The sequence below is a fragment of the Dipodomys spectabilis genome, unplaced genomic scaffold (assembly GCF_019054845.1).
Source record: "Dipodomys spectabilis isolate Male_0828 unplaced genomic scaffold, ASM1905484v1 ptg000394l, whole genome shotgun sequence".
Taxonomy (NCBI): Eukaryota; Metazoa; Chordata; class Mammalia; order Rodentia; family Heteromyidae; genus Dipodomys; species Dipodomys spectabilis.
Genome location: NW_024871071.1, coordinates 1,146,366 through 1,207,313, shown reverse-complemented (window position 1 = coordinate 1,207,313; position 60,948 = coordinate 1,146,366). Strand labels below are relative to the sequence as shown.

The window sequence follows — 60,948 nt, the reverse complement described above, 5'->3', positions numbered from 1 at the left end:
AAACTGAATATCCACATAAAAAGAATTAAAATAAACCTGCACTGAATGTCATATATAGAAGTCAATTCAAAATGTATTAAGACTAATTTTAAGGCCTGAAACCATAAAATTCTAGAAGAAAGCACAGATAAGTTTCTTGGTATTTAGCATAGCAATGATTTTTTTTTTTTTTGCATATCACAGGCAACCAAAGCCTTAATATCAAACTAACAATCTTGTACATTGAATGGAGACAACAAAATGAAAGTCATAGAACAGAATAAGCTATTTGAAAAGTGTACATGTAATGAGTTAATATCCAGAATTTATAAGGAACTCAAAAAATATGAAGAAAATAATCTAACTGAAAATGACCAAAGGACAAAAAGACATTTCTCTAAAGACATATGTTAATGGCCAACATGTGTATAAAAAGATATCAATACCATAATCATGAGGAAAATGCAAATCAAAATCACGAGATACCATCTCACACAAAACTTGGTTCATGCCAATATTACAGATTTATGTTTATAGTGCCAGCTATTTGAGATTCAGAGATCAAGACAATCACAGTTCAAGCCCAAATTGGGCAAAAGTTAGCAAGAGTCCCATTTTCAGTCAAGTGAGGTAAAAGCTCCAAATTAGCCAGCAAAAAGCCAGAAGTTGAGCCTATGACTCAAGTGGTAGAGCACTAGCCTTAAGGCAAAAAAATGCTCAGGGACAGCATCCAGGCCCTATTCAAGCCCCAGAAATGGCGCGCGTGCGCACCCCCCCCCCCCCATTGTTGAGACTGTATTTTAAGTGCTCTGTCCATAAACAAATGGCTAAGTAAATGTGATAAAGGTATGTATGCATATCATCCTGACTTTAGTCATTCTGCAATGTATTCATATATAATCGAAAGATCACAATGTATAATTTTATGTCAAGTGAAATAATTATTAATTAATAATTCCTTTGGGATCAGACAATACCAAAAAGTCTTAACATTTTATATCATTGGTCTCTCAGAAGAGAAGGAGAATAGAAAAAACATCTGAATGATTGAAAAATTTACATACAGGGCTGGGAATGTAGCTTATGTAGAGTGCTTGCCTAACATGCATGAAGCCCTGGGTTTGATTCCTCAGTACCACATATACAAAAAAAGCAGGAAGTGGTGCTGTGGCTCAAGTGTAGAGTACTAAAGCAGCTCAGGGACAGCGCCCAGGCCTTGAGTTTAATCCCCAGGAATGGCAAAAAAAAAATGTCTTTTTTTCCATGCAGTGACCCCTCAACTATCGCAGGCGTTGTATTCCAGAGACCCCTGCAATGGGCGAAAATCCATGACGTCCCAGTGTTGTCCCTTGAGATACTGCAGTTCACTTATTGCTACTTTGTGGATTTTTACCTATCATGGGGGTCTCTGGAATATAACACCCACGATAGGTGAGGGATCACTATTTACGTGGTTGTTCTGTTTGGTTTTAAACCCACAATACTGTGAAGCCACAATAAGTGAACCATGATATAGTAAGGGACGACTGTTTTTGTGAACAACATGAACCTACACACTTAAAAGTAAACTCAAAAGAGGATAAATTCAGCAAAACCTATACACATAGACATCAAAATCAATTCAGAGGAAACAAAAGACAAGTCTCCTGAAGACAGCCAGAGAAAACTTTGTTTTCCCCTTTGTGTCATATCAGAGCTCAACTCAGGGCAACATGCTTCTAATAAGCTTTTTTTTTTGGGGGGGGGGGGGGTTCTGGTCGTGGGGCCTGAACTCTGGGCCTGGGCGCTGTCCCTCAGCTCTTCAGCTCAAGGCTAGCGCTCTACCACTTGAACCTCAGTGCCACTTCCGGCTTTTTTCTTTTTGCTTATGTGGTGCTGAGGAATCGAACCCAGGGCCTCATGCATGCAAGGCAAGCGCTCTACCACTGAGCTACCTTCCCAGCCCCCTAATAAGCTTTCTTATACACAGCTGGCACCTACCACTTCAGCCACACCTCCAGTCCAGTATTTTGCTGGTAATTTAGGAGATGGAGTCTCACTGACTTTTCTGTCCTGACAGGCTTCCAACCATGATCTTCCAACCATGACTTCCAGGTCTGTGTAGCTAATATTTTTTGCATATGTGCCAGTCCTGCGGCTTGAACTCAAAAAGTGGTTGTGCTCGAGGTTGGTACTTTTTGAGTCACAGCTTCAATTCTGGCTTTTTTAAGAGTTAATTTGTAGCCAAGTATAGGTAAGAGTCTCACAGATTTTCCGGCCTGGGATGGCTTTCAAGTCTCGATTCTCAGATCTCAGCTTCCCATTCTAGCTAAGATCTGTAAGTGAGCCATGGGTGACAAGCTCAGAGTAGCTTTTTTTTGTTGTTGTTGTTGATTGAAGGGCTTGAACTCTGGAGTTTTTTTGTTTTTTGTTTTTTTTGGTCGGTAGTGAGGCTTGAACTCTGGGCCTGGGCGCTCTCCTTCAGCTCTTCAGCTCAAGGCTAGCCCCCTACCACTTGAGCCACAGCACCACTTCCAGCTTTTTCTGCTTATGTGGTGCTGAGGATTCGAACCTAGGGCCTCATGCATGTGAGAAAAGCACTCTAGCACTGAGCCAACTTTCTAGTCCTCTGGAGGTTTTTTAAGTAACATGTTTATATAAGGAAAAAAAGTATTTGAATTACTACACATTTGCCAATGAAATCACAAAGGTAGAAAGATATGATGTATTTTAATTTGCTGAAACAAAGGAACTAGCAACATTGAATTTTGTATCCAGAAAAATCATGAATTAGGGAAAAGTAAGGGCATTCTAAGATGGAAGAAAATGAAAGAGATTTTAACAGCAGACCAACTCCCAAAGAAATGCTAAAATAGTTTTTTAGCTGGAAAGAGTATGATACCAATGTAAACATGGAACATTAGGAATTAAGGAAGCATACCAGAAATAAAAAAAAAAAAAAAAACTTTTGAGTTTTTTTTTTTTTTTAAGAAAAAATTTGGCTGGGTGCATTGACACATACCTATAATCCCTGAATTTAGGAGTCAGAGGCAGGAGGATTACAAGTTTGAGAGCCACCTGAGCTATACAAGATTCTGTCTTAAATAAAAATAGGGAAACAAAATAAAAACAACTCTGTAATAATTATAAGTGACAATTACAACATTCACAGGTTTCATAATTTTAATAGACAATGAAACAAAGAGAAAAATTATATAAATAGTTAAGATTTCTACAATCCACTTAAACAGTTAAATATTGTCTTTAAGGGATTTATACAACTGTTTATGATAATAAAAGAAGAACTATACAAGAAGACAGTTGCACACAATAAATAATAAAAAATGCTCAAAAGAGTACTGAAGAGGGCCCAAGGAGAGAAAACAGAAACAGAAAAATATTGTAATACAGAGCCTATAATCCTAAATTACTCAGGATGCTGAGATCTGAGGATCACAGTTGGGAGTCAGTCCAAGATTAAGTCCATGAGACTCTTGTCTCCATCACCAAAAAGCCAGAAGTGAATCTGTGGCTCAAGTGGCAGAATGTCAGCCTTGAACAAAAGAACTTCAGGAACAGAGCCAGGTCTTGAGTGCACGCACCTACCAACCCATACAATTAAAATAAAATAAAATAAAAAAATAATATAGATGGATTTAAAAAGGATGGAAAAGACATACCACACAAGCCAGGTGGTTTACACTACTTGGGAGACAGAGATTGTGAGGATTAAAATTCAAAGGCCAGTTTGGGCAAAAGGTTTAGCTAGATCCTATCTCAACAACAAAAAAAAGGTGGGAATCAGTGGCATGCACCTGTTTCCCAGATGGTGACATTCCCAGCTGGCCAGACAAAAAATTGAGATCCTATCTCAAAAATAACCAAAATAAAAAAGGTTTGGAGGTATGGCTCAAGTTGAAGAGTACCTGCCTAACAAATGCAAGATCCTGAGTTCAAAACCCAGTAGCACCAAAGACAAAACGAAACAAAAAACATCTAATCAAAAGAAAAACATGCTAATCAAAAGAAAAATGGACTGTTCTTGTCTATTCAGAAGGTGAAGATCATCAGACAGCCTGCAGTACAGGCTAGCCTAGCAAAAGGTAGGGAGACTCCCATCTCAAAATTAGCCAGTTGTTGTTGCATATGCCTACTATTCCAAGCTATGAGTGATAACAGTCATAGATAGGAAAGCTATCCAAGACCAACTTGAGCAAAAATACGAGATCTTATAAAAAAATAACTAAGGCAAAAAAGGGCCAGAGGTGTGGCTCAAGTGGTAGAGTACTTGCCTAATAAGCATGAGACTCTTAGTACAAACTCTACTACTGGCAAAAAATTAAAAAATTTAAAAAGAAAAAAAAATGTTTCTAAGATATTGTTAGAAAAATTAGTGAGAATAAAGCCAGATATTACATAATGACAAAAGGATCAACTTACCACGAATATATACCAAAGATATTTGTGTGCTCAATAACAAAACAGTCATTTTATCAAAAGTTAACAGAACTGAAGGGAAAACAGAACCATAATTACAGCACCGTATCTGTCTAAAATAATGAAATCACACAAAATGTTTTCTGACCATAATAAAACAAACAACAAAAATTACTAACAGAAGTTAACTAGACTAACCTTTAAATAATTGGAAATGTAAATGTCAAGAAAATTAGAAAACATTCTGAATTGAAAAAATAAGAAAATACAGTACAACAAAATACTGTGGATAAAGCAAACATATATCCTTAAAGGCAAGTTCATAGAAAGCACATTTTCAAAACTATGAAACTATTTTTTCAAATTGTAATCCTTACTAGTCCCCAAAGTATAATTTATTTGTTCTCCACCAAACTGGTTTTAATCTTGCTCAACATCATGATGGAAAACAGCAAATTTAAGGTATTAAATATTTTGTTAGAAAAGAATGATTTTAACAATTTAAGCTTCTTTTATAAATTTGAAAAGAGCAAATAAACACAAGGCATCTAGAAAGGAGGCCATAATAAAACTTCAAAGAGAAAGCCAACAAAAATATTAATAAAATATAGGCTAGTTCTTTGAAAAAATCAATAAAATTAATAAGCCTAAATTATTAGGGTTATTATTTTCTACTAATACAAAGGGAGAAGACACAAAGGACCACTATCAGAAACAATGAAGAAAACATCACTATGGCAAAAACATGAAATGGTAAAAGAATACACAAACAATTCTACAAGTAAAATTTGCAACCATTCAGATGAAATGTACTAGCTTCTTAAAAACCATATCATATATTCAATTAGAAATATATCACTGAGTTGCTTACTATTAAATTTAGTTCATAGTAAAATCCTTCTCAAATAGAAATCTTGAGGCCACTATGGCTCCAATGGTAAATTCCACCATATATTTAAATAACAATGTAATTCTACACATCTCCTTCAGAAAACAGTAGAATAATTCCAATTCATTATATAAGAAACAAAGTTCACCTAATTTTATTTTTTTGTTGTTGATCGTGGGGCTTAAACTCTGGGCCTGGGTGCTGTCCCTGAGCTCTCAAGCACTCTACCACTTGAGCTACAGCGTCACTTCTGGTTTTCTGGTGGTTAACTGAGTCTCATGAACTTTCCTGCCTGGGCTAGCTTTGAACCTTGATCCTTAGATCTCAGCCTCCTGAGTAGCTAGGATTACAGGTATGGAGCCAATGGTGCCCTGCTACGGTCACTTTAATTTTGAAGCCAAAAATGCGAAGCGCTCCCATAAAACAAAAAAAAAATCCAAGATTAGCAAGTTGAAACCAGGTGAAAGTGGCTCAGGCCTGTAATCCTAGCTACTCAGGAGGTTGAGATCTGAGGATCATGGTTGGAAGCCAGCCCAGGCAGAAAAGTTCATGAGAAGGAAGTGGTGCTGTGGCTCAACTGGTAGAGTGCTCGCCTTGAGCTGAAGAGCTGAGGGATAGTGTGCACCCAGGTCCAGAGTTCAAGCTCCACAACCGACAAAAAAAAAAAAAAAAAAAAAAAAAAAGGAGAAAGAAAAGTTCATGAGACTCTAATCACAAAAAAGCCAGAAGTATAGGTGTGGCTCAAGTGATAGAGCACTATCCTTGTGCAAAAGAAGCTCAAAGACAGTGCCCAAGCCCTGACTTCAAGCCCCAGGACACAGACACAGACACATACACACAAACTTTAAATTCCCAAGAATGTATTATGCAGCTCAGTTGATGAAGCACAGCTTTTACCTAGTCCCACACTATCGGTTGTGTTTATATCACTATGTGGTCTGCTGAGTGTTTTCCTGCTCTAAATTTTGTGAAAATATGCCTCCCAAGAAAGTAAATAGTGCTGAAAAAGCAAAATAAAAATTATGGTAATCCTTATAAGTCAAAAAGGACATACAATGATATGATAAACTGAAAACTTTAGATTTGTTGAAAGGCGGTATATCTTTAGTAAAAATTGGCCAGCATTATGGGAAAATGAGTCAAGTACACTCAGTAGAGAAATGAACCTCTATACATACTGAGCACTTGAAGCTTTTCTTTCTTTTTTTTTTTTTGGGGGGGGTCCAGTCGTGGGGCCTGAACTCTAGGCCTGGGCGCTGTCCCTCAGCTCTTCAGCTCAAGGCTAGCGCTCTACCACTTGAGCCACAGCGCCACTTCTGGCTTTTTTCTTTTTGCTTATGTGGTGCTGAGGAATTGAACCCAGGGCCTCAGGCATGCAAGGCAAGTGCTCTACCACTGAGCCACCTTCCCAGCCCTTGAAGCTTTTCTCAACAGTACTCTCCTTGGAAAGCAAGGATGCCAAGGATACTAAGGGTCACAGTACTGCATAATCCCAGCAGTCATTAGGGTGAGGCAGAATGGCAAGTTTCAATTTCAAAAAAACAAAAGAAAAACAAGCTTGGCACCAGTGGCTCACGTCTATAATCCTAGCTACTCAAAGGCTGAGATTTGAGGATTAGAGTTTTAAGCCAACCCAGGCAGGAAAGCCCATAAGACTCTTTTCTCCAATTAACCACCAAAAGAGCAGGAAGTGGAGCTGTGGCTCAAAGTGGTAGAGTGCTAGCCTTGAGTGAAAAAGCTCAGAGACAGAGCTCAGGATGGGCACCCAAAAAACCCCAAAACACACAAACACACACACACACACACACACACACACACACACACACACACACACACACACAGCGGTCATATTTAAAATAATAACTAGAAAATTAATACAATTACTAGTTAGGAAACCAAACTTAAAACTGAATTCTGAGGAAAGAAACCCATTACTTTCAAAAGCAACATAGAAGTTGCTTTTTAAAAAAGTGTATAAAATTTAAAGATATGTGGCTGTGGGCATGGTTCAAGTGGTGAAGTACCTGTCCAGTAAGCACAAGACCCTGAGTTTAATCCTGAGTTACAAAAAAAAAGTGAATTAACTTGGACAAAAATTTTAAGTCATGCCAGGCATGTCTCGTGCCTGTAATCCTAGCTCCTTAGGAAGCTAAGATCTGAAGATTGTGGTTTAAAGCCAGCCCAGACAGGAAAGTCTGTGAGACTCTTATCACCAATAACTAATTAGAAAAAGCTGGAAGTGGCGTTGTAGCTCAAGTACTAGAGCACTAGCCTTGAGCACAAAGAGGATCAGGGACAGCACCCAGGCTGAGTTCAATCCCCAGGACTGGCAAAAAAATAAATAAATATTAAGTCATTTGTAATTTTTCTGTTTTGATGGTGCTGGGGATTTGAATCTGGAACCTCACATATACTAGGTAATACCAATAAACTGTATCTTCAGCCTTGCAATTCTATTTTTATCCCATCAGAATGTAAACTGGTAATAATCTGATTGCTAAATGAAATGCACTTTGCAGTGTTTTCTTTACTTTCAGGTAATTTTTTTGTCTTGTTTTTCTGAGAGTGAATTTTGCTATATGTACCTAGGCTGGCCTCAAACTCACTATGTATCCTTGAACTCACTGTAATACTCCTGCCTTTCCTTCCCAAATGCTGAGATTACAAGTATGTACCACCAACCTAGCTCCTTACTTTTTAGATAATCTATATTTAAACATAACCCAAAGCTTCCATGTCCATGAAAATGGGAAAAAAATGTCCATGTTTGCTTAAAACTAAACATAACAAATCAAACAAAAACAAAATCAAACATCAAGTATTAAATTATTCCCCAAAATATTGTGGAATACCATGGAATTAGAAAGGCAGAAAGAAGTTTACACTACAAATATTTCTATAGTTTCTATATATAATTCTCCAAAATTACTTGTATTAATCTGAATCAAATTTTAAGATACATATATCTTCAATAAACCCACAGAACCATTTCAGTACAATGTGAATGATTATTACTTATAGATGTTATAGCAGAATAAATTTTGGTTCAAGTAACTAAAGAACTATAATAACACTTGTAAGACATTTGGTGATAAGAGGGGTTTCTTTCATTACCATTGACAAAGTAGTACTTTTTTTCTGGGACCATTTTACAACAGACCTAGACAAACTTTATAACAAGACAGCTTACAAACATATCTGTTATATGTTCTATATATATTTTAGAGAAACTGGCTAAAAGAGTTCTGTCACAAACAGAAACATCTAATTTGCTGCTCTAACTGAGGAGCTTTAAATACGTCAACAAGCTGACATTATGAGCATATGAAGTCAATTAAGTTTCTACATGGCAAGCTTATGTCAGTATCTTTCTTTAACCATAGCCAATTAATATTTTAATATTATATTCCTCTAAAGTCCTCAGCTGTAAGGGGATACACTGTAACAACAAGTATTCTTTAAAGAGATGTCAACTCCACAAGCCGTTCTTGCTTTTCCTTATTAATCACTTTTAAGCTTTCATGGTAAAAATAAAAGTTTTTGTATAGTATGTTCAAAGATAAAAATCACATTTTATTATTAGGGAAACATTATTACTAGGAGTTTAATGCACACACAATAAATTTAGTAGTACCTTCTGGTAGTTATTATGAGGAAACAGGTTCTTAGGAAAATCTAAAATCTTAATAGTGTACTTCTTAAGCTCCCTCTGCTGGCTACCAACCTAAATAAAGGAGAAAAAATGTAGGCCTGTTTTCTTTGGGGAGATAAAAGGCTATGCAAGCTTAAAGACAAAACTGGCAATGCTACTGTTGAAACTGAAAGAGAACTATAACTGGCAATAATTAATGATAGCAGAGATTTCTGAATATTTACAACACACAAAAAATTATAAATGAGGGGACAGATATGACAATCACTGTGCCCACAAGTATGTATAAGTATTGTGTGCCACTTAAAAATAATCATATATACATAAAAAGAGATTCTATTAAATTGGGACAAAGTCTTACGAATAACTCCCCTAATAAGAATGTGAGACTTCCATAGGCTGGAAGGAGAAGGGATTGTAAAGAAGTGGCATTAATGCCAAATTTGAATGTGTTAATCATTAAATTGGTAGGTCAAAATACAAAAATATTTAGCACAAAATAAATTAACTGTAAGTGCTTATGAATTAACATAAAAAATTAAGAACTAAAATACTATTTCACAAACCACTAGGACAAAAAGCTATATTTCACACTATTTAATCTACTTACTTTCAATATTAAGGTTTATTTTTCTTCCAGAGTAAGGTTAAGTAACAGGATGTTTAAATGAACATCCACTTAGATAAAATATTACTGCTTAAACATGGCTAAGAAATACTTGCATGTAATAAATATAGTTTAGCTTAACAGGCACCATCTTAAAAGCAGAAAAGCTTTTTTAACCAATAAATAAATTACATTCAAGAAAACAAGGTGTTTAAATCTGAAGTATATCTTTAAATGTTTTTCTTCATATAGCACCCAAACTTCTGAACTGTCTAGAAAGAATCTCCTAAAATATAACTCCACCTTGAGTCATAAAAATTCCCCTCAAAAAAATCAGCTGAAGACAAATTTACGGTTTATATTAATTCCCCCTTCAATTATCAATTGCCAATTTATTGAAAGTAAATGAATTGTATGTAATCTGTTAGTGCTGAAAATCTGAAATATACATATGTAAAAGTCACTCTTTCTGACAGTATTTAAAATATTGCATCTCTGGTGGCAAATCTGAAAACTATTAAGCATTTTCATCTCTAGTTCTCATACTTCCACCTCTACTCCCACCTTTTTTATCCTCTTAACATCCATCCAGCATTGTTAGTTTTTGAAAATACCCTTACTTATCCCAACACAAAAATTGACAATACTCCTTGGTAAAAAAAGAAATCCCATAATAATACAAACCTACAGCTTTGTACCCAAACTGTGGCACAGACTAAATGATAGGAAAAAAAAAATCAGTGGCCCTTATTGATGCTGCCAGAATGCTCCATAATGGTTTGAGAATTTGCTGATGTAATCCTGAAGAATGTTTTCAACAAATTTTGTAGACAAATATCAGAGAATAAGTCTTTGATTGATAATTTTTCTATTTATTTCTGCCAAGGCGACTGAAAACACGAAAGCCTTTTCATCAGAGAGGTTAGCATAGATGTCAATTTCCTTTTCCTGTTTTTCTGTTAAAAGAAAAAGGGAAAGCTTAACACGGAAGGCAGTATTTTTTCAAAATAAAATTTTAAAACTTTTAGCTATTTCTTTAAATGGCAATATAATGCATAAGATAGTAACATTCGAAGTTACACTATTGAATTGAAAAAGATTTTTGTTAGTCAGAGGTACTCTTGGAATGAAGACCAAATGAAGAATATATATTTCTTTGTACAGTCTAATGGCTATATCATTCTGTAATAATCTTGTGTCTATTACTATGAATTTCTCAAAATTTTCTCACTCTACAAGATGGTCCATAATGAACATTAATGGTAACTTTATTAATACATGATCATCTCCACCTTAACCCGCTTAGAAGAAACAAGAATAACTGACTTTTTAATTTCTATTTTTCTCTTCTTGATGGATCCAAATTCAAAGCTCATAATAGAAAATTTGAGAAAAAGAAACATCATTAAAATATGAAACAAAGTAAAAATTAACATCTTGTTAATCTTGTTAAAAATTAACAAGATGTTAATTTTTTATTAAGCAACTTATTATAAAGGTGATGTACAGAAGGGCTACTGTTTTGTAAATTGTGTAGTAAGTACATTTCTTTTTGGATAATGTCATCCCTTCCTTCATTCTCATCCAGTTTCTTCCTCTTGTCCCCCCCACCCTTAAGTTGTATAGTTCATTTTTAACATAGGATTTACTGAGTACCACTGCTGCATTTTTTATATGTATTATTTCTAATTTTTTAAGGCTTTACTAATAATCATTTTTTCTTCTTTTTCTGTCTATGTGTATCTGTATGTGTACTTGCAAGTATAAAGGGCTTTGAACTCAGGGCCTCAGGCTTTCTCTCAGCGTTTTGCTTATGGCTAGTGCTCTACCACTTGAACAATACCTTAGGTCCAGCTTTTTTCCTGGTAAACTGAGAATAAGAGCATTTTTCAGCTTATGCCTGACTATGAACTGTGGTCCTCAGATCTCAGCCTCCTGAGAAGCTAGTATTATAGTCATGAGCTACCACTATGCAACTTTTTGTAATTTTTGCTAATTTAATCAAAGTTAAATGTGCATATCATCTAGTCAAATTATTTTTACAAAAACTCTTTAATTCAACTACTTTTTCAAGTTGCTCCTTTATGGCTTGGCTTGTTTTTGTGCCAGTCCTGAACTGGGGACCTGGGCACTATTCCCGAGTTCTTTTTCTCAAGGCTAGTGCTCTACCACTTTGGGCCAGTGTTTTGGTAGTTAATTGGAGATAAAAGTCTCAGGGACTTTCCTGTCCAGGCTAGCTTCAAGCCTCAAACCTCAGACCTCAGCCTCTTTTTTTTTTTTTGTCATGGGGCTGGAACTCAGGGCCTGGGTGCTGTCTGAGCTCTTTTGTTTAAGGCTAGCTCTCTACCCCTTTGAGCCACAGCGCCACTTCCGGGTTTTCTGGTTGTTAATTAGAGATAAGAGTCTCACAGACTTTCCTGCCCCAGCTGGCTTTGAACTACAATGCTTAGATCTCAGCCTCCTGAGTAGCTAGGATTACAGGCATGAGCCACTGCCACTTGACTTCCTTTTTGTTTTTAGCAGAAAAACAAATCCATCTATAAGTAACATTTTCAGATGCTCATCTTAGTTTTAGACATAAATTTTCTAGCATGGAACATTCATCTTAATGCTTTGCATCTCTTGTTCCCACTTCAAACAGTGAACATTTCCTTGTCTCATAACTAAATTATATTTTGGGGAACATCTTTACATTACAGCTCTGTGAATGATGACATTTTTCTTGTGCGTTAGTTTCCTTGAAGTGATTCTTTTTTATTAGTTTTGTCATTCAATTCAAATTCTCTCTTCATATATAAATCTTCCAAGATGTATACACACACTAGGTATTTCCTTTGTTTTGTCTTTTTAAAGGAAAACCTGATCATTCTTTAGGTCTAATGTACAATCACCATCTTGTAATCTTTTTTTAAAATTTTTTTTATTGTGAAAATACTGTACAGAGGGGTTACAATTACATGGGCAAGATAATGAGTACATTTCTTATCAAGCATTGTAGCCTCCTCCTTTGTTTCCCCTTCCCATCCTCCACCTGCCCCCCCCCCCATAATCTTTTTTTTTCAAAATTAATCTGAGAGGGCTGGGAAGGTAGCTCAGCGGTAGAGTGCATGCCTTGCAAAATTAATCTGAGGATTTTATCTTCTCTCTTGAGTTAGATATTCTTGGCTTTTCATTGTGGTGTCATGTAATTTGCAATAGCTTCCTGAGAAAGGGAGTATGAGCAGCAAAATTTTGGAGTCCTTGAGTATAAGCAAGCATCGGTACTGGGGCCGGGAAGGTGGCTCAGTGGGAGAGCACTTGCCTTGCATGCATGAGGCCCTGGGTTCGATTCCTCAGCACCACATAAGCAAAAAGAAAAAAAGCAGGAAGTGGCGCTGTGGCTCAAGTGGTAGAGCACTAGCCTTGAGCTGAATAACTGAGGGACAGCACCCAGGCCCAGAGTTCAGACTCCATGACCGCCCCCCCCCCAAAAAAAAAAAGAAAAAGAAAAAAAGAAAGCATCATTACTATATTTCAAGTTATAGTTTGGCTGAGCAAAAACTGTTGAGGAGTACCCTAAGAATGATTAAGATAATAAATTATCCTCTGACTACTGGTGTTATTGTGGAGAAAACTCAAAACTTTTCCTAAAGTTATTTTAAATTATTGCCAAATTTACATACAATAAAACACAGATCACCTTAAATGGAAAATAAGTTAAGTTCTAATAGATGTGTACTTCCACTGCAATCAAGATCCAGAAAACTTTCTGCACTCTAGCATATTTATATTCTTTTACTAAACTCACCAGCGCCCATAAATTCATTTTGCCTTTCCTTAAACTTCATAAACATTGTATTGTTTTTGTCTGGCTTCTTTTTTAATGAACTTAAAAATTCAACCAATATTGTTCATGTAACAGGAGCCTTTCTTAATAGCTGGGTTACCATTGTATTAATTCAAATACTATTTTAATTATTTTCTTTTTTTTTCTGAAAGCCTAAAGGAATTTTTTCTTTAACCAAAGAGCTATTGATTATACTGATTATATATTCTGATTATGTATTTGATTATATATTGATTATACTGACTATGTATTTTGATTATATATTTTGGTATTTATGTTTAGCCATCCACTTGATCAGGATTTTATGGGCACTTCTTTTTTGGTAGTACTGGTATATGAACTTAGGGTTTTAAGTTGGTAGGGAAGCACTCAATTGACTGAGTCATACCTCCAGCCTTTTTAGCTCTGCTAATTTTTGAGACAGGGGTCTCATTTCTTGCTCAGGCTTACCTGGATCACAGTCCTAGTATGCTTCCCAGTGTAGTGAAACTTTCTTCTTAATTTCCTTTTTTCTTTTTCTGAAACCTTCTTACTGCTGTATTTCTAAGAATTTTCAATTTTATCTTTAAACTTTTGCTAAAGTTTCTCATTTCTGTAATTTTTTTTTTTGTTGTCAGTTGTGGGGCTTGAACTCAGGGCCTCGGTGTTGTCCATGAGCCTCTTTGTGCTCAAGGCTAGTGCTCTTACCACTTGAGCTACTGTTCTAATTCCAGCTTTTTTTGGGGGGTAGCTAATTAGAAGTCTCATAGACTTTCCTGCCTAGTCTGGCTTCGAACTGAGATCCTTAGGTATCAGCCTCTTCAGTAGGTAAGATCACAGGCGTGAGCCACCAGTGTCCCAAAGTCCATATTTTTGAAGTCCATTTTCCATGTGCATAAGTTACAACTACTTTTCAAATATCATATTGTTACTGTTTTGACTAATTACATCTTTTTTTAACTAAAGATCTAAATGCTTTAAATTTTTTTCTTTTCCCTATAAAAATTTGCTCTAATTTATCTTTTCTTTCCTTTTGATTTAGGCTCAGTTTTTCACACTGGATGCTTTCTTTCAGATATCTGAGTCATTTCTGATAATGTGCTCATTTTTAAAAGTGTGAGAGCAAAAAAGATGATTAGAACCTTGAGCACATGGGTGGAGCCTAACACTGGTTATCAGTCAGAATGATAAGCCATTTCCTTCTTTTTTTTTTTTTTTGGTCCAGTCGTGGGGCCTGAACTCTGGGCCTGGGTGCTGTCCCTCAGCTCTTCAGCTCAAGGCTAGCGCTCTACCACTTGAGCCACAGTGCCACTTCCGGCTTTTTTCTTTTTGCTTATGTGGTGCTGAGGAATCAAACCCAGGGCCTCAGGCATGCAAGGCAAGCGCTCTACCACTGAGCCACCTTCCCAGCCCCCGATAAGCCATTTCTTTCTGTAATCGCCAACCATAGTATTTAAATATTAGGCCTTTTCTCTTGAGCTCTTAGGATTTCCTAGAGAACATTACTTCCAATCTCTTTTATGTGGAAGATACCAAACAGCCAAAGAACTTAATATTTACCATGTCCAATTTCCACTCAGTCTTCCTGAGCTTCATATGTTATCACTGCCCTCAACAATGCCTGGTATTCCTTATACCAGAGACTGTGTTTTTATTTTATCCTTCTCAAAAGATAAATTTAGGGCTGGGGGACTTTCCTTTTCTATTTTTCGTCCTTCCTCTATTCTTTTGTAAAACAGAAAATAATAAAGTCAAAATTTTAAAGTTTTTTTTTTTAGATAGTCAGGTTTTCCTTAATTCTGATGTTAAAATAAACTTAAAGCTTCCTTCAAATTTTTAAATGCCTTAAAATCAAGGAACCAATAAAAACATGGATAAGTAGCTACTTGGTCCTCAGAAGCATTACCAAAAACGTCTATTTTAGAATATATAAACATTAAAGAAATTCATGGTTCCTATCCAAACTAAATTTAGAGAACAATGGTCTACATCTCAATCATCTCGTTTTTATCAAGTCTAATAGAACACACAAGTGTGACCATTGGCCTACATATTATTCATAGCTTTTTTCACTATTATGACAAAGTTGAGTAGTTATGACAGAGTTTAAAATATCATTATCTACTACCAGGCTGTTTGTAGAAATATCCTGCTGCTTTCTGTGTCTATATTAAAAGATTACAGTTTATTCAGGTAGAGTGGCATATATCTATAATTGAGACTGAGGCAGGTAAATTGTTGAGTTAGAGGAAAGCCTGGATAGTGACAATCTGTCACACAAAACAATAACAACAATTTAATGCTACAAACCTTGCTATGAGCAATTTTCTTGTTTTAAAAAGCAAATAAATATTGAGAGCTTACTTGAACTGTGAATGTATAGGCTCTAGGTTCAACGCCTAGATCACAAAAAAGAAAAGTGAAGAGAAGAAGTGTATCTTTTTTTTTTTGGTCAGTTGTGGGGCTTGAACTTTGAGTCTGGGCACTGTCCTTTGGCTCTTCAGCTCAAGACTAGCACTCTACCACTTGAGCCACAGTGAGACTTCCAGCTTTTTCTGCTTATGTGGTGCTAAGGAATCGAACCCAGGGCCTCATTCATGCAAGGCAAGCACTCTACCACTGAGCCACCTTCCCAGCACCAAAGAAGTGTATCTTATATCTCATACTAGAAATAAACTTTTTAAAAAATATTCTAGTGGGGTGCCGGTGGCTCACACCTGTAATTCTAGCTACTCAGGGGGCTGAGATCTGAGGATCATGGTTCACAGCCAGCCAGGGCAAGAAAGTCCGGGAGACCCTTATCTCCAATAATGGTAATAGCACTGTGGCTCAAGTGGTAGAGTGCTAGCCTTGAGCTGAAGAGCTGAGGGACAGCGCCCAGGCCCAGAGTTAAAGCACCATGACTGACAAAAAAAAAAAAATCTATGCTGGCACTGGTGGCTCATACCTGCAATCGTAGTTATTAGGGAGGCTGAGATCTGATGATTTAGGTTTGAAGCCAGCCTGAGCAGGAAAGTCCCTGAGATTCTTATCTCCAATTAACTACCAAAAAAAATCTGGAAACGGAGCTGAAGCTCAGGTGGCAGAGCCTTGAGCTCTGCTTTGAGCACAAAAAGCTCATCAGGAACAGCACCCAGAATCCAAATTCAAGCCCCAGGACCAGCAATGAAAAATAAATTAAAATTCTAAAAGTGGGCACCCAGTGGCTCACACCTATAATCAGCTACTCAGGAGGCTTAAGTTTAAGATCACCTTATGAAGCTAGCCTGGGCAGGAAAGTCCATAAAACTTTTATCTCCAATTAACCACTAAAAAGATGCAAGTGAAGGCCAGGCTCTGGTGTAGCTACTCAGGAGGCTGAGATCTGAGGCTCGCGGTTCAAAGCCAGTCAGAGCAGGAACAGCTTCCCAGAGACTCTTATCTCCAATTAACCACCAGCAAACTGGAAGTGGCACTGTGGCTCAAGTGGTAGAGCACTTGCTTTGAGCTGAAGAGCTCAGGGACAACACCCAGACCCAGAGTTCATGCCCTATGACCAACCAAAAACCACCCCCCAAAAAACCAAAAAACAAAAAGCCAAGATGGAAGCGGAGCCCAAGGTTGGTAGAACACCAACTTCAGAAAAAAAAAAAAAAGCTAAAGGACAGAGCCCAGGTCCTGAGTTCAAGCCCCAGTACCAGCATTAAAAAAAGAAAGAAAAAAAAAAGAAAATGGTCTGGGAATGTGGCTTAGTGGTAGAGTGCTTGCCTAGCATGCATGAAGCCCTGGGTTTGATTCCTCACTACCACATAAACAGAAAAGGCTCTGGCTGGGAAGGTGGCTCAGTGGTAGAGTGCTTGCCTTGCAGGCATGAGGCACTAGGTTCGATTCCTCAACATGACATAAGCAGAAAAATCTGGAAGAAGTGCTGTGGCTCAAGTGATATAGTGCTAGTCTTGAGCTGACGAGTTGAGGGACAGTGCCCAGTCCCAGAGTTCAGGCCCCACGACCAAAAAAAAAGGGGGGGGGGCCGGGAAGGTGGCTCAGTGGTAGAGCGCTTGCCTTGCATGCCTGAGGCCCTGGGTTCCATTCCTCAGCACCACATAAGCAAAATGAAAAAAGCCGGAAGTGGCACTGTGGCTCAAGTGGTAGAGCGCTAGCACTGAGCACAAAGAAGTTCAGGGACAGTGCCTAGGCCCCGAGTTCAAGCCCCAGGACTGGAAAAAAAAAACATAAACGGAAAATATCTAAACAATATTTACTGACAAATGCTTTTCCAAGAAATAATGAAATAAAAGTACAAGTCCCAGCACAGTAAAAAGAATTCATTTCCTCAAATAAAAAAAAAAAATTTGTTTTCTCATCTCCTCTTACCAGCAGACACATTCCTTCTCTATTCTTTCACTTATATGCCTTTTTACTTCTTCATCTATGCTGACGTTTCTTTATCCAGTTTCCCTTCTATGTCGTTGACATGGATTTTTCTAGTGATCTCATATTATTAAAGAAGCACATTGAAATTAAGCAAATAACTCTCAGGAAGAGTAAAACAGTGAAATTAAAGGAATTAAAGAGTAGCTAATTACAGCTTTTGTAAAATGCAGTTAATTATGAGATAACCTTATTCCTTTAAAAAACACAATTAAGACACTTTCAATTTGGGGGAAAAAAAGCTAGTGATTAGTTATTTCCCCTAAAGGAACTAAATTTATTCAAATAAAACTAACAAATCTTAGAGAAGACTGATGAACAGATAGAAAATTCTCAGTGTCTCAAGTACCAAAAATTTAGTTACATAGAAAGCACTAACATACCTAAGACTATCTGAAAAACAGTGTAAGTAACTAATAATGTAAGAAATTATACATTTCACTTAAGCTAAAATTATTGACAGAGGTTTCTAAATTATTATAAAGAAGCTGGGCGTTGGTGGTTTACGCTTGTAATCTTAGCCACTCAGGAGCCTGACATCTGAAGATTTCAGTTTGAAACTAGCCCTGACTGGAAAGTCCATGAGATTCTTTATCTCCAATTAACCACCGAAAAACAGGAAGTGGTGCTGTGACTCAAAGTGGTACGGCACTAGCCTTGAGCACAGAAGCTCAGGGACAGTGCCTAGGCCCCCTTAAGCCCCATGACCAATTTAAAAAAAAAATGACAGGTAATATCTTTACTTCCAATAATTACTAGCCTGATAGTCTCAAGTTTTAAGACATTCTCAATTTTTTTTTAACTTTTATATCATTTTATTTCTTTTTTTTTTTGGTCAGTTGTAGGGGCTTGAACTCTGAGCATGGGAGCTGTCCCTGAGCTCTTCAGCTCAAGGCAAGTGCTCTACCATTAAGCCGAAGCACCACTTTCCGTTTTCTGTGGTTAATCGGAGATAAGAATCTCATGGACTTTCCCGCTCAGGCTGGCTTTGAACCATGATCTTCAGATCTCAGCCTCCTGAACAGCTAGGATTACAGGCGTGAGCCACCAGCACCCTGCAACTTTTACATCATCTTTATTCTGAGCCAACTTGCATGTGTATCATTACCCCCATCACGTCAAACTACTGTAGGAATCATATTCCTTGTTATATATGTGAAAACTCATACTCAACAATGAGTTCTGGGTTGCAAAAGAGGATTTACTGTTTGCACCTGTAAGTCTTTGTTGCAACATTCTCAACTTTTAAAAGTATACAGGACTTAAATATATTCTCCTTACTCTTTTTTTTTTTGGGGGGGGGTCCAGTCGTGGGGCCTGAACTCTGGGCCTGGGCGCTGTCCCTCAGCTCTTCAGCTCAAGGCTAGCGCTCTACCACTTGAGCCACAGCGCCACTTCCGGCTTTTTTCTTTTTGCTGAGGAACTGAACCCAGGGCCTCAGGCATGCAAGGCAAGTGCTCTACCACTGAGCCAACTTCCCAGCCCTCTCCTTACTCTTTCATATATTGTAATTCTCCATGGTGAAAAAAATTATTTTGGAGTCTTTAACTCTTCATTTCCTGCATGGAAAGCAAGAAAGGTTTCTTTCATTTTCTATTTCTCCCTACTTAACTCTGTTACATATAAAAAAATCCTTGCTAAAACTTTCACCTTGTGAAATACCTTTCATAATTAGATCTCAAGAACCTGTGATTCTTCCTGGTAACTAGGAAAGTGAGGGAAGCCTTCACCCAAACCCTGATGACAAAAACTGATGAGGCTGAGCTAGGAGTTGAGCCTAACAAAAATTGTAATTATTTTTTTCTTTAGTCAGCATCCAGCTGGCTGAAATAGACTAATTCCTCACCTCCCCTTGAAACTTAATGTGTCCTACAGTGGACTAAGTTCTCTGCCCTAAGGCTTGTTCATAACATATGAATATCATCAAGAAAAAAAAACAAACCACGAAAAGGAGATAGCTTTGGTCCCAGGATATGCAGGAGAAAAATCAAGTGTTGGAAGAGGAAATGCACCATTATTTTACAATATATTCACTTTACCCACAAATTCTCATATAAACATTGAAAGCTAAAAAAAAACTACCACTTGGGAAAAATTTAAGATATATACACTCCTTCATAAAGAGAAGACCTGTAAGGAAAAACAAAAATATACTTAAGATCTAGAAGAATTCACCTGCAACACACTTGTGACTCACACCTGTAATCCTAGCTATTAAGGAGGCTGAGATCTGAAATCAAGGTTTGAAGCTGGCCATGACAGGAAACTAAATAAAACTCTAATCTCCAATTAATCACCAAAAAAAGTCACAAGTGGTGCTGTGGCTCAAGTGATAGAGATGCAACTTTGAGCAAAAAAGCTAAGAGGCCAAGGCCTTAAGTTCAAGTCCTAGTACTAGCACACACACAAAAAAAATCCCAGAAAAACAAAAAATAATTCACCTAAAGTATACAAAAGCTGCTCAATCTAGGGTGTATGAAAAATCTCCCAATAAGCAATTTAAAAATGGATTCCAAAAAGAACTTAAGTAGTAAAGTTTCTTTACTCACATTATAGCACCTTGAAGTAAGTCTTGTACCTTTCTTTAAAAAAAAAACCTACAATCATTTCAATAGATGTCATATACATTCATTTTAGTGGATATAATACAAAGAATTATTCCTAAACACTACAACCATCAGTCTATAGCAAAGTAGATTTTACCCTTTGTTTTCCAAAGGGTATTCTGAAGTGACTATAGAGTTTAAACCTAGGACTCTGAGTTTGCAAGATATACTTGCTGGGTTACAAGCACTTGAGTCATACATCTAGCTCTGCTTTTTGCTGGTTATTTGGAGATGAGAGTCTCAAGGAATTTTATTTATTTATTTAGCTTTAACTGGCTTTGAACCTAAATCCTATCTCAGCCTCAGAGGAACTAGGACTACAGGCATGAGCACTGTGTTTGTTGGCTTGTTTTTAACTTAGCATCTACCGCAAATATTTCAAAACTAAAGTAGGAGTTTTGATTGTAAGTCCAAGACTTCAAAGTTACCACTCTCTTCATTGCTATCTAATTAATAATCTCTGATCAAATTAAGATTCAAAAAAAAAGCTGCAAGGATTTATTCATACCTCTTTCTTCCTCATGTTTTTTGGCAGATGCACTTTTAGGTCTTCCTCTTCCTCGTCTGATATGATCTGAATGGCTGTTACTTCGAGATCTCTTTCTGTTTTCTAAATCTTTATTTACTGTTGAATTTATCTTCTCTTTCCTAACTCTCTCTGTTCGCCTCCTCTTGGCCTCATGCTTGTTTTCTGTATGGATGAATAAAAGTGATATATTTTAGGGCTTACCAAGAACTATTTGCTCAGTTCTCATTGTTTTCCTTTTACTTTCTAAATGGCAGTATGTTTCCTGGAATATTTTTTAAAACTACATCTATATATGTTCCCACACTCATATAGATAAATAACAGAATTCAGTCACATAATACATGAAGTAGGAGAAATCTTGGCTAAGAAGTTTCTTCATTTGACAGCTTTAATTTCATTCCATACAAGTTCAAACAATTTCATAACAACCTTTCTTGCCTTTTAACTCCTGTTTCCAGACTTTAAATGGAGAAATATTAGAAAAGGAAAACAAAAAAACTCATTCCTTTTTGCTTTCTTCCTGAATTTCATATTGAAATGTAAAATATGCAGAAGAAAAACTGACCTTAGACATAGAATATCAAAGTTACAATAAAAGTGAAACAGAACATCTACATATTTTTATAACATTGAGTGGTTTTCACTTAAGCCATAAATAATAACTGACATAAAAGAATGTTGTTACATTAACTGGAATAACAACAGAGGGACTTAACAACAAGCTAACCTCCCACTCTAAACAAACCCAAATGCTGTAGAGAAACAAAATTTTTTTTTTTTTTTTTGGGATCCGGTCGTGGGGACTGAACTCTGGGCCTGGGCGCTGTCCCTCAGCTCTTCAGCTCAAGGCTAGCACTCTACCACTTGAGCCACAGCGCCACTTCCAGCTTTTTTCTTTTTGCTTATGTGGTGCTGAGGAATTGAACCCAGGGCCTCATGCATGCAAGGCAAGCGCTCTACCACTGAACCACCTTCCCAGCCCGAGAAACAAAAATTTAAAAACAGCAACAAATAGTTAATACTTATCTGATTTCAAAAGCAAAAAAGAATTCCCCACATGCCTAAAATCATACAAGTAAAAGGCCAAAAGAAATAGGAAAATTCATATCCCAAAAACCAATCCAAATATTTGAAAAGATATACAATACGTCTGATAGGCTACTGTAAAAAATAAAAGAGCGAGCCAGGTGCTGGTGGCTTATGTCTATAATCCAAACTATTCAGGAGGTTGAGATCTGATAATCCCAATTCAAAGCCAGGTTAGGCAGGTGAGTCCATGAGAGTCTCTTATCTCCAATTAACCACCAAAAACTAAACAGAAAACCAAAAGTGGAGCTGTAGCTCAAGTGGTAGAGCACCAACCTTGATCAAAAAACTGCTCAAGGGCAATGCCCAGGCCCTCAGTTCAAGATTCAATAGACACATAAACAAACTAGTGGCTAGGCATCTAGGAACTTACCTAGATTCTCAGCAATCTAGAAGCTGAGGCAACAAACTGTCAAGGCCAGCCCAGTTATAAAGTGAGGCAAGGCTTGCAGGTGTGAGAGAGGGGAGTAAAACAGGAACAATTATCTCTAAATATTATATTCTTTTTTTTAAATGCCAGTCATGTAACTTGTACTCAAGGGCTGGGCTCTGTACCTGACCTTTTTGCTCAAGGCTAGTGCTCTAACACTTGAGCCACAGCTGCACTTCTGGCTTTTTTTTGGTAGGTTTTTTGTTTTTTGTTTTTTGTTTTTGGGTCTGGTCATGGGGCCTGTACTCTGGGCCTGGGAACTGTCCCTCAGCTCTTCAGCTCAAGTCTAGTGCTCTACCACTTGAGCCACAGCGCCACTTCCGGCTTTTTTCTTTTTTCTTATGTGGGGCTGAGGAATGGAACCCAGGGCCTCAGGCATGCAAGGCAAGCGCTCTACCACTGAGCCACCTTCCCAGCCCTTTTTTGGTAGTTTTTTTGGAGATAAGATTCTCACAGACTTGCCTACCCCAGCTGGCTTCAAACTGCAATCCTCATATTTTAGGATTACAAGAATGAGAGACAACAGCACTCAGCTTATTGTGTTTTTTTAATTTTTTATTTTATTGTAAAGATGCTGTACAGAGGGCTACAGTTATGTGAGTGAAGCAATGAACGCACTACTTACAGATCATCGTTAGCCCTCCCCTTGTTGTTGTCCCACTATCCCTTCCCTCCCCCTAGTATTTTTTTTGTCGGTCGTGGGGCCTGAACCCTGGGCCTGGACACTGTCCCTCAGCTCTTCAGCTCAAGGCTAGTGCTCTACCACTTGAGCCACAGTGCCACTTCCAGTTTTCTGGTGGTTTATTGGAGAAGTCTCACAGACTTTCCTGCCCCCGTTGGCTGTGAACCGTGATCCTCAGATCTCAGCTTCCTCAGTAGCTAGGATTATAGGCGTGAGCCACCAATGCCCGGCTTCCCCCTAGTATTCTTTAAGAAATGATTAATTGTAAGTTTGAGATTCATCATACACTAGATAATAGAACATTTTATTAATGCAGACAATCCAATCATAGGCTTGTTAAAAGACCTAGAGTCTAACTTGAAGAGGTTCCCATTGACTTTAATAGTACAAGAGGACAATCCATAAGAACAGTAACTAAAAAATAAATAAAATAAAAAAATAAAAAAAGAACAGTAACTATACAATCTGAAATATACCAGATATACTTAAAAGTCCCAAGTACATGACACTGAAAGTATAAACTACTTGGCCATAATAGACACTAAAACCAAACAAAACAAAGCTCATTATATTGAACACTTGAAGAGTAAAGTATGTTTTTGTTTTTTCTTTTCAAACTGTCCCATTCATTCAGAACCAAAGAATAGAAGAACAGGATACCTTTAGTTTTGTCTTCCTCCAACAACTGACCAGACTTCATATTACACAATTACAATTATGTGCAATGCTTCCTATGCTTACTGTTTTTTTTTTTTTTTGGGGGGGGGGGGTCCGGTCATGGGGCCTGAACTCTGCGCCTGGGCGCTGTCCCTCAGCTCTTCAGCTCAAGGCTAGCACTCTACTACTTGAGCTACAGCACCACTTCTGGCTTTTTTCTTTTTTCTTATGTGGTGCTGAGGAATGGAACCCAGGGCCTCAGGCATGCAAGGCAAGCGCTCTACCACTGAGCCACCTTCCCAACCTAATGCTTACTGTTTTTAAGCAGTCATTGAACACATATATGTTTAAAGTAACTGCATGTGACTAACTCATAAGCCTGGTAAGATTCTCTTTATATTGAATGCAAATAATTGTTCCAACAACTCTTCTTGGCTCTATTAAAGATGTCACATTTAGTTAATAAATAAAGAAGGAATAATAGCTGGGAGTCAGTGACTCACATTTATAATCCTAGTTACTCAGAGACAGATCTAGGGATCAACATTTGAAGCCAGCCCAAGCAGTCTGTGAAATTCTTTATCTCCAATTACCACAAGAGCAGAAGTAGAGCTGTGGCTCAAGTGGCAGAGTACCAGCCTTGAGTGAAAAAGCTCAAGGACAATGCCAAGACCAAATTCAAGGCCCAATACCCACACAAAAAAAGGAATAACAGAATCAGAGTATCACAATTTTCCATCTGTAAGAAAAAACTACCTTAATTATGAAATTCAACAGGCACTTCACTTTAAATCTTAAAGCTTCTCTAACAACAACAACAACAACGAAAATTCAACAAAGAGGAGCTGTGGGTCATGAGCCCCTGCCTGAGAATCTTGAGGCCCTGAGTTCAAATCCAGCCATTCTTATCACCTTGGATGTTTTCTCTTCCCCCAGGCTATTGTTCAGTTTATAAGCCCAGAGAGCTCCTCTCTGTACCCATTGCTTTCTTTTAACCTTTACAGATCCACAGCATTAAACATTATTGCTACAATAGCTCCAAAGTTTATAGCTTGTGCCCTGATAATATCCTTAAACTGTTAACTTCATTTGAATGTCTGGGAAAGTCTGTGACACTCTTATCTCTAATTATCCACCAGAAAACAGGAAGTGGCGGTGTGGCTCAAAGTGGTAGAGTGCTAGCCTTGAACAAAAGAGCTTAAGGACAGTACCCAGGCCCAGAGCTCAAGCCACGACTGACCAAAAAAAAAAAAACAAAAAAAACTGGCATACCTACTAGTCCAGTGCCCCAAGTCTATAATCCTAGCTACTTGGGAGGCAGAGATCAGATCAAGATTTGAGGCCAACACAGTTTTTGAGACTCCATCTTGACCAATTGTTGAGTTTGGTTGCATTTGGCTGTTACACCAGCTAACACAGGAAAGCATAGGGGGTAGGGTTAGTCTCCAGTACTTGTCATCCCTAGTGACACAGGGAAACACCATAGGAACTAAGTTGGGCTGGGAGATTCAATACCCCGTAATGTGCTGCCATCTTGATTTCTAATAATAGGGTTCATTTTGAGACTCAAGCTCATGGTAAATATTTCCATCCTATCTTGTGTGTATTATATATATAGTCTCTTTGTTCCATCTACATAAAATCTCTTCCTAAGGATTTCTTTTATCCTCAAGAGTAAAACTTTAATGTCTCAGTCTTAAAACTGGCATACCTAGCCGGGCGCTGGTGGCTCACGCCTGTAATCCTAGCTACTCAGGAGGCTGAGATCTGAGGATCGCGGTTCAAAGCCAGCCCGGGCAGAAAAGACTGTGAGACTCCTATCTCCAATAAACCACCAGAAAACCGGAAGTGGCGCTGTGGCTCAAGTGGTAGAGCCCTAGCTTTGAGCTGAAGAGCTGAGGGACAGCGCCCAGGCCCAGAGTTCAGACCCCATGACCAGACCCCCCCCCCCAAAAAAAAAATCTATCCTAAAGTTCATAAGGAATTAATCCGGAAAAAGTATAATATTAAAAACCTCATATTTCCTTTTCCATAAAATTTACAACAAAGAAACAACAATCAAAACAGTTAAAATAGTATAGAACTGACAAAGAAAAAAGTAATGGAAGCATGGCCGCTCAAATGTAGAGCACTTGTCTCACAGATTTGAGGCTCTGAGTTCAAACATCAGTACCACCATGTATGCTCATGTATACAGCCAAACTATAGCAAGATATCACTTATAGTAATTGAGATACAAAAATAAAACAAAAACAAAATAACAAGTGTTGGGGAGAATGTGGAGAAATTGGAACTCTTAAGCACTGCTGATAGAAATGTAAGATGGTATCGCTGCTATGGAAAATAGTATGGAAAATTATGAATAGAACTACTCTGATTCTTTAATTCCATTTCTAGGTATATATTTGAAAGAAATGAAAGCAGGGTCTTGAATAGCTAAGGTGTGCACTATGTTTACAGCATTACTTGTAATGGCCAAAAGGTGAAAGCAACCCAAGTGCCTATCAATGAATGAATAAATGTGTTATATACATACAACAGAGCATTATTCAACCTTTAAGAAGAAATTCCTAATGCTTTAATACCCATGAACCTTAGGATGTCATACTAAGTGAAATAAGTGACATACCAAAGGACCAATATTGTATTCCATTTATATGAGGTACCTAAAAAGCAAAGTAATGGCTGTCTGATGAAAAGGGGAGACAAAATGGGGAACTACTATTTCACAGGTTTCACTTTGAGAATAGTTTGTTATGGTTAAGTATATAATATGAATATACTTAGTGCCATTGAACTATACACTAAAAATTGTTAGCATTTAAAATAGCCTATTTTATGTTATATGTATAGAAATAAGAAATGAAAATACAAGTGCTGGTGGCTCACACTTGTAATCTTAGCTACTCTGAGGATTGAGGTTCAAAGCCAGCCCTAGCAGGAAAGTCTCCAATTTTCCATCAAAAAGCCAGATGTGGAGTTGCAACTTAAGCAACAAAGTGAGCAAGAAAGCTCAGAAACAGTGCTCAGGCCCCAAATTCAAGACCCAAGAAGGGAAAAATAGAACAATGAAAAAACAAGATTCTATGGGGAGAAAAAAAAACTTGAAACCAAGATAGACTGGTAAAATTATACGGCTAAAAATAAGCCAAATAATGAACATGTCTAGTGACATGAAGACAATCTAGAAAGGGAAATTAAAATTTCCTGGAACAAATCAAAAAGACAAAAGTCTATGGCAAAAAGTGAAGAGAAATGAAGGCACAAGAAGCCTTTAATATACCTTGACAGAACTGTTTATCTAGCGTACATTCTCAAGACTTCTGCAGTTGAAGTGCCCAGGAAACCTAACCTAGACCAATGGCATGTAATTTAAACTGGTAAAGTTTTCTGAAAGTTTCCCCTCCTCCAAAGGGATAAACATGACTGACTGCCACATTCCTTCATCCATTTTCCCTCCCACTTCTTCCTATTTGGAATGCTTATGGGATACCTTGTGATCCAACAGTTTTAAGCTTACCACAAGCAGGAAAGCTACATCTCAGGATTTAAGAGCCTTTTACTTTTCTTTACTAAACTTTAAGAGTAAATTATCTAATACAGTGTCCTAATTCAATGAGCACACAAAAATAACAAAAGAAAAAAAAATGACTGAAATTGCCCTGAATAGCAAAATTTGAGCTTTCAGATGCTATGGACACACTTTAAAAAAACAAAATAAAACACATGGCCTCTTATAAACAAGTCTTCCATTGTGCTAGCTACACCTCAATCCATGAATGCCAAAGAAGAATGAGAATAACATGCAAGTGTGAATGCAAAATAGACATTTTCCAGGAACCAATACACAAGGACACGTGCACCTCCATGTTTATTGCAGCACTGTTTACAATAGCTAGGATATGGAAACAACCTAGATGCCCCACCACAGATGAATGGATCCAAAAATTGTGGTATCTATACACAATGGAATATTATGCAGCCATTAGAAATGACAAAATAATGGCATTTGCAGGGAAATGGATGGAGCTAGAAGGAATCATGTTGAGCGAGGTAAGCCAAGAACGAAGAGACAAACGGTACATGGTCTCCCTGATAAGTGGATGCTAAATCCAAAATGTTAGGTGATATGACAAAACTAACAGGACTTAAGAAACAAAGAACTCCCACTCATCTGGTTGAACCACTACTAAATATCCCCATGCTGCTGATCACATATATGGTATATAACATGTGAACACCGTTATATATTACAGACTGTGATAGACAATTTGCTCCAGGAAAGTTAGAATGAATTTGTGACTTTAAATGAGCATCATTATTCCACAATACTGTGAATTTCCGGAAATTATGTAATCACTTAATCACAATAAAAAAAAAAAAAAAAAAGAACCTCGGGGAAGGGAGCGAGGGAGGGGATGGTAGGGGGAAAACAATGGAGGGGGTAACAATGTTCAAGAGGAAGTGTACTCATTACCTCACTCATGTAACTGTAACCCTCTGTATAGTATCTTTACAATAAAAAAAAAAAATAGACATTTTCCAGAATGTAAGTCAAAAAGTACATTGAAGGGGGACGGGGGGAGTCTGGGAAGGGATGGGAAGGGGAAACCAAGGAGGAGGCTACAATGCTGGATAAGAAATGTACTCATTATCTTGCCCATGTAATTGTAACCCCTCTGTACAGTATTTTCACAATAAAAAATAAATAAAAATTAAAAAAAAACAAAAAGATTAAAAAAAAGTACACTGAAAACTTTTTTCAGTATGAAACTGTATGAAACAATTTCTGAGAAATGTGTTCCAAAAATACAGACACATGGGTTTAATTTAAAAAAAAAAAAGATATAGAAGAATGAGTTGTTTTGGGAGAACAAAGCAAAGAAATACTAGTGACAAAAGTATGTTTTAGTCTTTTGAGATGGGGGGTCTAACTACACATTCTAGAATGGCTTCATACTTGCAACCCTAGCACAGGCTGCCCTTGCACTGGCAATCCTACCTACCTCAGCCCCTGGGATGCTAGGATCTTTTTTTTCTTAACTGGATTATTTTTTCCATTTTTAGACTTCTTTTGCTTACCAGTCTTTGCCATTAACTTATCTTAAAGGATAACTTTAAAAGTTTAAAAATGAAGGAATGTATTTAACCTAAAGTATATTCTTAGAAATATATAGTTAGCTGGGTGCCGGTGGCTCACGCTCATAATCCTAGCTACTCAGGAGGCTGAGATCAGAGGATTATGGTTCAAAGCCAGTCCAGGCATGAAAGGCCGTGAGACTCTTATCTCCAATTAACCACCAGAAAACTGGAAGTGGTGCTGTGGCTCAAGTGGCAGAGTACTCGCCTTGAGCTGAAAAACTCAGGGACAGTGCCAGGCCCAGACCTCAAGCCCCACATCCGACCAGAAACAAAAAACAAGAAACAAAAAAGGAAGGAAGAAATACACAGTTAAAGTACTAACAGGAAATTCTAAGTTTTACAGTCCTAAATCTTGCTTAGCCTAAGAGGCTGGTTATCTCTAGCAAACCTGTCTCAGTTTATTTTTTTAGCTTTTTCTATGTATGTGGTACTGAGGAACCAAACCCAGGGTTTTGTGCAGGTAAGGCAAGCACTCTATCACTAAGCCACATTCCCAGCCCCAGTTTACCATTTTTTTTTTTTTTTTGGTCGGTCATGGGGCTTGAACTCTGGGCCTGGGCACTGTCCCTCAGCTCTTCAGCTCAAGGCGAGCACTCTACCACTTGAGCTACAGCGCCACTTCCGGTTTTCTGGTGGTTTTATTGGAGATAGGAGTCTCATGGTCTCTCCTGCCCTGGCTGGCTTTGAACCGTGATTCTCAGATCTCAGCCTCCTGAGTAGCTAGGATTACAGGCGTGAGCCACCAGCGCCCGGCTCCTTTTTTTTTTTGTGGTTGGTTGTGGGGCTTAAACTCTGGGCCTGGGCGCTGTACCTCAGCTCTTCAGCTCAAGGCAAAAGCTCTACTACTTGAGTTACAACACCACTTCCAGTTTTCTGGTGGTTTTACTTGTAGATGAAAGAGTCTCATGGACTTTCCTCCCTGGGCTGGCTTTGAACCTCATTCCTCAGATCTCAGCCTCCTGAATAGCTAAGATTATAGGTGTGAGCCATGGGTACCGAGCTCCCAGTTTACTTTTTATTCAACAGGATTTATTTAAAATTTTAAGAAAGGAACAAGCCATGTGACAAAGGCTTGTAGGGGACTCTGGATCAAGTAGAGTGGGGATATTCTGGCAGCCAAGATATCCCGATGTACAAGGCTGATCCTGTGAAAGAAAGGGGTTCATCATGGTGGATGACCTAAAGTGATTCCTGTATAGAATTTTACCAACTGTTGAAGGACTCAATGCAATTGTTGTATCAGATAGAGATTGAATACCTGTATCAAAGTGACCAATAATGCTCCTAGACATGCTCTGTTACCTGGTTTCTTACCTACTTTTGCCCTTGCAACAGACAAAAGTAGCAAACTTGTTCTCTCAATGAGTAAAAACATCAGCTGTTATTATAACACCTACCAGATGGTTTAATTCAATAGTATACCCCTGGTGGTGAGTGCCATGGAGGCAGCAGCAATGCCAACACAGAACTAATTATCAGCCCAGAAAAGGAACTTGCTTCCACAGCTTGAAGAATTGATCAAAGTTGTTGATGTTTCTTAATCTGATGGTTATTTTGATGTGTACATTATTTTGTTGTAAGTCAATCTAGCAATCTTTAGACCACAATAATACTTTTCTCTAAATACTTATAGGCCCCTTTTTTCCATGTTATACCAAAGAAACAGATCTACAGATGTAATTTATAGCCAAATAAGGTATTACATTTACTATGTAAGGTCTTTTGTTATTTAAAGAGATCTGAGGATATCATAGAAATGGTTCAGCTGTCACAGCTCTCGTGGAGTTAGTGCAGTCACTACATATAAATGGGATTTTATTCAGTGGATCAAAATCAAAATAGTGCATTGAGCCCTAGGTTCCCAGAACTCTCAGGCTGCAAGCAAAGCACATCTTTTCATTGTGAATAATAAAGAAGACAGATTTTTCTTCTATTGTGTTTTCTTTGCATTGAGTGTGAGGAAAATAAAATCACTTAGTAACTAATAAAATCAGCACAATCACTGTTTACTTTGAATATATTACTTTGCAGTGTACATGTATATCACTAATGAGTTTTCAGATGTTACTTCTCTTTAATGAAAAGGACAATCATAGCTTACTATTTTTTTCCTACTCTGCTCTCTTATGGCCAGTGTTTTAATGATTGTTCTTTAACAGTTTTAAATATGACTTGTTACTGAATCCTGTTTCCAGTATCAGTATGCAAATAAATGTGATAGTTTTAGCCATTTTTTCATGTGAATAGAAATAAAATAGTATTTAAAAATTTTAGAAATAGCCACAGTTACTAATGCAAACTAGCATCCTTGATAACCACTGAGAATCCAAATGTAAAGATGTAGCACAAGCTTAACACTTGTGTTCACACTGGTTAACTAACCACATATTTGATTAGGTAACTATTTCATACTGAAGGTTTGGTCCACTACACAAATATTCACAATTTTGACAATGTTCCATTACTCCCTCTTTTATTTTTTTTATTTTTATTTTTTGTTGTGAAAATACTGTACAGAGGGGTTACAATTACATGGGCAAGATAGTGAGTACATTTCTTATCAAGCATTGTAGCCTCCTCCTTTGTTTACACTCCCATCCCTTCCCATCCTCCCTCCTCTCCCACCCAATCCTCCCCCCACTCCCTCTTTTATTTAAAAAAATTCTTTAGCAGTCATTAAGTATTGAGTATTGAGGCTCAACATTACTATAATCTTAGAATTTAAGATTAAGAAACAGGTCATTGGCTGGGAATGTGGCTTAGTGATAGAGTGCTTGCCTAGCATGCATGAAGCCCTGAGTTTGATTCCTCAGTACCACATAAACAGACAAACGCAGAAGTGGTGCTGTAGCTCAAGTGGTAGATTGCTAGCCTTGAGCAAAAGAAACTCAGGGTCAGTGCCCAGGCCCTGAGTTCAAGCTCCAGGACTGGCAAAAAAAAAAAAGAAACAGGCCATTTGCTAAAACAAAAACACTGTCTCCTAAGACCAGAAAAAAAAAAAAAAGAAAGAAAGAAATTCCATCAACTTGGCCACTTTAAGTTTAATTTCAAGGCTACTTGTCTCCCCCCACTCCTCCCCACACTTATTTTGTAATGCTGAAGATGGAACCCATGGTCTTTGCATGCAAAGCAACCACTCTAGTAGTGAGCTACATACCCAACACTTCAAGGTGACTTTGTGTGTGCTTGTGTGTGTGTGTGTAAAAGCAACCACTCTACACACCCAACCCTTCAAGCTGACACTGTGTGTGTGTGTGTGTGTGTGTGTGTGTGTGTGTGTGTGTGTGTGTGTGTGTGTGTGTGTGTGTGTGTGTGTGTGTGTGTGTGTGTGTGTGTGTGTGTGTGTGTGTGTGTGTGTGTGTGTGTGTGTACACAAATCCAGGGGCTTGAACTCAGGGCTAGGCATTGTCCTTGAGCTTTTTTGCTCAAAGCTAACACTCTAACATTTGCGCCAAAGATCCCCTTCTAGCTTTTTGATGTTGTTTAATTGGAGATAAAAGTTTCTCAGACTTTCCTGCGTGGGCTGGCTTTACATCATGATTCTCAGATTTCGGCCTCCTAAGTATCTAGGATTACAGGCACCAGCTCAAGGCTACTTTTTAAACTCTCAAACATTCAATTTTTGCAATTAATTACTAAATAAAAAAGGTAATTTTAAAAAGATCTCTTTCAAAAAAAAAAAAAAAAAAGATCTCTTTCACAAAAGATAAAGATTTAATATACCCCTATCTGATTCGTAAAGTGTCAAAGAACAATTAATTGCCTGGAGTTCTAGGTTGTTAAAACATCTAATATCTGTAAGGTCTACTCCTGGAGGGTGAGCAGACACCACCCAGTACCTGGGTTACCTAGGCAACTGGGACACCTGGAAGAGGTCACTTCCATAACTGCTGAGGTCACATCTAGATGTGATATGGCCACACCTTTCTCCCACCTGGTCCCACCTCCCTTTACCTGGCCACACCTTTCCCTGCCCCTACCCTAGATAAGGCCTAGCCCAGCGTCAGACACCCCCTCTTTGCCAGCGGTATGGAGTGCCAACCTGGTCTGGTCCCAGCAGGTCTACTGAATAAACCTACCCCTTACCTGAATACTACGTGCGTGATGTGGTTCTTACTTGGCTACCTCTCTTTAAAAACCTAAATATATCTACAAATATTTATAATGTATTCCAATTAAATTTACCCTTTTCTGTCATACTTACTCTAAAGCTCCTTCTCAAAACAATTCAACAGGTTTCACTGCTCTGTTTTCATACATGTAAACAAATTACTTCAAATATATTTATCCTCATTCACCCCTCCCTCATTAGATTAACCCCTTCTCAGTGACACACCCTCCCCTTTAGAGCCTGTTTTTTCTGTCACTATTTTAGTGTGTATTAATTGTACCAAAGTGCTTCACCATGGTTGTTTAGACATATATATATATATATATATACATATAGTTCCAAATAACCCTCTCTATTGCTTCCTCTTTCCCCTCCCTTTAGTTTCCTACTGCAACAGCTTCTTTGAGATTCTTTATGCCAACTTCATATGTAGTTGCAATATATTCCAAAATTATTCACTGTCAACACTGAGCATTTCTTAATACAGTCTTATTGGTAGTACTCAACACTTTTTCTTTCACCAAAGCTAACTTTAAACTGTTTAAAAATTCCCTAGTTTTCTATAAAAGATTGCTTATTTTCAGCTAGATTAAGTTGAACATATGTACATTTTTTTATTTTTTAGCACCAGCAATGGAACCCAGAGCCTTGTATTCTTTTTTTTTGGGGGGGGGGGGGGGGGGGGGTCTGGTCATGGGGCCTGAACTCTGGGCCTGGGCGCTGTCCCTCAGCTCTTCAGCTCAAGGCTAGCGCTCTACCACTTGAGCCACAACACCACTTCTGGCTTTTTTCTTTTTGCTTATGTGGTGCTGAGGAATCGAACCCAGGGCCTCATGTATGCAAGGCAAGCGCTCTACTACTGAGCCACCTTCCCAGCTCCAGAGCCTTGCATTCTTGTTTGGCTTTTTTGCTGACAGCTGGCACAAAAAATTCTTTACATTTTTTTATCAGAATGAGGACAGAAAATATGGTATTCCATTCAACTGCACTTCCCTGATCATTAGTAATAGTGATTAGCTTTCAGAAATGTATTATCAATTTTCTTTTTTTCTATAAATTCCCTCTAATTTACTTTCCTGTTTACTGACATGGTCAATAACACATATACAATAATCATAAACACTTAGAGTGTAATGGCCTACAAACTATACAACTCCAATATAACATTACTTTATGATGGGGCTGGGAAGGTGGCTTAGTGATAGAGCGCTTGCCTTGCATGCCAGAGGCCCTGGGTTCGATTCCTCAGCACCACATAAGCAAAAAAAAAAAAAAAGCATTACTTTATGATAAAAACTCTCAATAAAGTACATCATCACACTGAATGAAGGAAAAAAAAGTGTTTCCTCTAAATCTGGAATAAGAAAAAGATGATATCTAGAAACACCTGTTATTTAACATGGTTTTAGAAGTCTGAGCAAGAGCAATTATGGAAGAGAAAGAAATACAAGGTAAGGGCACTGGTGGCTCATGCCTGTAATCCTAGCTACTCAGGAGGGTGAGATCTCAGGATTGTGGTTCCACGCCAGCCTCGACAAAAATATCCATGAGAGACTTATCTCCAATTAACCACCAAAATTCTAAGTGGAGCTGTGGCTCAAGTGGTAGTGCGACAAGGCCCAGGCCTTTGGGTTCAAGCCCCAGGATCAGCAAAAAGGAAAGAAAAGACAGAAAAAGAGAGAGAGAGAGAGAGACAGACAGACAGAAACAAGAATAGAGAGAGAGAGACAGAGATAGAGAAATGCAGAGAGCGTATCCAAACTGGAAAGGAGGAAGCCAAATCATTCCTGTGGATATTTTTGATTTAGAAAAACTCCATTAAAAACTGTTATAACAAACAAATTTGATAAAGTTGTAGAATATAAAACCAACATACAAAAACAGTAGCATTTTGATATGCCATTGACAAATTTGCTGAAAAAGAAAGAAAGGAAGGAAGGAAGCAATGTGTAATTTATACAAAAATAAATAAATATCTCAGAATAAATTTAACCAAGAAAAAGAACAAGCCTAAGCTCTATAGTAAAAATAGTAGTACTTCAAAAAAATTGAAGAGGACACACACAAAAAGTGAAAAGACATCCCACATTCACAGATTTGGAGATATGGTTAATATTATTAATTAATTTTGTTAATATTATTAAAATATCCATATCACCCAGAGTGATCTACACATCCAATGCAATCCTCGTCAAAATACCAATGGCACTGAGCACTGGTGGCTCCTGCCTGTTATCCTAGCTCAAGAGGCTGAGATCTGAGGATAGCAGTTTGAAGAACCTGAGCAGGAAAGTCTGTGACTCTCTTTTCTCCAATAAACTATCCCCAAAAGACCAAAAGTGGAGGTCTAGTTCAAGTGGCAGAGTGCTAGCCTTGAGCAAAAAAGCTCAGGGACAGCACCAGGCCCTGAGTCAAGCCCCAGATCCAGCACTAATTAATTACATTCTTGACAACATAAAAAATTATGAAATTCAGGGTGGGGGGGGCGGGGGGAGGGGGAGGATGGGAAGGGAAAACAAAGGAGGAGGCTACAATGCTTGAAAAGAAATGTACTCATTATCTTGCCCATGTAATTGTAACCCCTCTGTACAGTATTTTCACAATTAAAAAATTATGAAATTCATATGGAGCCACAAAACAGCCTGACTAGCCAAAGCAATTCTAAGGAAAAGGAACAAATTTGGAGACATAACCATACTTTATTTTAAAGCAACTGCTTTTCAACAGAGGTGTCAAAAGGAAAAAGCATGAGTGGTAGAAAGAAGTGTCATCAATGAGTGGTGCTAGGAGAAGTACATATATTCCTAATTCTTAAAATGATTAATATACCTGAAACTAAAAATACTAGAAGCAAGCAATAGGAGAAACATTTTAAGATATTCGTGTCACTAGACACTATGTTGAAAATGAACTATACGATTTGTGAAAGGGAACAGGAGGGAAAGAGCCAGGGAAGGGATGACATTGTCCAAAAAAAAAAAAAAGTACTCATTACCTAACTTATGTAACTGAAACTGCTCAATACATCATCTTGATAATAGCAATTTAAAATTTTTAAATGATTTTAGTTTGTTTTTCTGTTTTCTTTATTGGAATACTAGAGGACTAAGAATTCACTCTACCACTTGAGCCATCTCTAACAATCTCTGCTTTAGGTTATTTTTCAAATAGGGTCCTGCTTTTTGCCTGTGCCACAGCAGGGAGCAAGCTGGGACTGAGATCCTCTTACCTATGCCTCCTGTGTAGCTGAGATGATAGGCATGTACCGCCACACCTGGCTTATTTTGTTGAGATGGGTCTGGGTAACTTTTTGCCCAGAATGGTCCCAAACCACAACCCTATCAATCTCTGCCTCCTGAGTAGCTGGTAAGACCCCAAAATGTAGTCAACAAAAGCAAAATAGACAAATAGAATTTTATCAAACTAAGATACAGATGCACAGAAAAGTAAAACAACAATTGACCACACAACTCAAAGAATGTAATACAATATTTCCAAACTACTGAACAAGATACTGAAAATGCATAAAAAAATCCAACAGCAAGGAAACAGTCTAATTTTTTAAACAGGTGAATGGTCTGAATAGACATTTCTCAAAGGAAAATATACAAATATCTAATAAGTATATGGAAATATTCAATAAACTAACCATCAGCAACATATATATATGTATATAAACATATATAATTATGTATATGTAGATAAACATATAAACGAAAAATATATATGTATACCTATATATGCATATATATGGAGGTCTCATCTTACTCCATATTAGAATGGCTATTACCAAAAAGCAAAAAATTAGGAGTACTAGGATATAGTACTCCTATATATAGGTCACAACCAGCTCAATATACAAGAAACTTATGTATACTGGCTCAGTTGATAATCCCAGCTACTTAGAAGGTAGTGATCAAAGGATCAGTTTGGGGTTAGCCTGAGTATAAAAGTGCTTGAGACTCCATCTAAATCAATGACTGGGTGCATCTGTCAGCCCAAGCTGTGGGGTAAGCACAATGGCTGGGCACAGTAGTATACAGTTGGCATACCAGGACAAACAAATGCTTGGGAATAAATCAAGACTCTTTCTTGAAAAGAGCCAACACAAAAGGGTATGATAAAGTAACTGAAGTGATAGAGCTCCTGCCTTACATCTCTTAACATTTACTATTTTCATCTGTTAACCGTATTTTTTCCTTTTTTTCCCCCCAGTAATGGGGCTTGAACTCAGGGCCTGGGCACTGTCCCTGAGCTTCTTTTGCTCAGGGCTAGCACTTTACCACTTAAGCCACAGCACTACTTACAGCTTTTTCTGTTTATGTGGTTCTGAGGAATCGAGCCCCGGGCTTCATGCTTGCTAGGCAAGCACTCTACCACTGAGCTACATTCCCAGCCCCTCCTTGATTTTATTATGTCTATCTTTTCTTCATTTTTTGGCTCAGTTTAAATATCACCTCTTCTGAGAGGCCTTCTAATCAAAAGTAGTCTTCCATGCTAGGACAATAACCAGTTTCAATTTCTTACCAAGTACTTATCACAATGTAATTATTTTTTCCTGTTTATCTGTTCGTAAGCTATATGAAAGCAATGAATCTGGTTTCATAATAGTCTCATTGCTTTATACTCAAGGTTTAGAACAGTGCCTAGCATATAGCAAGTAGTCAATATGTATTTACAATCAATTTTTATTTTGAGCCCACTATATGAAATTCTGATTTTATAAAAAAGTAACAAAATTTTATTTTTTAATAAGTATACCTGTTGAATAAATCCAATTTGTCTACATTAAGAGAAAAGCAACTAGATAAATATGGTCAAAATAGATTGAAACTATGAAAATAAAAGAAAACCTTTTGAAATATTTTTGGAAGGGGGAAAAGAGAATGGTGGAGGGGGTGAGATTGTCTGGAATACATTGTAAACTTTTGAGGAAATTTTACAATGAAATCTCTATATAACTAATTTAAGAAAAGCAACAAGCTCAAACAAAATATTCTTAGATATTCTCAAGCAGGGAGTCATAAAAATTAAATTCATATAAAACTAAGTTACATTTTTCCATTAAAAAACACTTCAAGTTGTAAATTTTTGTAAGAGGAAAATAATAAAATAAAATAAAACATATTAGCTGGCTGTGCATTGGTAGTTCACACCTGTAATCCTAGCTACTCAGGAGGCTGAGATCTGAGGATCACAGTTCAAAGCCAGCCCAGGCAGGAATGTCTGTGAGACTCTTATCTACAATTAACCACCAGAAATCTGGAAGTGGTGCTATGGCTCAAGTGGTAGAGCACTAGCCTTGAGCTGAAGAGCTCAGGGACAGCGTCCAGGCCCAGAGTTCAAGTCCCATGACCACCACCAACAAAATGTATTAGCTGGGTGCCAATGGTATTGTCTACAATTCTAGCTAGTCAGGAGATTAAGATCTGAGGATGATAATATGAAGCCAACTAACAAGAATGTCTGTGTTATTAATATTTAACCAGAAGTGGCTCAGAGACAGCACCAAGTCCCTGAGTTTAAGCCCCATGACCGAAGAAAAAAAGCTAAAAGCGGGCTTGGGGGGCATAACTCAAGAGCTATTCTTACCTGGCCTACTGTGAGGAAGGCCCTGGTTTGGGTTCAACTCCCCCTACATCAGAAAGCATAAAAAGGAAAAAAACAGTCAGGGGCTGGTAGCTCTAGCCTGTAATTCTAACTACGAAGGAAGCTGAGATCTGAGGATTGCAGTTTAAAGTCAGTTCTGGCAGGAAAGTAGCCCTGAGACTCATTTCCAATAACTTCCAAAAAGCCAAAAGTAAAGCTGTGGCAAGTGATAGAGCACTAGCCTTGAACACACACAACAGGGCTAAGCCCTGAGTTCAAGCCACTGGACAAGTAGCCAGGAAAAAAAAAAAAAAACAGGGAAAAAATTATACAAAAACTAAAGATGTGTTAAACTTTCACAATTACCTGTAGAAGGTGGCAATTTCTCTGAGTGCTTGGCATTTAAAAGTTTTCTGCTAATAAATATGTAACCACAGGGACATGATTTACATGCAACAGGAACCTGCAGGGAAAAAACAGAAACTATATTAGTGTTTTTCTATTGTTAAATTTCTCAGTGTTTATGTAATCTCTTCAAGTGAATAAATGACTTGAAGTAGTAACCATAGATTTACTTAAACCATACCTTTTTAAAACAAATTATTTGAGAGAAACATTTTCCTAGTGTTACAGTGTATACCTTATTATACTGATATCCTAAGCAGTTTAATGCAAGATAAACATGTACAGATGTGAGTGAAAATAGAAAACCTTAATAGGATCAGGGGCAGGGAAAGTACATAGGAAAAAATGTCTTTCTTAAAATACTGTTTTATAACAGTTTATGTTATAGAATAAATTGGAAAAGGGAGAGCAGCTAAGGTGCTAAGTAATCCTAGCACATCATGAGGGCTCAAGTGGAAGAGAATGGAAATAGAGAAAAGGTAAATACATGAGATGTTTTATCTACAGGAAAAGCAAGACTCAAGTCTTAGCTAACCATTAGTGATAAAGTGGAGATAACCAAAAATAGGTCAGGGTTCTGAGAGAAGATCCTGACATTATTTATGACCAAAAAAGAAAGGAAGAAAAGAAAGAGAAAAAGAGAAAGAGTTAAGGTCCTTTCTTCTACCTTATACCTATCACTTCTTTGTCAGTACTGGGATTTAAACTCAGGGCCTCAAGCTCACTCAGCTTGCTTGCTTGCTTGCTTGGTGCTCTATCACTTGAACTATTACACTTGAACTATTCCTCCAGCCCTGTTTTTTGTTGTTTTGAAGAAGGATTCTCACAGACTTTTCTGCACAGTCTGGCCTTGAGCCTAAATATCAAAAATATTGATAGCACCCACCATCATCATCAATATTTTTTAAGACAAATGTTAAAAATCTTTGAAAAATATTTTTGGAGTTGCCTACGTAATCATTTAATATTAAAGTTAACCTTTAAATCAATACATTTCACCAAAAGTCAGATATTAATCTTAAAAGTACTCTCAGAATAATCAGTAATGTAGCTGTAATTCTCTTCACAAGATAAATTCTGTCAGCTCTATTGAAGTCAAATTATGAAGTTTTTTCAATCCATCTATTTATAGAACTCTTCATATTCTAGAATATATTCCACCTAATTAAGCTAAGTTGAAATTGTGGCAAGAGAGTTCTTTTCTTTGTATAAAAATACTGAAAGAAGGGCTGGGAAGGTGGCTCAGTGGTAGAGCGCTTGCCTTGCATACATGAGGCCCTGGGTTCAATTCCTCAGCACCACATAAGCAAAAAAAAAAAAAAAAAAAGCCGGAAGTGGCGCTGTGGCTCAAGTGGCAGAGCGCTAGCCTTGAGGTGAAGAGCTGAGGGACAGTGCCCAGGCCCAGAGTTCAGGCCCCACTACCAGACCCCCCCCCCCCAAAAAAAAAAAACTGAACACAGATCCTTAATTTACTTTTAGAAGCAAATGAATCCTATTAAAAGGGCATGCATGGCTAACTGCTTGCTGTATTAAAAATGTGATGACGGAAGTGGCACCATAGCTCAAGTGGTAGAGTGCTTGCCTTGAGCTGAAGAGCTGAGGGACAGCACCGGCCCAGAGTTCAAGCCCCACGATCAACCAAAAAACAAAACAAAAAAAAAACAAAAAAATGTGATGAAATCCCTTCAATCCATGATGCTGGTAAATATAAATAGTGTATGTCTTAATAGTATAAAACCTGCCCAAAGTAAATGTCATTTTTTAAATTTCACATCCTCATAGAAACCAAACTGGAGGTACTAACTCATTTCCTTTACATTTAAACATGTCATAAGGGGATCTATAGTAATGCAAAACTGTTGTAACTAATGTTATCCAAAATAGAGAAGCAAAATGGTCTTATTCAATAGATCCTTTGATAATCCATTAAGCATATTCTTCCAGCTATTAGAACCTAATAAACTGAATTTAGGTTTTTGTCATATACATGAATTATCAATTTTTTATCTAACAAAAAAAAAATTGTAGATAAAAAAAATTGTACATCTGGCTTTGAAATCCTGATGCACAAACACTAATTCAATTGACCAGTTGATTTTCATCTCTTATTGAGTTCTGGTGGAGAAAACTTCATCTGTCTTCGCTACTTCTAATGCTTTATTTACAAAGGGAAATTTCTTCTCAACCCCCACCACCCACCAGCACAACCCAGAGATATTGCAGGCAACTTGAATATTTTAACCTCATTATGGTATAACTAGGCTTTTAAGCAAACATCCTAAATTTTACTTTAATTTCAGCCAATGATGCTAAAGATTTTATTAATGAGTTCTAATACTAGACTTCTGGGATTTTAAAATGGAAAAAAATTCAAAGTATCATTTACTGGTGGCTTATTATCAATCTGTTTCTTGAAAAGTAAACAAAAATTTTTGCATTTTTCAAAAGAAAAGGTTATTGAAACGTTTTATAAAAACAATCCTTGATCTCATATTATTTCACTGATTTTAAAAGGCTCTAAAATAACCAGATTACAGAAAATTCATCCACAGTAGTCCCACCTTACCCACTTTTGTTTTCTGAGGTTTTAGTTACCCAAGGTCAACATGAACCTTGTGATGTGAATATAGCACAAGATATTTTGAAAAAGATGAATAGAGGCCATATTCACATACTACAACATTCTATTTTATTAGTACTAAGTTAAATTTTATGTAGGCATGTAGGTATAGGGAAACAACAATAACAGTGTGTCTGGTTCTATCTAGGGTTTCAGACTACTGGGGCTCTGGGAATGTATTCCCATAAATAAGGGAAGACTACTATATATTCTTTACTAACTAAGAGAATTAAAGTTACCTATAGCCGACACATTCACTATGTCACATAAAATGCCTATTAATGAAAAAAAGGTTGCTATATTTTTGTTCTTGTTGTTCATGGGGCTTGAATTCAGGGACTGGGCACTGTCCCTGAGCTCTTTTGCTCAAGGCTAGCATTCCACCACTTTGAGCCACAGTGCCATTTCTGGTTCTCCAGTAGTATTGGAAATAAAGTCTCATGGATTTTCTTGCCCCAGCTGGCTTTGAACTGCAATCCTCAGATCTCAGCCTTATGAATAGCTAGGATTACAGGTGTGAGCCACCTGGCTCTGCTGCTCTATTTTTAGCACATGAAGGCAAAAACAAAATAAATGCAAAAGAAAGCAGAAGATGGGCAAGAATCTTGAAACAAAAACAACAAAAATAGCTGAGTAATTTTTAGTGTTCAGTGCATGTTCACATCCACTGGGAGGGGAAAAAAGCACTGATGTTTAGATTTACAGGATTATATTTTAATAGAGGTTTGCAAAAGAGATGCCATAAGGTAGCTGAAAATTGCAATGTTTATATTAGTATATATTATTGATACAAAGGGGTTTCATTGCCAGGCACTAATGGCTTACATCTATAATCCTAGCTGATTAGGAGGCTGAGATCTGAGGATGGAGGTTTCATGCCAGCCTGGGCAGAAAAATTCATGCAACTCTTACCTCCAATAAACTACTCAGAAAAGGCCAGAAGTAGCACTATGTTCAAATGGTAAGAGTGCAAAATGAAGCTCAGGGGCAGTGCCCAGGCCCTGAGTTCAAGCGCTGGGACTAGCACAGAAGGGGAGGGGAAATTTTCATTTCAAGGCACATATACAATATGCTCTAATCAAATTCAACCCTTCTGCTCCACTTCTTTTTCTCTCGATCGTTCGTTCGTTCGTTCCTTTACTCCTCCTCCAGCTCAAGGCTAGTGCTCTACTACTTCAGCCACAGCACTGCTTCCGGCTTCTCTTTTCTTTTTGCTTATGTAGTGCCTAGGAATCGAACCCAGGGCCTCAGGCATGCAAGGCAAGCACTCTACCACTGAGCCACCTTCCCAGCCCCTCCTCCTCCCTCCTTTTATCGGAGATAGGAGTCTCATGGTCTTTCCTGCCCGGGCTGGCTTTGAACCGTGATGCTCAGATCTCAGCCTCCTGAGTAGCTAGGATTACAGGCGTGAGCCATCAGCACCTGGCTTTACTTTTTAAAATATAGTTTTGTTAAGGTGTTGTACAGGGGCTGGGAAGGTGGCTCAGTGATAAGAGTGTTTGCCTTGCATGCATGAGGCCCCTGGGTCAATTCCTCAGCACTACCTAAACAGAAAAATCCAGAAGTGGCACTGTGGCTCAAGTGGTAGAGCGCTAGAGCTGAAGAGCTGAGGGGCAGTGCCCACGCCCAGAGTTCAGGCCCCACTTCTGACCAAAAAAAAAAAAAAAAGCTGTTGTACAGAAGAGTTAGCATTTCATAATTCAGATGTGTACATTGGACAGTCACCCTTTCCTTTGCTTTCCTCCAGTTTCCTCCTCCTGTCCCTGCCCACAATTTGCAAATTTCATTTATATACTCTTGAACTATTAGGAAGTCAAACTTAACCTATTACTTTTTTCAATTCTATTACTTTTATTAAAAGGAAAATAATTTTAATATCACCAAAAGGCTGGGGATATAGTCAGTAGAGCACTTGCCTGCTTGTATTTGTCTCAGGAGTAGCTGGGATTACAAATGTGCACCACCACACCTAGCTAAATCACCAAAAAGTATTCATTTCTCTTCAAGTACATTATAGCCAATTAAGTATTTAAACAAACTAGCATGCTAAATTTAATTTCTATGATTCTTTCTTCCCCAAAATTCATACACTGAATCCCTAATTCCCCAATGTGATGACATTTAGAGCTGAAGCCTTAGAGATAGGGATGTGTGGCTTAAGTCAACCAAGAGACATTGAGTTCAATATCCATATCCTCTTCCCCAATTAATATCACAAATAACTAAGTTTAGACAGGGTGAGACAATCATGAGGCTAGTTATAAGGAAGCTTGCCCTCCATCTACCATAAAAGACACTCAGGAAAAGGCCAACCATATATCTACAGGCCAAGAAAACAAAACACCAGAAAACACTCTGTTCTTGGACTTCCAAAACCCATAATTCTGACAATCTTTATTCTTTAAGTCAACCCAGTTGATGATACTTTGCTATAGCAGCTAGAGCAAACCAAGATATAGCTGGTTTTCACAAAAGAACATTTATGTGCATGTGTAACAAAATTAATGTGACCTTTCCAAATAAAAGATTTTGTTAAGCAGCTTCAAAGGCTTCTACATGTTTATTATAGTCTGCTCTTTGACAGAGATATTAAAAGCAGATTATATTTCTGAAAGTTTCCTTTATGCCAAGTAAAACAAGGACAGGACTTGTAAAAACTTGTACCCTACAGAAAATGGAATGCATAATAAATAGCATGTAAAATTTCTATTCTGCCCTATTAACTGCAAAAAGTGGGAATGATTTATTTTTTATTTATTTTTTGGGTGCGGTTGTAGGGCCTGAACTCTGGGCCTGGGTGCTGTCCTTTAGCTCTTCAGCTCAAGGCTAGCGCTCTACCACTTGAGCCACAGCGCCACTTCCGGCTTTTTTCTTTTTGCTTATGTGGTGCTGAGGAATTGAACCCAGGGCCTCATGCATGCAAGGCAAGTGCTCTACCACTGAGCCACCTTCCCAGCCCCGAATGATTTATTAACACTGAAATAATCTGCCACAGACATCATGAAGTCCATGTTTTTTAGAATTTAACAAATTAAGTTTAATGGTAAGAATGAAAACAATTCTTTACTTTTGAAAATATAACTGTTTTTATACAGCATACTGGTAGAACTCAATAAATTGGATTCCTGATCTCTCTAGTATTTTTACCACTGCCCATAAATAATACTAAATAAAACACATCAACCAAGAGAAATTGTTCCTTTAAAAATGCATTAAAATCAGTTTATTTAAAAAGCCACGTTATTTCATATTACTCGATTTAAAAAAGAAAAAAAAGGGGGGCGGAGAAAGAGGTAGTCATTTTGAAAACAAATTCAGTGGAAAAGGAAAGAACCCAGAGATCTAGCATAAAATGGCATAAATCTGACACGCTGGCATAAAATGACAGCCATAAGAATGCTTATGATTGAGAGAGTTAACTCATTACACTTGTAAGGTTTAAGAATGAGGCAAGCTTAAACGGAGCAAACATAAAAGGAAATTTTTTAATTGCAACTGGCCCCATGAGCTCAGAATACACAAAAGAATTTCAAGTCCATAAAATCACATGAATATTTTTGAGAATTTGGAAGGGAGAATGTTAAATTTTTAACAATAAATAAAGCGTCCAGTAGGATAACGAGCTGCCCAGAAGGGAAGAACCTCAACGTGGATATATCAAATCACGTTCCAATAAAAGCAAAGGAAAGGATTCCAGATCAAGCATTATTCGAAATACAGTGTCAGAGGGAAAAACCCCAAATTCGCAAACCCTTAACCTCGGTGCACGGCGGCCCCAACGGTGACATTCGGGCGCCCGCCCGGTACGCTGCGGACGCGTACGGCGGAAATGGGAACAAAGCCACCCGGGAGGCAGGAGGGGCTTTCGGGGCCAGCGCCTGGACTCCGAGTCCGGCACCTCGCCCCCCGCCCCCAGGCGCGGGAGGCACTGGAAAGGGCCGAGCTTGTTCACTGGGGCCGCGGCCCCCTCACCCCAAGACCCCTCCACTGTCCCCCGAGCCGGCGGCTCCGGGCCCGCGCAGCGCGCGCCAGGTCCCAGGGCGGTGACCCCTCGGGTTCCCCGCAACCCCTCGGCTCCGTCCGCCCGGACCCAGCGACGCGGCCTCGGCACGGGACCAACCGCCGCCCAGCAACGCCGCCCGCCTGCGCGCATCCGCCCCGCCTGCTCGCGCGCCCGGCTGCGACGCCCACCTGTTGGTCGCACTCGGGGCATGATTTGGTGGCCATCTTCACTTTCTTGGCTCGAGTTGCAGACATGCTCCTCTTCCGCGGCGGCGGCGGCGGCGGCAGCAGGCGGCGGCGGCGGGGGCAGAGGCGGCGGCGGCAACTCGGGCTCCTCCCCCCCGTACCTCAGCCACACAGCCTCCACCCTCCCCGTCCGCACTCGCGCCCGTCAGACCTAGGCTTTGCCGGGGACGCGCGCGTGCGCAACTCTGTGGGGGGCCTGCGTGCCGAGGGCCGGGCGGCGTCGGCAGGCCGGGCGCCGCGGGGCCCTCGCCCGGGTCGGGCCTGCTGCCGACTCCCCGACAGATGATCCCCTGGCGCTCCACACCCCGCCGCACGCCTCCCTAGCCCCCCAGCCGGCCCGCGGATTCCCTGAAAGAGACTACATTGGCCTCCCGGCGAGACAATAGTCCAGCTCCTCCGGGCCTGGCAGTTCGCGTGGGGGTGTAACTTGAGTGCGACTCGGCCAGTAACAGGCATCTTGCTTGCCCAATGAATGCACACGTTGGGCTGTCCATAGAGCCATAGGACCACCCCTTCGCCGGCTCGAGAATGGGAGTAAGGAAGCCAGATAGGCCATAAAGGGGTTAAAACCCGTCTTAGTATTACACAGTATATGCACTTCACTGATTAGCAACGCTAATCAGTGAACCATATTTAATCATATTTAATGAATCTTATTCATATGTCGATCCCGAACTTGTCTCTCTAGGTTATAAAATTTCATTAACTCAAGTTTTTTAAAAGTCACTTAGGCCAGACAGATATAACACTGAGACACCTGCTTTTAAAGGCTATGTAGTCCTAGTGGTACACATGACCTAACATTCAAATACATCATAACGGGATTTTTTTCTGAAATTATTGGCTGACAAACCAAATGGTCAAATACCAAAATGTGTTATATGAAAACCCGTACATCTGACGGGTATTTGTCAAAACTCTAAACCCAACCAATCCTGGTTATTTGTGCCTCCCTGAGCATGACTGCCTACAGGTTATAGATGGGGTTTTCTCAAGCTGGCCAGATCTAATTGATCAGCCTATCAGCCATCTGGACATGAATACTTCACAGATGACAGCAGCTCTGTCCAGGACAGCATGTATTTTGTCAAAGACAGCATATACTTTGCTAGGTATGCAGTGATAGCTCTGCACTCAGTCACTGCAAGTGCACTGCACAGCAGCCCACTTGCTGCTGGTTGGAACATAGGCACAAAAGGCTGACTGGTCTCCCTAAGATAGGCATGCCACCTCACTGGATTACTGATAAGCATCTGTATTGACTCTAAATATGCGTTCACAACCATTCATGTCCATGGGGCCCCATATAAAGGCAAAGTCCTCATTAACTCAAAAGGAAAAAATATTAAGTATGACCAAGAATGCTCAAAGTGGGAGATGCTATATGGGCCCCTAAATGGGTAGCAATTATACACTGCCGAGGGCACCAAAAGGGAGATGCCACAATCGTTCAGGGAAACCAGAGAGATGATGGGCCAAACAACCAGCCCTTACAAGGGGACCGACTCACAACTGCCCTGACAGCTGCTTTGTTCCCCTGTCTCTTAGCTGAATGGAATCTACACACCAAAAGAATAGGCTTGGTTCAAGATGGAGAAGGGAAGTTTTCTACCAGACAGATGGTGGAAGTTTGCTGCTGTTTTCATTGCCATTCCTAAGCCAGTGGCTCCCATATTCATCAAGCAGTTCCACAAAGGTACCCACTGAGAGCAAACAATCCTCAAGACCAGGAATACCCAGAACTTTTAAGTCCCCTAGCTCTTTAGCATAAGTAAAGTGGTATACAAAAGATGTAACCTGTGCACCAAAAATAATTCCCCTCAGGATCCAAGAGTACTGTCCCAGATGCAGAACATTGGTGGAAATCCTCATGAAAACCCAATCATTGGTCTGGGAATATAGCTCAGTGGTAGAGTGCTTACCTAGCATGAAGCCCTGGGTTCAATTCCTCAGTACCACATAAACAGAAGCTGGAAGTAGTGCTGTGGCTCAAATGGTAGAGTGCTAGCCTTGAGCTGAAGAGCTCAGGGACAGTGTCCAGGCCCAGAGTTCAAGCCCCACAACCAACCAAAACAAACAAACAAACAATGACTGGCAGCTGATATTTTTTTTTGGGGGGGGGGGGAATCCGGTTGTGGGGCCTGAACTCTGGGCCTGGGCGCTGTCTCTCAGCTCTTCAGCTCAAGGCTAGCACTCTACCACTTGAGCCACAGCACCACTTCCAGCTTTTTTCTTTTTGCTTATGTGGTGCTGAGGAATCGAACCCAGGGCCTCATGCATGTAAGGCAAGCACTCTACCACTGAGCCACCTTCCCAGCCCCTGGCAGCTGATATTCAACAAAGGAGCCAAAGGCATACAAAGTTGAAGAAACATAGCTGGGAAAACTGGGCAGCCACATGCAGAAAACTAAAAGTGGATCCCCGCCTATCACCATGGACTAACATCAACTCAAAATGGATTGAAGACCTTAACATCATACCTGAATCTCTGAAACTACTGCAGGACAGAGTAGGAGAGAGACTAGAACTTATAGGCACAGGCAGGAACTTCCTGAACAGAGTCCCAGGGTCACAACAAATTGGAGAGAGACTTGACAAATGGGACTACTTTAAAATAAAAAGCTTCCGTGGGGCTGGGAAGGTAGCTCAGTGGTAGAGCGCTTGCCTTGCATGCATGAGGCCCTGGGTTCCATTCCTCAGCACCACATAAGCAAAAAGAAAAAAAGCCGGAGGTGGCGCTGTGGCTCAAGTGGTAGAATGCTAGCCTTGAGCTAAGGAGCTGAGGGACAGCGCCCAGGCCCAGAGTTCAGGCCCCATGACCAGACCCCCCCCCCCCCCAAAAAAAAAAAAAACCAACAGAAAAAGCTTCCGCATAGCTAAAGGCAGATCTACTAAACTAGGAAGCCAGCCAACCAATTGGGAAAAAATATTTACCAGCACTATATCAGACAAAGGCCTAATATGCATTCTATACAGGAAACTCAAGGAATTAATCCCTCCCAAATCTATCAAATCAATCATTAAATAGGCAAGGAGCAAAAGAGATTTCTAGATGAAGAGATAAATATGGCAAAGAAACAAATGAGGAAATGTTCATCTTCCCTGGCCATAAAGGAAATGCAAATAAAAACAACACTGAGAATCCACCTTACCCCAGTCAGAATAACCTATATCCTAAATTCAAACAACAGCAAATGCTGGTGGGGATGTGGAGAAAGAGGAACCCTACTGCACTGCTAGTGGGAATATAAATTAATACAACCACTGTGGAAAGCAGTCTGGAGGTTCCTCAGAAAACTAAACATAGAAGTCCTATATGACCCAATCATACCACTCCTAGGCATCTACCCTGAACAACAGGAACCAGGATACAAGAACACATGCACCTCCACGTTCATTGCTGCATTTTTCACAATAGCCAACAAATGTAAACAACCTAGATGTCCCACTACATATGAATGGATCAAAAAACTGTGGTATCTATATTTAATGCAATATTATGCAGCCATTAGAAGGAACAAAATAATAGCATTCTCAGGGAAACAGATGGAACTAGAACAAATCATGTTGAGCAAGGTAAGCCAAGATCAGAGAGACAAACAGCACATGGTCTCCCTGATATGTAGATGTTAAAATCAAAACACAATGAGATATGACAAAGTAAACAGGACTCAAGAAACAAAGGACCTCTTCTTAATTTGTTGCATTGTTTTTAGATGACTCTATGTTCTTGACTCCACATATGAGGGAAGCTAGTAGGAGGGCACAGAATTAGAGGGAAAAGGTAAAAAAATATAGCAGAGGGTCCATCAGCTGCCCTGGACATTGATGAAAGTGAATTAAGCAACTCAGGGCAGCAATGGGAGGGAGGGAATGAGAGAGAAAGAGGAAATAGCTTACACTAAGCAAAAAGAAAGAAATGTACATATGACCTTATTTGGAAGAAATAGTTGTATCGTTGAAAGTTCAGAGTTCATAAGCTTTATAGACCATGACAGTTCACCTTGTGAAGGTTAAAATGTGTTTGTGACTTTAGCTAAATATCACTATCCCACAATATTGTGAAGTTTATGTAATCATTTAATCTCAATAAAGAAATTTTAAAAAACTTGATATTTAAAAAAAAAAATCAATGACTGTATTTGGAAGAGATGCCTCATTTGCCTGACAACTCCTTCACATCCTTACAAACCAGGGAATGCTGTGTGGGTAAAGGAATGGAATGTCCAGCCATTAAAACCTCATTAGAGGGGTCTTTTTGTTGTTTTGTCTACCTCAACTGTAGTTAAGGTAGCAGATATTGCTCCCTGGATCCACTACAGCTGAGTAAAGCCAGGCTTTCTCTAGTGGGAGTTAATCCTGACCCTGCTTTACCATGCAAGATTGCCCTCTGAAACGCCCTTTCTCAGAAGGACCTTCCAAATCTCTGCCTACCTCTGGGCAGTGAGATCACAGACCTGCTTTAGTTACTTTGAAAAATGACAAATCTACGACATGGGGAAAGATTGAGTAATTACCTGTTTCTCCTTAAGGATGAGTTCTTTCCATGATTTCCTCTTGTTAAACCTAATTTGTTTTCTGCTCAAAGATTCCCAAACATGGGCTGGGAAGGTGGCTCAGTGGTAGAGCCCTTGCCTTGCATGCATGAGGCCCTGGGTTCGATTTCTCAGCACCACATAAGCAAAAAAAAAAAAGCTGGAAGTGGCACTGTGGCTCAAGTGGTAGAGCGCTAGCCTTGAGCTGAAGAGCTGAGGGACAGCGCCCAGGCCCAGAGTTTAGGCCCCACGCCCACACACACACACACACACACACACACACACACACACACACAAAAGGATTCACAAACCTCAAATTTATGTATAGAGACTTATGTATAGAGATTACCAAGGCAAAAGACGTCATCACCAAGACTGTACTTTTCCATACTTACTCTCCTGTGCAGTCATGGTCATTGGGTCATGCCAATTTATTTGATATACTCCCATGGTAACCAGAATATATCTGCTTCAACCCTACATACCACCCTTAGGAGCAATGGTTAGAAGTCTGTAGCTTTTCACAGCTGGGGATGTCATTAACCATACCAGAAGTAGTGACCCTAGCAAGCCTGTGTCTAGGCCCATATACTTTGAAAACACTACTGTCTTGGGGCCATTGTAGGGGCCTACCCGGGAAGGGCTTATATGCTAAATGACAAGTATGTGCTCAGAAAACAACCCACATGTCAGTTATTGTGGGTCCTATAAAGGATTCTGATGCTTTTATTGGATCTGTGTAGTATAGGCAACTTGTCAGAAGAAAGGGGCTACCTACAACCCTTCTCCAGAAAGGGGAAACCACCTCTGACTGTGCTGTTGACACTTGTGACCTTGTAAATTTTCAATCTCCATGAATCCAACTGGGAAGTCAGACAAGAAATTAGCATTTTAATTGATGGGAAGGGTGAAGACCCTTGTATCCTGCCACATGTCAAGCTTATCACAATCATGCATCAGAGTTCTTTTTACCAAATGTTTCACTTCTTTTATGAGGAAATGTAGAGTGAGTTTCCAATCTCCACCGAGACCAAAAATCTGTTCCTCTAGCTAAGTCCATAGCTCAGACACTAATGTCATCTCATGTTTGTTAGGGAACCAACCTGTAAAACCACTGCCCATGGGAAGCAAAGAAACTGGACCCACAGGAGCTCTTTAATGAGACCACCTTCCCCAGGAAAAGTGTCTGGCTCCTAAAACCTTCAATCATCAGAAATTACTATATCTCCCTCCCAAAAGGGCAGCTCACCACTGCACTAGGGGATTTAGCTTGTTAAGTTTTATGATGACACTTCTGGATGACCCAATGGTAGAGAACACCATACCAATGGAGTCTCAGTCCCATCCTCTGGCCAACTCCTCTCATTTCTGGGCAACTTGGGTCAATCTCACCACATACATAGATTGGCAGGTGCCTAGGGGACTATATTGGATCTGAGGGAAACAAGCTTATATGATGCTAGCAGTTGGTTCGGGTCCTGCGTACTGGCACAATCAGACCATCTTTTTTCTTGCATTCCCATCTCACACAAAGTGAGAAATTGGGAATTTCCATATCTGAAGAAAAAGTAAGGATAAAATGGAGTGACTTTCAAATTGGCAACTGGCAAGATAATGAATAGCCTTATGAGCAAATCATTATTATAGTGCTGTCACTTGGGCAGAAGATGAGTCCTATGAGCTATCACACCCTGATTCATATACTTAACCAACTATTTGGCTCCAGGCAATGGTTGAATTATAACTAATGAAACTGCAAAAGCCTTTGACATACTGGCCCAACAGCATACAAAGGTATACATAATATACCAAAACCACCTAGCCTTAAGAGTATTTACTTGCCTCCAAGGTAGGTGCATGTGGAAAGTTCAATGTAACTAACTATTGCTTACAAATTGATGAAGGAAAAGTCATAGAAAAATGAGGAAGATTGTCCCATCCAGACTTGAAGAGAATGGAGTCCCAATGATCTGTCTGGAGGGTAGTTCTCTGTCTTGGATGGATTCAAGGTCCTGATAGGTGCTGGTGGTTCTTGTCTTGGGAGCATGCTTCTTTCTCTCTCTCTCTCTCTCTCTCTCTCTCTTTTTAATGTTTACAATTCTTTAGTGACCATTACATTAAACCCATGTGCATTTTTTTTTTGCCAGTCCTGGGGCTTGAACTCAGGGCCTGGGCGCTGTCTCCGAGTTTCTTTTGTTCAAGGTTAGTGCTCTAGCCACAGCTCCATTTCTGGCCTTTTCTGTGTATGTGGTACTGAGGAATCGAACCCAGGGCTTCATGCATGCTAGGCACGCACTCTACCACTGAGCCACCTTCCCAGCTGGGAGCATATTTCATATTACCCTGCCTGGTTCCTTTGGTATTGCAGTCTATTAGGACCATTATGGAGGCCATCATAGAAAGAAAAACAGGCACCCATGTTATGATGCTGTGGAAATAAAACCCCTAAGTCAAGATCATGCTTTTTGACCCTAGCTAGGTCTGAGCATAACAGAGAGGAATATTGTAGCAGGGAGGAAAGGATGGTATAGCAAGAAACTGAACCTGAAAAAAGACCACTTAGCACAGAGCATGAAGTAGCCAATGAAAATGCTTTTTGCTTCTGTAACCTTCTTGCAAGGGTATATTAGGCAAGGCTCCTTTGACTTGGGGGCTCAGCCTTTGATGTAAATCCACTGAGCCAGTGCTGGCTTCCTGAAGAGCCTTGGTGTCCCAACTCTGTCTCCAACACTGCCTGAGCTCACAGTGAACATTGCCCTGTTCCCATGTTTGCTTTTCTTCAGGAAATAGCTCCTTGTAATAGGTGCTTTAAATCTATAACAAGGTAATGAAGCAAACAAAAATTACTGAGATTAATTTAAGCAAGAACATCACTATTGAAAAAAATACAGTGTGGGAAAATTTACTACAGTTTAGTCTAAGACTACACTGTAACTCCCATAAACACACCTTTAGGAACTATCCAAGATCATCAAACTACAAAATGTCAAAGGAGCTGCTTCACCTACACACAGGTGGGTCTGGAGGATAGGGAAGAAAATATCTAGATTCACATCAGCATGGGAAAGAACAGCTTGTATCAAAACCAGATTCAGAAGGGAGTGAGCATTCCAAACTCAAAAATGTTTCAAGTCTAAGGCAGGAGGAGAAGTCAAAATATAAGTATTTAAAGTAAATTATAAGTTTAAAAAGAAAAAGTTGGGGCTGGGAAGGTGGCTCAGTGGTAGAGCGCTTGCCTTGCATGCATGAGGCCCTGGGTTCGATTCCCCAGCACCACATAAGCAAAATCAAAAAACGCCAGAAGTAGCACTGTGGCTCAAGTGGTAGAGCGCTAGCCTTGAGCTGAAGAGCTGAGAGACAGAGCCCAGGCCCAGAGTTCAGGCCCCACGACCGGACCCCAAAAACAAAAACAAAATAAAAAGAAAGAATTAGCTGGGAGTGAGGGAAGCAATAACATTGTTCAAAAAGAAATGTACTCTTTACCTGACATATAATTATAACCCCTCTGTACATCACCTTTATTTTTTATTTATTTTTTGGCTGGTCATGGAGCTTGAACTCTGGGCCTGAATGCTGTCCTAGAGCTCTTCAGCTCAAGGCAGAAGCTTTACTACTTGAACCACAGCGCCACTTGCGGTTTTCTGGTGGTTAATTGGAGATAAGAGTCTCACGGATTTTCTTGCCTAGGATGGCTTTGAACCACAATCCTCAGATGTCAGCCTCTTGAGTAGCTAGGATTACAAGCATGAGCCACTGGCACCCAGCTCATCACCTTTATAATAAGAATTTATTTTTTTTAAGAAAAAGAATTAGCCAGGCTCTTGTGGTTCATGGCTATGATCCTAGCTACTCAGGAGGCTGAGATCTGACAATTATGGTTCAAAGCTAGCCTGGGGAAAGAAAGTTCTTGAGACTCTCAACTCCAATTAACCTCCAAAAAGCCAGAAATGAGACTCCCAACTCCAATTAACCTCCAAAAAGCCAGTGGTAGAGCACTAGTCTTGAGCAAAAAAGCTCAGGGTCAATGGCCAGGCCCTGAGCTCAAGCCCTAGGACTGGCACAAAAAAGAAGGGTGGGGTGGGGAAATTGGGGTAGGGAGTAGAAAAGACACATAGCAGGACAGCTCTCTGATAGCTAACTGTCTAGGCTACCTGTAAGGACAATTAGAAGGCATTTGATCATCCAGAACTCTGAGTTCTGCTGCATGACACAATGAATATAAGTTTAGCTGAACTATTGTCTTGTTTTTCATTTTCAGGCAGAAGAAATGTATTGATATACAGAATGTACAATGAAGGCAGGTAGTACTGTATGAGAACCTTAACTGAATATTTCCTGGCTTTAAGATCTTGCTTTTTAATCTAAAAACTCAATTCTATTTGCATCGTAAATTCCTATAGACCAAATGACAAAAATAGAACCTACAGATAAGAGAAAGGACATGCTACCAATACAATCCAATTTTACTGGAATATGGAATGTAAACATATTGCAAACAATGTAATCTTAAAAAGATGTATGGCATTATTAGTTAATGAAAAAATTCTGAAAAAAATAAAGTGGAGATTCATGAAAATTTTAAAACTAAAACTAAATTTTTTCTTCACACAAAACAAACAGAAAGAAATTCTGATGTAGTGGTAGATACCTCTAACAGGCATGTGAAATCCCCAGGGCTGAGGCACAGCTCTACAACCAGAGGAAAGAGACTGCCAGCAAACCATGTCAGTGACATTGTTTTTTTACATAAAATCTAAGACTTTGCTAACATGAAGGTCAGCAGTTAGATACTTTACCATGTGCTCCAGGAGCAGCCCTTCCTTCCCAAGCCCTCCATATATCCTCTGGCCTCAGCTGTTGGCCTTGCCATGTTAGTACCTTCTTATGAGCAATAAAGATTTATCACTAATGGCATTTGCAGGGAAATGGATGGAGCTAGAAGGAATCATGTTGAGCGAGGTAAGCCAAGAACGAAGAGACAAACGGTACATGGTCTCCCTGATAAGTGGATGCTAAATCCAAAATGTTAGGTGATACGACAAAACTAACAGGACTTAAGAAACAAAGAACTCCCACTCATCTGGTTGAACCACTACTAAATATCCCCATGCTGCTGATCACATATATGGTATATAACATGTGAACACTGTTATATGTTACAGACTGTGATAGACAATTTGCTCCAGGAAAGTTAGAATGAACTTGTGACTTTAAATGAGCATCATTATTCCACAATACTGTGAAATTCCGGAAATTATATAATCACTTAATCACAATCAAAAAAAAAAAAAAAGAACCTCGGGGAAGGGAGGGAGGGAGGGGATGGTAGGGGGAAAACATTGGAGGGGGGTAACAATTTCAAGAGGAAGTGTACTACTCAAAAAATTAAACCCCCCAACAACAAATCCTCAAAGAAACAACTGCCCAATAAATAAGTGGGCGAAAGACTTAAAGAGAAACTTCTCTGAAGAAGAAAGAAGGTTGGCCAATAGACACATGAAGAAATGTTCAACATCCCTAGCCATAAAAGAAATGCAAATCAAAACAACATTGAGATATCACCTCACTCCAGTTAGAACGGCAAAAATCAAGAACTCTAACAACAACAGATGCTGGAGGGGATGTGGACAGAAAGGAACCTTACTTCATTGTTGGTGGGAATGTAAACTTGTTCAACCACTTTGGAAAGCAGTATGGAGGTTCCTCAAAAGACTTCACATAGAGCTCCCCTATGACCCAGCAATCCCACTTTTGGGCATTTACCCTAATGTTTACAAACAAGACCACACTAAAGCTACCAGCACAACTATGTTTATTGCAGCATTATTTACCATAGCTAAGATATGGAACCAACCCAGATGCCCCTCAGTAGATGAATGGATCAAGAAAATGTGGTATATATACACAATGGAATTCTATGCCTCCATCAGAAAGAATGGCATTGCCCCATTTGTTAGGAAATGGAAAAACTTGGAAAAAATTATATTAAGTGAAGTAAGCCAGGCCCAAAGAAACGTAGGTCCCATGGTTTCCCTTATTTGTAATATCTAGTATATGTATGAGTCAAGCGGAAAAGGTCAGATAATGTGATGTCAGGAAAATGAACCCTTAGATGTGTATTTTAATGTTTTTTTCTTTCATGCATGTGTTTCTAACACATTTATAAGATTATCTCTTTGTTGCTTTGTATGCCCCTCCCCCACAGTATAACCCCTGCTTTCACTATATTTGATGTCAGTATAACTTGTGGAGGAGATGGGGAAAAACCAGTTGTTTAAGGATACAGGTGGACCTGTTGCAATAATGAGAAGTACAAGTTGTCATGTCCAAAACGAGCTTTACAACATTAGTGCGGGGGGGGGGGGGGGGAGGGGGGGGGAAGGGGGGGAAGGAGAAGGATTGGGATTAGGGGGGGAGGGGGGAGGCTGGGAAGGGATGTGAAGGATAAACAAAGGAGGAGGCTGCAATGCTTGGTAAGAAATGTACGCATTATCCTGCCCATGTAACTGTAACTCCTCTGTACAGTATGTTCACAAATAAAATTAAATTAAATTTAAAAAAAAAAAAAGAGGAAGTGTACTCATTACCTCACTCATGTAACTGTAACCCTCTGTATAGTATCTTTACAATAAAAAAAAAGATTAAAAAAAAAAGATTTATCACTGCCATCACATTCATGGATCACATATCAGAGTTTGATATATGTATAACCCTGATTACAGCCAGAAGTTGTTTGTTATAGGGATAAAAAGTGGGAAGAGGTGTAGAGAAACACATTTTTTTCAGCAAGTCTTTTCTGAATAAATTCTAATGGGATATTTTCTTGATCCTTGACCTTCTTGAAAGCTGATTTTCCAATTTTAGTTATGGTTTTGAGCAAAAAGGTCCTTGCTTCGGAGGTATGATAAAATAGGTGTACACATAGAAATGCACTGGAAAATGGTGAGGCTTTCCTAACAAGTTTGAGAGAAAAGAAAAAAGAAAGTGTTAGGTTTTTAAAAAGAGATAGCTGAATAAGAACAGCACCACACACATGGTATTCAGGTAAGGGGTAGGTTTATTCATCGTTCTGGCTGGCACCAGGCCACGTTGGCCCTCCACATGGCTGAGAAAGGCCTGGGAATGAGAGCTGGGAAAAAGAGAGAGCTGGGAAAGAGAAGAGAAGGAAAGAGCTGAGAAAGAGCTGAGAAAGCGCTGAGAAAAGAGCTAGAAAAGAGCTAGAAAAGAGAAAGTCTGGGCCTGGGCTAGACCTTATCTAGGGTATGGGTGGAGAAAGGAGTGGCCACATCAAATTCAGATGTGAAGATGCGGATGTGACCTCTTCCAGATGTGCCAGTTGCCTAGGTAACACAGGTACTGGGTGGAGACTTTGCTAAGAGGAGTGTGGAGTCTGCTCACCAACCAGGAGCAGACCTTACAGAAAGAAAACAACTAAGTGACAGGCTCCCCTGGCTCACGCTTGTAAGCTACTCAGGAGTCTGAGATCTGAGTATCTTGGCTGGAAGGCAAGCCACGCAGGAAAGTCTAGGATACTCTTATCTCCAATTCACCAAAAAAAGCCAGAAGACAAGGTGTGGCTCAAGTGTTAAGAGCAATAGCCTTGAGGAATAAAGCTCAGGGACTGGACCCAGGCAGAGTTCAAGCCCCAGTACTGGTCCCAAAGACACAAAGACACAGACAGATGTACAAAAAGCTAAGTAATAATAAAAAAAAAAGATTACAATGAGTTCAAAGTCATGCCTGTAGTCCAGAACTTCTCACAAATCTGAAAGTAATATCTCCTGACATCAAAGGACCCAGCAAAGGGGTCTGCAGTTTGCTCTCAAATCAATACACTTGAAGAAACTTCAGGAATGAGGTATTCTTCCTGGAGAGCTCATGACATTAAAATACAAAAAACAAAAAAACATCTAGGCACTGGTAGCTCACACCTATAATCCTAGCTACTCGGGAGGCTGAGATTTGAAGATCTCGGTTCAAAGCCAGAGCAATCAGGAAAGTCTGTGGTTCTTATCTCCAATTAATCATCAAGAGGCCAGAAGCCAGGCGATAGCTAAAGTGGTGGAATGCTAGCCTTTAGCAAAAAAGTGAACAGACAGCACCAAGTACTAGCAGATGTGCATGTGTGCGCACATGCGCACACACACAAATATGAATTTGTAAAAGTTTAAAAAAAACTGCCTCCTTTTTATAAGTTAAGCTGATGTGTCAGTATGGATTGTTGACACTTTACCAAAACTTGAGCCTGAATTACCACAAAAGTAAACTAGACCACAATTGGAATAGGAAGTTTTACTGAGCTTGTGACCAGATAACTCAACAATGGTATCCTCTTAAGTACAGTATCTCATCTCCTGTGCATTCTAGAGGGAGTGTGTCCTCGGATCCTGAACTACATTCATCTCTACTCTGCCTAGTTGCAGCTCCCTGTAATCTAGTACTGGGAAAGTTTTATTTTGACAGTTGTAGGTCATTACTCTTCTTTGCCTTTAGAAGGAATGATTAGAATTTTTATCACACTGTAGATTCTTTCATGTGTGTCTGGTTGGTTTTATTGGCAAACATCAAAACCATATTACTTATTGCTCTCCAGGCTTCATCACACTACAGTGAGACCACTGGAAAGCACAGTACTCCCTGCATAAGACTGGAACTGCTTTTACCACAGAGTAGAAATATGAGTGCTTCGTGCCCTCTTCAACAGTTTTCTTCATTAAAGGTCATATTGCTAAAGTTTGTCTCAAATATTGACAGCCTTGGGACTCTCATTATAAATAAAATTTTCCCAGCATTTTTGTAAATGTTGCTCCAGGTTATCACTGACATGTGGATCTAGTTCTATATGATACTTCTTCAGATACGCATACAATTCTTCTGTTCACAGAACCTTGGCAATGAGAACAAACCAGTCTTAATTGTCTTGTCCAAAGAAGAGTTCCTTTCAAAATACTCATTAACATTCAGCCTAAATTTAACATGTTCATGTTTTAATCATACACCTTAGCCCATATGAAGCACATGGAGTCTAGAATAAAGTTGTGCTTCTGAACAGGTGATAAAACTCTATCAGGCCTTAATTTAGCAGCTTCACTTTAAGGAGTTCATACATATAAAACTGGCTATCAGTCTGTCAGGATCTTGTAGAGTTGCTTAAAATGTCTGATATTACTGATATATCAAATATCAACGCTGGTATGACACAAAGTCCTCTGCAGTGTCAACCACCTAAATAATATTTGTTCCACTATAAAACTTCTCCAGATCTTAACCTCTCATTTTAAATTTTATTTTATTTTATTTGAGAACATACTGTACAGAGGGGTTACAATTACATGGGCAGGATAATGCATACATTTCTTACCAAGCATTGCAGCCTCCTCCTTTGTTTACCCTTCACCTCCCTTCCCAGCCTCCCCCCTCCCCCCACCCAATCATACCCCCCCCCCTCCCCCCACACCGACATTGTAAAGCTGGTTTTGACATGACATTTTGTACTTCTCATTGTTGCAACAGGTCCACCTGAATCCTAAAACGACTTGTTTGTCCCCGTCTCCTCCACATGTTATACTGACATCAAATATAGTGAAAGCGGGGGTTACACTGTTTAACCTCTCATTTTATCTGCTTCATTGCTTGAGAATTTTCTTTTGGTCAGTTGTGGGGCTTGAACTAGGCCTGGGCACTGTCCCTGAATTTTTTTGCTCAAGGCTAGCATTCTACCACCTTGAGCCACAGCTCCACTTCCAGTTTTCTGGTGGTTAATTGGAGATGAGTCTCATGGACATTTCTGCCTGAGCTGGATTTGACCGTGATCCTCAGATCTTAGCCTCCTGAGTAGCTAAGATTACAGGCATGAGTCACCAGCACTCACCTGTCTTTAGAATTTTTACAACCACTCACTGTTGGTCATGTTAATTACCTCAAATTCTTCCCTATACTTTCCTGATCAATCAGAACCCCTTAGTAACCATCTTAATTACCTGGAGTGGATCTGCACAGTAATGCTGAGAAAGGAGAGGGGTAGCCCATGAGGCACCACATGAGCAGGTAGCAGGGCTCATGCTTGGCTCATGGACCCAAATGTGTCAGGAGTGTACACAGGCCAGAAAAAGGCAAAGCATCTTTTAAACCTAATATGGGTTGTTTAACATTGTCTCTTTTTGTAAGTCAAAATAAAAATGTTGTGTAGGTCTGAGAAAAATAAATGTTTCAACCGTGTGTGTGTGTGTGTGTGTGTGTGTGTGTGTGTGAGAAAATATAACAATGATACCTTTTAAGAAGGGAGAGTGGGATATGTATACATGTGTTGTAATTCACAATGAAATCTCCTCCTTATACAATGTATATTCATAAATTTTTTTTTTTTAATTCAAATCGCAGCTAGGCGGCAGTGGCTCAGGCCTGTACTCCTAGCTACTCAGGAGGCTAAAATCTGAGGATCACAGTTCAAAGACAGCCTAGGCAGGAAAGTCTGTGAGACTCTTATCTCCAATAAACTACTCAAAAAAGCCAGAAGTAGTGCTGTGGCTCAAGTAGTAGAGCACCAGCCT

At 39.2% G+C, this 60,948-nt stretch overlaps 1 protein-coding gene and 2 pseudogenes across 1 annotated transcript; 1 reads left to right on the top strand and 2 right to left on the bottom strand.

Moving 5' to 3' along the window:
- Positions 1-8,869: 8,869 nt before the first annotated feature.
- CUNH16orf87 (chromosome unknown C16orf87 homolog) lies at positions 8,870-45,941 on the bottom strand. Its single transcript, XM_042667378.1, has 4 exons — positions 45,807-45,941; positions 38,957-39,053; positions 20,873-21,055; positions 8,870-10,499 (listed from the first exon to the last, which is right to left on the bottom strand). Exons 1-4 carry the CDS (start codon positions 45,870-45,872, stop codon positions 10,381-10,383), a joined length of 465 nt encoding a protein of 154 aa, XP_042523312.1. The 5' UTR covers positions 45,873-45,941; the 3' UTR covers positions 8,870-10,380.
- On the bottom strand, positions 18,895-19,014 carry LOC122096859 (annotated as a pseudogene).
- LOC122096853 lies at positions 30,058-30,461 on the top strand (annotated as a pseudogene).
- Positions 45,942-60,948: the final 15,007 nt, after the last annotated feature.

What these genes read in the sequence shown, in the direction of transcription:
- CUNH16orf87 (XM_042667378.1), bottom strand. Translation starts at nt 45,872, where the DNA reads ATGTCTGCAACTCGAGCCAAGAAAGTGAAGATGGCCACCAAATCATGC. An exon ending in GAAATTGCCACCTTCTACAG is followed by an intron (nt 21,056 to 38,956) that starts GTAATTGTGAAA and finishes TCATCCATACAG; the next exon opens with AAAACAAGCATGAGGCCAAG. An exon ending in AAAACATGAGGAAGAAAGAG is followed by an intron (nt 10,500 to 20,872) that starts GTATGAATAAAT and finishes TTCTTTTAACAG; the next exon opens with AAAAACAGGAAAAGGAAATT.